Raw genomic sequence first — 72089 nt, forward strand, 5'->3', positions numbered from 1 at the left:
GCTAGATCCATCGCAACTTGCCGCCGCGTCTTGAAGGAATGGAAATCCTTACTTCTTACTCCAGCTTTCACAGATTCTTTTCTGGCCATTTCATCAGCGCAGCCGCGTATTTTGCTCACCTTTAAATGTAGCGGTAAGTGGCATTTCTGTACAGCTCCTCAGCCTCAACATCTTGGTGAGTTAAGAGTTGTAGAAGCAGATTATCATATGAGATTAAATGGAGGTTCAGGACCCGAAAGCTGTCTATATCTGTCCAGGGATTTACGTGTCTTATCGATCGACCGAAAATAATGGGAAAGTACGAAAGGGTTCCTGTGATATGTAACCCTTCCACGGGTCAACACCTAACTTTACCCAAAGTTAAAGCGAAGAATTCTTATTTGAGAACCTTTTTTGGGTATGATTAGGGGTGTCAATTGGTTGGGCCACCCATGGGCTAACCCATTCCAAACAAACATGGGTGGGTGATGGTCATACCCAAATAATTAATGGTCCAATTGGGTTAAAGACCCACTTTGCCCATGGGTTAACTGGTCCAAACCAAATGGGTGTTGGGCTGGCCCAAAAACTTAATTTCTAGGGTTTAGAGAATTTGGGAAAAAATCAATCAGAAATAATTTTTTCCGATTCTTTTCTTCTCTCTCGCGATTCTTTCTGCAACCAACGATTTTCTCCTCCCAGATTTTTCTTCGTCTACTGTTCTTGTGTTCATCAATCCATACGATTCTCTCTTCCCTCCCATCGATTCCCTTCTTCATTTCTCTACAATTTCAGGTATGATTCGATTTTAGCTCTGATCTCGCGATTTCTCTACTTTCTGTGTTGTGGGTGTTGTGGGTTTTGTGGGTTTTGTGGATGATAATCTCGTTTCCATTGTTTCCATTGTTTACTCTAGTTCTGATGATGATGATGAATCATTTAGAATATTGTTTTGTTTTGGGTTCAGAAACGATGCACACTTGAGATTTGGTTTTGGGTTGACGTGTATTGTATTTCTCTTTAAATGCAGGTTTCGTTTCTGCTCGGAGTCATCCCTGTCTTCATAGCATGGATATACTCAGAGTTTCTGGAGTACAAGAGGTCTTCGTTGCACTCTAAAGTGTATGTATTTGGGGAATATTCTTTGAATTGTGTACTTATTTATACAGCTCTCTTGTTATGTGTGTAACTTGACAGTTATTCTTTACCTGTTACTTGCAGTCATTCAGATAATAATTTGGTTATGGCCTTTTAACTTTGCTTTGTGATTCTTTGATGGTTGTTTGTGTAGGTTATTGAGTTAGACTGTAGCAAAGCAATACTCTGCTCGGCAAAGGATACCTCCACCTCCTGAAACTGCAGAAAAACCCTTCAGAGCCTTAATCTTTGACAGGTATCTACTAGCTTTAGGAACAAAACTCAGAGAAGAATCAAGCTTTGGTGATCTTTGTCATGTTCTCTGGTAGATTTAATATGTATTTGCTTGTGTGTGGGATATTTTGGGAAATGAATCAGGAGGTGGAATGGGAAATAATTTGAGAATTTTGATAAAAATTTTGATAAAAAATTTCAAAAGCCTGTGCGGGTAACATTTTGATAAAAATGAGGACCATTGCTTGCTCTCCACTTCAGACTTTGTATTCCAAATCTATAAAGTATGTATAGGTGTGGGAAATCACCTTGTAACCAGTCGTTTTGATTACCATATATAGGCCACTATTTGTTATTCATTTTAAGTGATTATGTTTTCTAATTCCAAAAAACTTACTATCAGATCAGAGATGGTCCTGAGCATAATCAAAGTGAAACATTGGCATAAAACCCTCAAATTTTTAAAAAAAAATTATGGAAAAAAATTCTTTCTCTGAGTTGTGTCTTACTCTTAAATACTGCATTAATCAAAAGCTTTTATATGTTTAGCCTCTTTGCTGCATCACGTTTTTGCTTTTTTTTATATATAAAAAAAGTGGATAACTATATTTCTCTTAACGTGTAGGTTTTGTGTGTCTGTGACTTAGAAACACAATATATAAGTCTTTTAGTTTACTTGTACTCAGAAAATGGAAGCTATAGACTTGAACGATGATGGTCAGAATGATGTGATGGATGAAGATATAGAGGATCATGAAGTTTTAGAGGATTCAGAGGCTAACGGAGGCACACAACCGAGACAAGTTTAGTCCCGCCATAAAGTCTCAAGGTGCTGGAGAAAGTTTACTATACTTGGAGGAAGGCTGTCTGATGGTACAACTAAGATCAGATGCAACCTTTGTAGAAGGTTTTACTTCTTGAATCTTCGCAGGAATGGAACCTCAACTCTGACTCGTCATATGAAGGTATGTCCAAAAGCTGTTGGAACACCTAGAAGTAGTCCTAAGAATGTGGATATGATGGTGTTTCGTGAGATGATAGCTATGGCCATTATTGAGCATGATCTTCCTTACAAGTTTGTAGAGTATAAGAGGATTAGAATGGCTTTTACTTATGCTTGAAATGTTAATGCTTGTGTTGATGTCTCTGCCCTTACATACAAGTTATGAGAATCATTGAATAACTCCAAGTTGCTATCTTTTTTCCTTCTTGCAGGCTGAAGACAAGTAAAGAAGCTGGAAGCTGGAGTAAAGTGAATCATGATATCAGAGTTATAACTCTTTTTTTACATTAAACAGAGAGTTATGAAAAACTGAAGTCTATTGAATTTAATTTACATCACATTTGTATTCAGAAATTTTCAATGACATTAAAATTGAGTTTAGATTGAGTTTATACAAATTTTCTATAATTTTTATTTTCTATAAGTATATAAATTTGTAAATTGAGTTTACAATAATTGATTATGAACAAAATTGAGCTAATTGTTAAAAAGAATAATAATGGGTGGTCTTGGGTTATTTCCAATGGGTATGGACTAACTTGGGTTTGGGTGTTTTTGGATATGGGTATTAAATGGGTGTGGGTGTTTTTGGGTATGAGTGTTAAATGGCCCAACTGTACACACCCATGTGGGTGTGGGCCGCCCAACTTGACATCCCTAGGTATGATCCCATCAATAAACAGTTCAAGGTTCTGTGCATGACCGTGACAAACTACAGAAAACAAGTTAACTCCAAGGAGCATCAAGTTGTGACGAAAGGGAAGGGAAGACTATCCTTGAGAAAGATCATATGTTTGTTGTTTCCGCATTATCATGAACGTGAGAGAGATGGGATATGCATCAACGGGATTTTGTATTACATAGCTCGGTCGGACAAGACTTGTTTGATAGCATCCTTTGATGTTGGGTCTGAAGAATTTAGACTAATAAATATGCCGGAGGGCTTTAACTTGACTTACATTTCGGCTTTGGTGAATTTCAAGGGAAAGCTATGTGATGTGGTGTATAGTGGTAGTCATGGTGAGTTATGGGTTCTAGACGATATCCAAAAAGAGAAATGGTCCAAGAATAGCTTTGATTCCCCAAATACAGATTTTGAGGAAGTAAAGTCAACATGGGCTACTGATACAGGTGAAGTCGTTGGAAAAATCCATTCCATGTTTTCTTTTACAACCTGGATAGCAAGTGTGTCAGAAGAGTTGAAATTAAAGGAATTGATGATAAGGTATTGCTGGGTAAAGATCGTGTTATACAACATTTAAGTGTTACAAGCAATGTTGAAAATGTTATGATTCTGTAATAACTTTGGGTCTAATCCCGGGTTTGGTTCTAAGTGTTTCCTTTGATCATTTCTGATTTGTATAATAGTTCTGTGAATGTTTCTCCGTCATGGTTATTGCTTATGGATATTGTCTTGAATTTATTTGAATTTCTTTTTCTAATTTGACCCTCTTTCAATCTTACTCGACTCATGTTTCCTTTTTATAAAAAAATTATGCACACTTATGCATCACTACTAATCACACTACATAGAAAAAGATGATAATTTTTTCATAGGAAATTTCACAATAGTAATTTTACTGCTATTTCTTTGGTTTAATTTGCTTGCTAAAGCGTGTTATGGCGAGCGTAAATGCTTTAAACAAGCCAACGATGATCATAGCAGAGAGAAGAAGCAAGAATATAGTAAGCTTAACAAGTTTCTTCATGTTAAAACATAAGTAAACTTGAGCCAATAAAGATTGTAGACACTGGAAACAAAATAAAGGTCTTTTAGCTATTAGGGTCTTAATTAACTAACACTTGTTTATGATTGTGTTTACCGATTCGAAGACAATAAAAAAGGAGAGAAAACCTTGAAATTATGTTCAAACCCTGTTGTATGCAACCGACTTGCTGAAGAGCTTGCGGATGTAGAGAACCTGAAGACCACTTGCTGCTGCTAGGAATATGTACTCTCCTACTGTGTAGAATATCACTCGCTTTCTCGTGCTCTCATTGGCTGCACAAAAAAAACAAAAAAAAAAAAAAAAATCCATCACGAAAAGTAATGTCAGATCGTAAAGGTGATTCTTTTAGGGCCAAACAAAGGGCTCTAAGGGTTGTTGTATCTTTTGGGGACAAAAACGTAGTCTCTAAAGTTATGCTGCATCTGAGAAAGTTCTTCATATCACGGGAAGAAAAATATACAAAACACCAAAACGTAAAAGATGAATGGAGAGGAAAACTCACTATGACGGTGACGGGTATCACGTGCTTTCAAATACTTTTGCTCAGAAACAACAGACTCCAAAGCCTCTCTCAGCTCAGCTATTTTAACATTCACCGGGTCCAAATGTTCTGAGAAGCATACAAGCAAACAGGAGAGAAACACAGCATCAACAACAAGAAACACACAAAATTGTCACAACTCAATGCTCAATATTCGGATGAATGGAAACAAACCGTCTTTAGCTAAGTCATGCTCGTTGGGGATATGACCAACGTGAATGTAGAAGGAGACAGTTTCAGGAGTAGAGTAAGGGTTATGGAAACAAAACTTGTACATTCCACTTCTTGGTGCCTTGAACTCAAACTTATCTCCTGATGTTCCCTTCAACGTATGTACTATGTTCCCAGCAGGTGACGTCACCTATACCAACAATCCAAACCATTAAACACACATTAGCCGAACAAAATCACATATCCAAGTCAAATCAATTATCCATAAATTCTACAAATTCCAATACAAACTCTACAAATTTCGATATAAATTATACAATTTTGATTCCGATCGAACATTATCTCCGAGTTCAGATCCGGAATCAGACAGAATAAACCATAAATGGATCCGAAATTCAGACACGATCAGTCTGAAAATTTCATGGTAATAACTAATAACATATCAACCAAACATTCACAACATCTAAACCGGGATAATCGAAAAGATCTCTCACCGTGAAATCCAAACCGGGATGATCAGATCCCCAGAAGATATCATGGTCGACGACAACGAAGTTTCCGGAGACGTTATCTCCTTCGTAAAGGACATACTCTTGTACGCATTCATCGTCGCTAACAGTAACTGAGAGCGATGAGATTCGCTCGATCGAGCTAAACAGTATCAGACCGACGAGTACAAAGACATGGATCTTCGAGCTCCTCGCTTGTCTTCTCTCCATCTAGATCTTTACTCTCTCCTTCCGATCAAAATGCGTAGGGCGTGGAAGATGACGAGAGGATTTAGATTGCGTTTAGTTGAGTAAACCAGAAACCAAAACCGGTTTATGAGGAAACGGTGAGGTTTGGGAGCGGTCAACTGATTTGCCTCTGGTCTTTAAACATTAGACTTTATGATAGGGCTTACCCGATATCTGAATCCTTACCCGAACAACCAGAACCAAAAACTAAACCAAAATAGCAAGAACTATTTTTGTTGGAATCAAAATTTACCAGGAACAATAACTGAAAAAATTCCTCAAAATGTAAAATGCAAATTATTAAATTGGAGGGATAATTGTTAGCATATAAATCTCCTTTAAGAAAATTAAAATACAAAAGAGAAGTAAGCGATAAAAGATAAATGAAGCAGTAAAAAATCAAACTACGGCGAAACAAAGTAATCAGAGCCAAAATCGAAGGGTCCGATTGGTAATGGCTGTAGCTTTAAAATTTTTGTTGTAGAAAAAAATCGGTGTAGCTTTAAATTTTATTGGTATAGAATTTTATGGAAAACACTAAAAATTACTTTGGATATTTGGCTATGCAGAGCACTTGTACAGCTGTACGTTATTTCAAGAGCTGTGGTTTCAAAAAAAAATTTAAAGCTTGATTGCTCTGAATTTGGTGCTTTAGAAATAAATAGGGCTGAATACAGCACCTACAACAACTACCGATCACCCCCGGAATCTACTCTTGGGTGAACACACAACTCATTCAAACGAGCAATTTCATTAATGCATTGGCTGGAATGATTGGATTAACAAGAATAATGCCATCAATCATATACTCAAATGCCAAATGGACCAAATGAGAAATATTAAACATATAAAACTTATGATATACGCTACACACTATTCTCTATTTTTACGCTTGTAGCACTGTTGATCTGAAAAAAAAAACTCATTTGCTGTCATATTTCACTATAAATTCTGCACAAAATCATTACACTTACATCTCAATCTCTTGAGTTCTACTTATTACTTAACAGCCATTCAGTCTGTTGATTGCAAAGACAAAAGGTCTGTTCTTTTCGATGACGCTGCCGCAGCTTCCTGCGTTTAAAATTATAGAAGGAAAACAAATAATCAAAGGCATCATCTTTCTAATTGTTGCTGCCGGATTTATAAGAAACACCTGCTTCCTCCAGTTTTTGCGTCACGAGATTTTATAGCGTCATCAAAGTATTTGAATTTCCAGCCGCAGTGCCTTTAGTGTCATCAATCGGCGGCTGTTTTAACTTTTGTTTCTGTTTTTTTTTTGTCTCCGTTACCGTATTTTTTTGAACGCTGCCGCTGGAAGCCGCGGTGATGAAACGAACAGACCTAAACTAATCAGGTCCTCTTATTAATTGATATTTTACAACTATTTGATTGTCGAAGTACTGTTTCAACAATCAGGAAAGCAAAAATTATATTGTTCTTTTCTCAAAATTGAAATCATAAAATAAATAACTGAAAGGCCTTTGCATATCAGGGACCTTAATACTAGAATTCTTATAAGTGAATCAACAACTCAATCCATTCTGGAGTGAATGACGAAGTAAAGCACAAAGAGCCAAGTTTTAGTCGACTCCATGTTGAACACAAGACTAGCTAGCTCAAATGATCAATCTATAATTTCATCATATAGAAATTTATAGAATTAAAAAATCATGCACAATTAATAATTTTTTTTAAATATAATTATATTCTCTAATAAAATTAACACATATATACAATTTAATATATATATATATATATATATATATATACATATATCATATATATCTATACAAATTCTAAAATTCCATCTAACCGCACCATTATTAAGTTATGTGCGTTTAAACATAAAGAAAAAGAAGTTTGAAGTGTGGTTTTAATGATTTGACTGTCTCACACATTTGATTTATTTTATTGAATAGACATATTTATACTTAAATTTTTATTTAGCACGTGAAATGCTTTAAACATTCACGGCCTAAGTATGGTTTGGTCAACCGTCGTAGACTGGTGAAAAATATTTGGAAAAAAATCAACCGGAAAAAAATAATATTTTGGTCAAAAACATTTATAATTGAAAGATTTTTGATTTTTTTATAAAAATGAATAAATTACCAATATTGTTTATGGTATATTTTAGAAATTAAGATATAAATGCGATCCAGAATTTAATTGAAAGAAGAATGATAAACGAAAAAATCAAACAATTGTGGTAATATATATTTTCAGCATAGTATTTAACACTAACAAAAACGAAAACAAAGAAAACATTTCGAAAACAGCAATACAATAAGTATCAATGAACATTCGTAAGAGTACCGTGAATCATCCAAACCAACACACAATCATCCATAAAGAGGACTCCTTTCGATCTCATCATTGAGATACTCTAAAGATTACCTACGAAATACATTGCAATATTTCGTTGTGTATTGAAACAATGGGAGTCCTTACTTCACACTCCAGATTAAGGATTCACATTGTTTCAAAACGCAACGAAATATTGCAATGTATTTCGCATGTAATCTTTAGAGTATCTCAATGATGAGATCGATAGGAATAATCTTTGTGGATGATTGCATGTTAGGTCATACGATTTTATGGTGATCCTCTGAATTGTCCACATACGATTTTTACACTGGTTCTTTGGGAATTTTCTTGTTTTCATTTAGGTTTGGGCTGAATACTGTAAAGACAAAATATTTATCATAATATATTTGATTCATTTTTCATCAGTTGAATTTTGGGTCATAATAACATCATGGTTTTCAAACTCTACCATAAATGTTATTTATGTATATTAATGTTTACTCTACAAATAATATGCAACGGGCAGTATATTTTAATTGCACCCCTAATTTTCAAGTAAGTTTAGAGCATGGCCAATGGTAGATATTATCTAAGTTTCTTAAAACCAAAAAAAAAAAATATTGGTTTTTTTTAATATTAATTAGATTATCATTGTTATGGAAAGGTGTATCCAATAGCCGCGTGCCACATTTTTTTATGAGTATGTTAATTTTTTTAGAGTATCTTTGCAAGAAACCATTTTCCACATTTCATCTGTCTCTCTCTCTTACTTTTTGCTTTTTTACACTTTGTTTTGTTCCGAAGAAACTCTTAAAAACGTCACGTTAAGGGTGCGCTTACATGACCCAATAATACTCAATATTTTAACATTAAATGTTGATTTACCTGAAATTAAATTCCAAAATGAAAGATATGAATATTTATTACTCTACCAAGTCTAGTTTAAACAATCAACTTCAGAATTTAACCGAAGATGTTTATTACAAGATGATAAAGGAGAAACAATAATTTTAGCTGTTAATAGTAAATATACTCCAACAGACATACACATCTAAACAAACTAAAATGTGATGAAATAACTATTCCAGATCAACGGAAAATTGAAATTACTCAACCCTTAAAAATTTTGAACAAAAAATATTTCAAAAATAATTGAACAAAGGGATGGAAAAATATTAATACAATTCGGATCCTATAGAGATCCACTTCCACCTAGAATTAGTTCATATCATTCAAGAGCCTTTTTCCGAATATCGTACCGGTCAATCTAGTGCAGATTTGGAAACAGAAAGTGTAAACCAAAATATTAGACAAGACAATTCAATTAGATTTAAAGCACCAGTAGCTGAACCGGAACAAAATATGTATTTAATTTCTCCTACACCATCAAATTTTAATCAATAAATGTCATAAAATATAAATTGATAAACTATATATTAAAGAATACTTTTATTCAAAAGAAAACAAGGAAAAACGTAACTGGTATTTTAAAACATTTTTTAAACAACAAACTACTGAATTTGGAGAAACTGGTATAATTGTATGATATTAAAAGAAACAAATATTCCGTTTTTATATGGTTTGAAACTTATACACTCACACATAATATCAACTATCCATTTAGAAAAATTAATACAAGCTCACCATTAAGTCCAGTATGTAAATTGGTAGATGGAAATAAAATTAAATTAATTCATTCACCATTAAAATATTTAAAAATAAATACATCAAATCGACAAATAATAGCCATAACTTGTAAAACATGAGTCAATAAAGATGATAGGGACTCAGTAGACCTACCAGATATTAAAGCAATATATCAACAAAATAATTATCAAAACCAATTATTGTACACAATTTATAAACAAGCAGACAACATAGACAATAAAATAAATAATAATGAAAATAATAAAGTAGATCAATTTAACCAAAATAATCAACATCCATTTTCATCTACAACTTCTCTAATCTTTAAACCGATAATAACTCAAATCAAAATTTTCTGAGAATGAAATCTTAAAATCAATTGCGACCGGATTAGATAAACTAGATAAAAATAAAGGAATTAATATTATAGACAAAAATGATATTTAATCTATCCAAACATCCTCACAGTCAGAAAATGATAATCAAGAAATAAATCGAATAAAAGTAAAATAATGAGATCTAATAAACCTTATTATCCACAACATACTCCACCTGATCTACCATTCGAAGAACACCATAAATATTCTAATAATGTATATAATGGAGAAAGTATATATGAATCGAATATTGATGGACGCTCAGAATATGAAATAATGAATTTATTTCAAGAAATTGGAATGACCGCTATAGCACTTAAAGCTAGAAATACTACTGATAAACAAGCATATGTTATGTTACTATCTGGATTTAATGGAGCATTACAAAATTTACTAATCAACCATGTGAAATAAAAAGAGAAGAAAACAGATATGGTCTTTACAAACAGAAGTAGAACATCAAAATGCAGTAGAACTATTAATCCATACTTTAACAATGCATTTTGTTGGTAATCAAGCAGAGGAATTAGAAAGTAAAAAAAATTGTAATAATAAATTTAAGATATCCGACAATAGGAGATTTTAAATGGTATAAATGTATTTTTATAACCAACATATTCCAAATAAATGATTGTAATCAACATTTCTAGAAAGAACGGTTTATCTCAGGATTGTCATCTTTTTTGCAGAAAAAGTAATCAACAAATTAAAATATTATTCTGGTAGACAACCTATCTCCTGGAATACAATTACATGCAGTCAATTATTTGCATTCATAAGGAATGATTAGAAATATGTCAAGACCATAAAGATAAAAAAATGTAATGATAAATTCAAATTTAAAGTAACCATGGGTTCCTTATGTGAACAATATGGTTATGATAGACTTAATCCACCATCAAGAGTCAAATGAATAAAATATAGACAAGGAAACTCTAATAATACAAAACAATTATCAAAAATATAAAAATTGCAATAGAAAACCAACTAATCAATATTATTCAAAGAATAATAAAATATACAAATCAACAAATGCACAAAAATAGTATGTTGGAATTGTAAAAGACCTGGAAATAGATCCACGGAATGTAAGAAAAAGAAGAAAATAAATGAAATATTTCAAGATCAAGAAACATTAACTAAACTATTAATATCCGAATCTGAAATATCCGAAGAAGTAGATAGTGATGATCCAATAACCGAAATAAGAAATTCAAGCGATTCTTCAACAAAATCACAAGAATTTTCCAACAAAATATGCAATTGTAAAATAATAAATGTAATAACTAAAGATAATGATAAACAATTCTTATTAGATATAACAAATAAAACTGATGACTCACAAATTAAAAAGGAATATTTAATAAAACTAAAGAATATAATCTGTCAAGAAAATCAATTATCTATGCCAGAACCTTTTAGTCCGAATAAAATTTTGAAAAATATCCAACTCAAAGTTTATTTAAAAAATTAACTAGAGGAGAACTACAAAATGAAGTTAAGCAATTTAAAAAACAAAAGAATTACAATTAACAGTAAATCAACATGAATTAAAACAACTACAAATAAATGCAAGATTATCGTTAATCGAAGCAAACATTACTTCTGAAGCATCAGCGAGTAATAAAAATTTAGAAAATAACAATGAAAAATACAAAATAATGAAGACTATATCCAAATAATTAATAAAATTAATTACAAAAAATGGTAAACAAATATAAACCACTTAACAATGTATTACAATGTGAAAATCAAATAAAAATTGATACTTTAATTTAAAGATCTATTGTTATTATTTAGAGATATTAATTGAATATGATAAAAATGTATTTGTAATAGTGTTTTCAGTAATTTATTATATTTTTTTAAATGAAAGCTAAATAATAAAATTGATATTTGTTTAAATGTAACAAACAATCCGATTTTTGTTTATTTACCACAGATATATTTCCGGTTCACAGTTTAACTTGATCTGATTGCCCATTCAGTTCTGATTTAAAAACATTGCTCAAAACACATGCATATAGCTTAATCTACATGTTAGTTGCTAATATCATAATGCCCCTTTACTAAACCTCAAACTGTAAAGTTTACATACATAATCATTTTATGTTTGCTATTTTGGTTATGACTCAAGACTAAAAAATTTCTGAAAACTTCAAAATATATTAGGATATTAACATTTTGGAGAAAAAAATTGAAGACCTTATAAGAAAATTGTTACATCTTATATGGACCGTAAAAGAAATTGACGGAGCTACGATGGGTCACGTAGTAAGAGACAGAGAGAGAAATGATCACGGTCTCGGACGGAATAAGCATAGGCTTATCTGGATCCAACTTAACTAACTTCCAGAAGCAAAAAGAGATGTGTAATGAATGAAACCTCATGTTACAGAAACGAACGTAATGTTATGAAGTTTTGCTGTGAGCCACATGATTTTGGCATTTTTGGGAGGTGAAGAGAATCTTTCTACGTGTTTTACCAAACCCACTAGGCAAAAAATGTAGAAGGGGAAGTTGTGACGAAGAAGAACACCACGTCATTGACTAATTGCTCTTTTTCATTCAAAAGTTTTCATTTTATGCGTGGGGAAATCTATAAGGCAATGTGGTTCTTCAAATATCGCAACTTCTAGCCTACGTGTTTCTTTTCAGAGCGGCCAAATACTACTCAGTTGTGTCTTAAATAAATAAGCAAATAACTTTGAAGTCCGAAAATGTTGGATTTTAAGATAATAAGCATGTTCATTTTCCATGACTATGAAACATATATATTGGAATATGATTCCTAGATAACTTAGGAATTATATAAATCGGTTTAGATAAGATTTATCTATTTTTTCCTATTCTATTGGGACTTTATAATTTCCTACTGTGGCTTTGCTTATCTTGGTATATAAACCAAGCTGATTGATCAATAAAATTCAATTGACTTTTGATTCCAAACTCAATTGACTTTTGAACATGGTATCAAAGCCAGGTTCAACCAAGAAACATACCTCAATGATGGGAGGATCGACCAAGAAACAGACCTCAAAACCGCAACACATCAACCAAAACTTCTGATCAAGCAAAGAACGTACAACCAAGGGCTAATACAGCTATGGTGGCCAAACCTGAAGCATCCAAAGTTCAAACTAATATAACTATAACTGATGCAGATTGTTTGGGGATTACCGGGATTTCAGACGAACAATGGAAGATTGTTCATAAGCTAATCAACAAGGAAACACATCTAAAGAGCATCTACAGGGTAAGAAAGATGAATGTGTGTGGATCTTAGATACTGGAGCAACACATCATATGACGGGTTGTTTGGAAATAATGGAGAATGCACAAGATATACCACCCATTCCAGTCTTATTACCCGCAGGATCTGAGCAATAGCCTCTAAACAAGGAACTGTCAGACTCACGTCTACATTACACATACGAAATGTGTATTATGTTGTGGGATTTGATAACGAGTAGATGGATGTTTTGTTCGATGACCACGTCCAAGATTTTCTTGTTCAGTTGCTATTTCGAGTTTTGTTTCAACCTCTATTTATGTTTCTAAATCCTCTGTTCCGAGAGCTATCTGCTCTGTTTCTGTTGTAACAACAGGTTCTATTTCCGTTGGAGGAACTAATGTCTCGATGTGATCTTCAGTGTCTGATGAGGATATTACAACAGAAGGCAAGAAATCAGTCGAAGAATCTTTTCTTATCAGCATAAGGAAATATATTTTCATGAAACGTGACATCCCTGGAGACGAACACAACTTCTTTTTCTAGATCTTATAGTTTCCAGCCTTTGGTGCCTGAAGGATATCCTAATAGAATGCTCTTCCGGCTGCGTGAAGCGAATTTATCTCCTTTAGTATTCTTGTTATGAGCATAAGCCAAACATCCGAGAACTCGTAGATGAGACATCGCTGGTGCCTCGCCGTGAAGTACTTCAAACGGAGTCTTATTATTGAGTAATGGAAACGGTGTGCGATTGATCAGATGAGCTGCCGTTAGAACACACTCGCCCCAAAACTCTATAGGTAGGTTGGCTTGAAACCTTAACGCTCGCGATATATTGAGAATATGTCTATTCTCAATATATCACGAAACACATGATGTCTCATGAAGTATACCGTGTTCTTTGAAGAACTGTGTAAGACACATGAATTCTGTCCCCTTATCACTTCACAGTACTTTAATCTTCTTTGAGTATTGCCTTTCGATCAAAGCTATGAAGTCCTTAAGTTGTTGAGAAACCAATGTTTTCTCCGGTAAGAGGTATAACCAGACAGCTATCAAGGATCGTTACAAAGTAACGAGAGCCGCAGAATGTTGTAGCCCTATATGGTCCCCACAGATCACAATGTACTAAATCAAAAATCTCTTTTGCATTATGAAAATTGTCTGGAAAACTTTGTCGAGTTTGTTTAGCTCTAAAAAAAAATATCACAGGAATTAGTTGATGAACTATCTAAAGCAGAGACTATTTCTGTGATGCGAGGAGACGGATGCCCAAGACAACGGTGCCACAAGACTGAATCCTCTCGAATAGTAGTTTGAAGCGATGTCAATGACTCAATCCCTCAAAAACAGTACACTCCCTCTCCCTCTCGTTCACCTGCTCCAATCAGCATCCTCGAGGTACGGTCCTGTAATATCATAAGTTTATCAGTAAGTCCACTTCCATTGGTTAGAGCCCTTAATGGATTCTTAAAATTAATTTAATAGTTATTTGTGTACTTTATGAAGTTTAGAATCCCTATTAATGTAATTAGTTGTGTGAATGTCCAATGGGAGAACCCCTATGAGGTTCTTAATTTTTTCTTTTGTTTTTTAGAAATTGAATTATTAAATTTAAATATCACAAAACTTATAAATTATTGGATTTCATAACATTTAAACAAATATGACATAAAAATATATGAAAAATAGAAATACAAATTTATAATTAGAAATTTTAAACAAACATGAAAGAAACAAATTAAAACTTTCAATGGAATTTGACGCAAAAACCAGACAATAAGCAGCACCGGCACTGGCGGCTACGAAAGCAACGAAGACACCCAAGATCTTTTCAACTTACACGCGCAATCAGCGACTCGACGAGAAGTGAGACTTTCGACTTGAGCAATCAGCGACTCGTATGTCCTATCGCAGCCGAAATTTTTGATCATCTTCTCGTGATCGACATTATCAGAGACGACCCACAGAGTCACAGCTTGCGCCTCCTCCGATGATGACGATTCAGGCCTTTGTTTCTCCAAGCTCAGCATCTCATCCAACAAACGGTTGATCTCGTGTTCGATCTCGTGTTTCCTAGTCTCCTCCTGTGGTGAAGAGATTAATGAAACCAAAAAAAAAACATCTACGAACATCGACGAACCTCCACGGTGGTGATTTGGAAAGATTTCTCAAAACCATGACAACATCGACAAAGAAATTTCTCAGACCAAAAAAAAAAGACATTGACGAAGAGGAAGAAAGAGAAGGTAAGACTTTTCCCCTTTTTTTTAGCCAATAACAAAGAGGCACATATGGGGTTCTTACTAATTCTAAAAGTGTTATATTAAGAACCGGTTTTGCTCATTTAACTCATTTTTGATTTTTTTTTTTTTTTGGTTTTTTTTAGAACCTCTAATTAGAGCCACAGTTGGAGGTGGTCTAACCTGCCCAACCAAGAAATTATCAGTAACAAGCTGGCCAAAAGAAATAAGATTCGTATGGAATTCTGCAACCTAATACACATTGCGTATGTGTAATGTAGACGTGAGTCTGACGGTTCCTTGTTTAGAGGCTATTGCCTCAGATCCTGCGGGTAAAAATACTATAATGGATGGTATATCTTGTGTATTCTCCATTATTTCAAAACAACCCGTCATATGATGTGTTGCTTCGGTATCTAAGATCCACACACATTCATCTTTCTTACCCTGTAGATGCTCATTAGATGACGTTCCCTTGTTGATTAGCTTGTGAACAATCTTCCATTGTTCGTCTGAAATCCCGGTAAGCCCCAAACGACCTGCATCAGTTATAGTTATATTAGCTTGAACTTTGGATGCTTCAGGTTTGGCCACCATAGCTGTATTAGCCCTTGGTTGTACGTTCTTCGCTTGATCAGAAGTTTTGGTCGATGTGTTGCGGTTTTGAGGTCTGTTTCTTGGTCGATCCTCCCACCATTCGGGAAAACCAATAATAGTGAAGCATCCTGAGGCTTCGTGTCCTGACCGTCCACACGCAGTACAGTGTCGAGAAGGATCTCTATTGCCTGGTCTCGAGTTTTCTTTCGAAGTGTTTTGTGTGGAGGAGTTTGTTGAAAATCTTGTTTAAGCCGAGAAACCCATGACTGGCGTTTCATGACTTACCGTTGAACGTATGATCTCGTTCTGGGAAACTGTTCTGGGAAACTCTTTGGTAGACACTATCAAGGTCTGGAAGAGGAGTAATTGCGGAAATTTGAGAACGGATTACTCCATGAGTTACGTCATCTAGGCCAGAGAGGAAGTCATGAACCCGTCGAGTTTCTATTTCTTTCTCTCTTGCGGAACTCAAGTCGCACTCGCACTTCCCACAGCTACATTGTTTCGAGTTCATACAATCAGCGATTCCATCCCAGATTTTATTTAATCGACCGAAGTAATCATCAATTGATGAACCGGTTTGCTTGCAATTTGCTAAAGCGTTCCTTAGTTGCTGTAGGCGTGCTCCACTCTTGAGAGAATAACGTTTTTTAATCATCTCCCACAAGTCCTTTGCGTTTTCTCGAGTTGAAATTAATGATCGAATTTTTGGTTCGATCGTTTGTTTTATCCATCCGACAATAAGACGATTGTTTGCTATCCAATCTTCAAGGTAGGATGAATCGGCTGCCGGTTTTGGAAGACTGCCGTCAAGGAAACCAAACTTCTTTCGTGAGATGATAGCCATACGAAAGTTGATGGCCCATTCATCATAATTCAATCCATTGAGAAGCGGTTGAGATATTATGGCTCCAGGATTATCATTAGATGAAAGATCGTATGGTGAAATCGTTTTGTATTTGAGATCACCGGTTTGTGTGATAGACATCGTTTGTGATGTAGATGAATAGCTTCTTTTTCAAGTTTTTGAAAGAAGAAGTCGAGAATAAGGAATAAGGTGATGGTCTTGCAGTTTTGCAAAAGATCAACATGAGGATAAAATATGGCACACCATCTCAAGCAACTCAAAATCATCGATCAACTCCTTCAAATCATCGGAGTCCCGACGGTATTTATCTTTGTCAACGTAAATACACATTAGAAATCATCACGGAGTGTGGTTTACTCGGTTGTAAGCCTGCTGGTTCTCCTATGGATCAAAACCACAAGTTGGGACGTGCTGATGGAGCCTTTCTAGCTGATCCTGAACGTTATCGACGCCTTACTGGACGTCCCATTTATCTTTTAGCCACTCGGCCTGATCTTGCTTATTCAGTATACATTCTTTCACAGTTCATGCAAAAGCCACGAGAAGAACATTGGATTGCTGCTTTGAAGACTGTGCGATATTTGAAAGGCACAGTAGGACAGGGTGTTCTTTTCAGAGCCGAACCCACCTTCTTTGTCACCGGCTGGTGCGACGCAGATTGGGGCGCATGCCCTACGACTCGTCGATCGCTTTCTGGCTGGATTATTCAGTTTGGGACATCTCCTATAACATGGAAGACTAAGAAACAAGATGCAGTCTGTCTCTTGTCTACGGAAGCCGAGTTCCGTGCTATGAAAGCTATTACACAAGAGCTTATTTGGATTAAACACCTTCTCATCGAACTTGGTATACATCATCCTGCTCCAATGACGATATGTTGTGATAATAAATCTGCTTTACACATAGGTGCTAATCCGGTTTTACATGAGAAAACAAAATATATGGGTATCATCTGCAAATTTGTTCGTGAGGCAATCACTAAATGGATCATCAAGACGACTTATGTTTCCACTCATGATCAGTTCACAGACATTTTAACTAAGGTATTGGGACGCAGAAAGTTTGATGCATTTCTTCTCAAGTTAGGCATCAATAACATTCATGCTCTAACTTGAGAGAAGGGGGATAGATAAGTTAGGAATTATATAAATTTGTTTTAGATAAGGTTTATCTATGTTTTTCCTATTATATTGGGACTTTGCTAATTTTGGTATATAAACCAAGCTTATTGATCAATAAAATTCAACTGACTTTTGATTCTAAACTAGATTTCAGTATACATAAGTTATGTTCGTTTGTATGCCGCAACGACATGCAATTTACGACGAAAAATAATATTTGTTTATTATCGCAGGTTTTGTTATTACAATCTGCGGTCAATTTTTTACATTTTAACCGCTATATTTTCCAGCGATTTAAAATTGTGTTTTGCGACTATTTTTGATTTACAACTTAATCTCGTGATAAAAAAATGAACAACAATCTCCGATCAATCCCAAGTCGTATGCCACATATAGGGCCAGACTAGTTTTGTGTAGAAATTTTTTTCAATAGACGATTTCCTAAACTAAACGAAATTTGATTACTAAACATGATGGAGTCAGTGTCGGCAATTAGTAAATTTCGAACATTGAAAACTAAATTTTAAACTCAAATATAATAGAATTTCTGTTTTTGATAAACGCTATTTGAAACTATTTCTCTAGCCTATTTATTTGTATACCAGTTAATACTTCATTGTGTGTATGCCGACAGGCATCTTCGCTTAAACACTCGCACTAAACTTAAGTCACGTGTGTCAAAGTATAATTATTATAACAAACGAAAGCAACGGCTAAGATCTATTTCTCATGTGTTATCGTTTGACGATTTGTTATTATAATTTAGAGAAATAACTAATCAAATGGAAGGCTAAAAATTAAAGAAGGTTCAGGAAACAACTCGACCTATCATTTCTCATCATCCTCTCCTATAAGTAGATACGTCGATCCTTCATTACATCATCAAGCTTCTACTGAAGATCCAACTTTAAGTTTAACCTTTGTTTCATACTTCAGATCCTCCTCTTTCACTCAAACACTGAAATCTTTAGAAATGGCAACGGCGTCGTTTAACATGCAGACAGTCTTCGCCGGTGGAACTCGCAAGATCAACACAAACAACCTTTTCTTTGCTGGAAACTTCCCTAATCTTAAGAGGAACTTCCCGGTGGGAGTGAGATGCATGGCTGAGGTACATATACTTTCCTCAACTTTGTAAACCCAACGGTCACTTTATTAATATGAAATCCTGACCGTCTTTTTTGTTTGACTTTTGCAGGGAGAACCAATGAAGGATGAGTCTACACCGTCGACATCGGCGGCTCAGTCATTGCCTAAGTCATCGTCCCCACCACCACCTCCTCCTCCTCCTACTACGCCTAAGGTATCATTTTTTTGTATATGTTAGTATCATTCTGGTTATTAGTTATTTTCTCTCATGTTTTTGTTAGTTAGAAACAGTTCAAAGCTCTTTTTGTTTCATAATAATTAAACTTTAAATAACCAGCACTTAATATATCTTTGTGTTATGATTATTGTTAGCTGTTTTGTAAATGTCGACCAGATAATTAAATACATCATCTATAAATAATACTACGTTAAGAAGGAGAAAGGAAATTAATAAATTATGGATAGACGCAAATTATAACCAATACTAGACATTAAGCAAAATTATCTTCTAAAATACTTTTAAAAAATCTTAAGTGTTTGAAAATACTTCTACATTTTAAAATACTTGAGACATACATTTTTGATAAGTACTTGAGACAAACTTTGTTTTGTTCTTAATTTCAAATTTATATAACACACATCTTGGAAGGGTTATAAAGTAATGTGTTGATAATTTTGTGATGGTTAAATATAGGTGAACACCAAGTTTAGCGACTTGCTAGCGTTTAGCGGTCCAGCACCAGAGAGAATAAATGGCCGTTTAGCGATGGTTGGATTCGTGGCTGCCTTGGCAGTTGAACTTTCCAAGGGAGAAAACGTTTTCGCTCAGATCTCCGACGATGGAGTCTCGTGGTTTCTTGGGACGACGGCGATCTTGACGCTTGCGTCCCTTGTGCCACTTTTCCAAGGCATCACCGCTGAGTCAAAGTCCAAAGGTTTCATGACATCAAACGCTGAGCTTTGGAATGGACGTTTCGCAATGCTCGGTTTAGTCGCTTTGGCGTTCACTGAGTTTGTCAAGGGTGGAACCCTCATCTGAGGAATATAATTTTGGTTTTGCCCCTGAATTCTGTAAAGTAAAATCTGGATTGCTTTTTATGTCATCATGCATGTTAAGTAATAGTGATGTATGAAAAACTTTGGGTTATAAAACATATTTATAATTATCTTAGCAAAACAAGAACCATTCTTATAATCAGTAAATGGTGCTAACTTGATATCATTTAAAATTTACGGATTCAAGAACTTGAGAACTATAAAAAGAAATAATATATGGGCAACAAGAGTTATGGCCTGTCATCTTAATTGCAAACCTAAAGAATAACACAGTACACCATTTCACCAATTATGTACTCTTTGTTATGAAAGTCAGACATTTCCAACGCCGAAAATGTTGAAATAATTAAAGATGTGGACCCCACTGTCACTATTTGCACAGTAATTTTTCTTCTATAAATACGGAGTTTTCGATCATTTGTAAAAACACGATTACACCATCCCTTCTCCTTTAATAACACATCATTTCTTCTTATTAGTGTTATCTTCTTCGTACGGGTATAAAATTTTGCTCTTATTTAAATTCCTGCGATATAATAAAATTTCAGTTCTTTTATAACACGTTATCAGCACGATCACTCTGCGATTCGGTAAAATTTATTTGTATCATTTCTACCCTGTTATAATGGTCGGTATACCGCATCTACTATTTTTTATATCATGTTATAATGGCCGGAATACCGCCTATATTATTTACTAGTAATTTAATTTATTTATTGGTCGGCAGAGCCGCCTCATATTCTGTTTATTATTTATTGGTCGGCCGAGCCGCCTCATATTCTGTTTATTATTAATTGGTCGGCCGAGCCGCCGTATAATTTATTTATTACTCTGCATTGATCGGCTGAGCCGTCGCATGATTTGTTGTCATAACATAAATATTTTATTGTCATATTTTTTTTTTTACTTTTATGAAATTTTATAGATTTGATTGACCGTTTAATACGATATTTTCAGACTAATTTTTGGTGCACTCGATTTAACTCCAACGGTCACAAAGAATTTTTTTCAAAAATTTCCCCTTTCTCCAACGGTTATGAACAGTGTTTTTCACCTATAAATACAACTCATTTTCACTCCATTTCATCATCCAAAACATTTCATCTTCTCTCAAAAATTTCAAATCGCTCTCCTCCGATTTTCCATTTCAAGAAAGATGATTCGCGCACTTTTTTTTTTATGTGCCATTTTTATTTGTGTTTCTATTTATGGTTTATTCGTTGGAGAATTTACTCCGAGTGAATTTAAGATGAATATCGGTTTAATTTTCTTTACATCGCTTCTCCTTGTAATTGCTTGTATGATTAATGTAAACGGTTTTTAAATTATGAAGTTCTAATAAAATTATTATTTTGTGTTTTAGAAATACAAATGGCAAACATCGAGAAACTCCAGTTCCCGGCTCTGAAAGTAACCGGCGAAAATTATGTCAGATGGGTCACAAATGTGAAACCTTATCTTGTAATAAAAAAGATAACCGAAGCGATAGAAGTCGGTAACAAATCGCCACCCGAGCATATAGCCGAAGCGATTATCTTCCTGAAGAAGCATTTAGATGAGAATCTAACTCACGACTATGGAGACGTTGAGGACCCAGCCGTACTATGGCAAGCCTTGAAAGATAGGTTCGATAATCAAAAGGAAATCAATCTCCCTCACGCTCTTGAAGAGTGGAAAACCCTGAGGTTTCAGGATTTCCAAAGGGTTAGAGATTACAATTCCACTATCTTGAGGATAGTTGCACAATTAAAATATTGTGGTAACCCTGTCACCGAAGCAGAAATGCTTGACAAGACATATAATACTTTCCACAAAGAACACAACGTCTTATCCCGAATTTACAGAAAATGTGGGTACACCAAATTTTCTGAATTGATGGTAACACTCATGTTGGCTGAAAAGAACGATGAGTTACTAATCAAAAACCATAATTCCCGACCTACGGGAGCCAAGGCATTTCCCGAAGTGAATGCTACGGCGGTAGAATATTCGGGAAGGAGAAACCAGACCAACCGAGGTCGTGGTCGGCGTTTCAACAACAAACGTGGAAAGCCTTACTATCCTAAAAGTATTAGATCTAACAAATGGGTTAGATCTGAACAACCTCCTAAAGGCAAAGAAACCGAAGAGGATACCACAAAGAAAAGTGAGACTGTATGTTACAGATGTGGATGTAAGGGACATTGGTCCCGTACCTGTCGTACTCCCCCACATTTGTGCAAGTTATATCAAGAGTCCATAAAAGGAAAGGCTAAAGAGGTGAACCTCACAGAAAATGTTGAAGGGACTTCATACCTTGAATCCTCCGACTTCGCTAATGAGCTGGACTAGATTACTCCTGAAGAGAATCGAAATGCCTATGATAAGAGTATTGAATAGTTTTCAGTATTACCATGTATAATTATTACATTTCTTGTTTTAAACAAATAATGATGTTTTAACATCACCTTAATGTATAATTATTGTGTTTTTCCTTATATGAATGAATTTTATGTTTCCTTTTATATTTATGACAATTTCAGAAATGGATCAGAATGGTAATGAAGCAAAATCCAAGAAACGGATTCGTGAAATATGCATACCAGATAGTGGAACAACGCACACTATTCTGAGACAAAAGAGATATTTCTCTGATATAAAACCAACAAGAATTGTCGTCAATACAATATCAGGTCCTGCAGACGTGATTGAAGGAACTGGTAAAGCAAACTTTACTTTACCGAATGGAACAAAATTTTCCATAAATAATGCTCTATATTCTCCAAGTTCTAAAAGGAATTTGTTGAGTTTTAAAGACATATATCTTCACGGATATGATACTCAGTCTGCAACTGAGGATGGAAAGAAATACATGTATGTAACTTCTGAGAAATGTGGCAGAAAACACATATTGGAAAAGTTTCCAGAGCTTCCTTCGGGGTTACATCATACTTATATCGATGAGATCGAATCAAATCTTGTAGTAGAACGGAACCCAGAAGAGTTCACGTTATGGCATGATCGCCTTGGCCACCCAGGAACTACAATGATGCGTAAAATCATAGAAAGTTCACATGGTCATCCACTGAAAATCCAGGAGATTTCTCAAGGGAATAAAATGACATGTGTTGCATGTTCTCTAGGAAAATTGATCGTAAGGCCATCGCCAACCAAAATCGATAAAGAATCACCAAAGTTCCTTGAAAGAATTCAAGGCGATATATGTGGACCTATACACCCACCTTGTGGACCATTCCACTATTTTATGGTATTAATTGACGCATCCAGTAGATGGTCACACGTTTGTCTATTATCATCTCGAAATGTGGCATTTGCGAGATTTCTAACTCAGATAATCAAACTGCGAGCACAGTTTCCTGATTATACTATTAAAAGAGTTAGACTAGACAACGCTGGTGAATTCACATCCCAAGCATTCAATGACTATTGTATGGTAATGGGAATTGAAGTTGAACATTCGGTTGCTCATGTTCATACGCAAAATGGTTTGGCTGAATCTTTAATTAAGCGTCTGCAATTGATTGCAAGACCATTGATCATGAGATCAAAACTTCCAACCTCTGTATGGGGACATGCCATTTTGCATGCAGAAGCACTCATTCGGATCAGACCGAGTGCATACCATAAGTATTCCCCACTACAGTTAGCGTTTGGTCGAGAACCAAACATTTCCCACTTTAGAATCTTTGGTTGTGCGGTATATGTGCCTGTAGCACCACCACAACGTACAAAGATGGGACCACAAAGAAGATTGGAAATATATGTTGGTTTTGATTCCCCATCAATTATAAGATACCTAGAACCACAGACTGGTGACGTCTTTACAGCACGTTTTGCTGATTGTCATTTTGACGAAAATGTATTCCCAGTTCTAGGGGGAGAAAACAAAAATGTTGGAAGTGATATAAAATGGAGTGTACCATCATTGTTATATCTTGATCCTCCTACTAAAGAGTCAGAACTAGAAGTTCGACGAATTATGCATTTACAGAGTATAGCTAACCAGCTACCTGATGCATTTGTAGATACCAAGACGGTAACTAAATCTCATATACCAGCTGCAAATGCTCCTGCTCGTATCAAAATGTCAAATGAACAAGAAAAGGAGGATGACACACGAGAGCCAAAACACGCCTGAAGCGTGGTAGACCTGTTGGTTCTAAGGATAAGAATCCTAGGAAACAGAAGAAAGCTGAAATATATGATGCACCCAAAATAGCAGAAAATATTTTGGAAGAAATAAATGATAAGGATTCTGATGAATCAGAGCATCATGAATCAGAGCATCATGAATCAGAGCATCATGAATCGAAAGATAATCATGAGATTTCTATTAATTACATCCATAATAAAAGGATATGGAATAGAAATAAACAAAATGACCTTGATGATGCTTTCTCATATATTGTGTCAAGTGAAATAAATGAAGAAATCGATGATCCAGAACCAAAATCTGTCTATGAATGTCAAAAGAGACATGATTGGGAACAATGGAAAAATGCAATACAAGCTGAACTTGATTCGCTTAATAAACGAAAAGTATTTGGATCTATTGTGCTCACACCTGCAGATGTGAGACCAGTTGGGTACAAATGGGTTTTCGTTCGAAAGCGAAATGAGAAAAATGAGATTACGAGATACAAAGCTCGTCTAGTGGCTCAAGGTTTTTCTCAAAGACCTGGAATCGATTATGAAGAAACGTATTCTCCAGTTATGGATGCCATTACATTTAGATTCTTGATGAGTCTAGCAGCTGATAAAAATCTAGAGATGCGTCTCATGGATGTTGTTACAGCTTATCTATATGGATCATTAGATACTGATATCTACATGAAAGTTCCTGATGGATTTAAAATGCCAGAAGCATTAAGTTCCAAACCTAAAGATGTATGTGCAATAAAATTGCAAAGATCATTATATGGGTTAAAGCAATCTGGACGTATGTGGTATAATCGTCTCAGTGATCATTTAACAAAAGAAGGATATGTGAATGATCCTATATGCCCATGTGTTTTCATCAAGAAAACAATATCCGGATTTGTAATAATCGCGGTATATGTTGATGATCTTAACATCATCGGAACTCAAAAGGAAATACAAAAGGCATCAGACTATCTCAAAGGAGAATTTGAGATGAAAGATCTTGGACAGACACAGTATTGTCTTGGCCTACAAATAGAACATTCACAAAATGGTATATTTGTGCATCAATCCACATACACTAAAAGAGTGTTGAAACGATTTAACATGGATAAATCAACTCCTCTTAGCACCCCGATGGTCGTTAGGTCACTTAATATTGAAAGTGATCCATTTAGACCACCTGAGGAGAAAGAAGAGATACTTGGTCCAGAAGTACCATATCTAAGTGCAATTGGAGCGCTGATGTACCTTGCAAATTGTACACGGCCTGATATATCATTTGCTGTGAATCTTTTGGCAAGATTCAGCTCATCTCCAACTCGAAGACATTGGAATGGGATTAAACATGTTTTTCGTTACCTCCAAGGGACCATTGATTTGGGCTTATTTTATCCTAAAAGTTCAAAAGGTCAAATGGTTGGTTTTGCAGATGCAGGATATCTTTCAGATCCACACAAAGCCCGATCGCAAACAGGATACGTTTTTACGATCGGAGGCACTGCTATATCTTGGCGTTCCCAGAAACAAACGCTCGTGGCTACTTCTTCAAATCATGCTGAGATCATTGCACTCCATGAAGCAAGTAGAGAATGTGTATGGCTGAGATCAATGAGCCGACACATCTGTTCAAGCAGCGGGATTGGCGAAAATACGGAGCCAACTATTCTATATGAAGATAACGCGGCATGTGTTGCTCAAACGAAGGAAGGATATATCAAAAGCGATAGAACGAAGCATATTCATCCGAAGTTCTTCTCATACACTCAAGAGCTCGTGAAAAAGAAAGAGATTGAAGTAAGATATGTCCAATCATGCGACAATGCAGCTGACCTCTTCACAAAATCACTTCCGACTTCGATATTCAGAAAACATGTTCGTAACATTGGAATGCGTCATCAGAAGGATCTATGACTGCTCATTCGAGGGGGAGCTTACGTAGTTGTACTCTTTTTACCTTACTATGGTTTTTCCCATTGGGTTTTCCTAGAAAGGTTTTTAACGAGGCAACAAAGACGTTAAGCGAGAGCGGAGAGTGACACCGGTCCCCAAGGGGGAGTGTTATGAAAGTCAGACATTTCCAACGCCGAAAATGTTGAAATAATTAAAGATGTGGGTCCCACTGTCACTATTTGCACAATAATTTTTCTTCTATAAATACGGAGTTTTCGATCATTTGTAAAAACACGATTACACCATCCCTTCTCCTTTAATAACACATCCTCTCTTCTTATCAGTGTTATCTTCTTCGTACGGGTATAAAATTTTGCCCTTATTTAAATTCCTGCGATATAATAAAATTTCAGTTCTTTTATAACACTCTTTTATTTATTGGTCCATCAATTATATGTGTTGTTTCCAGCTGCTTATAGTTTTCAAAAAGACCAAAAGCCCAAAAAACCAGTAATTTAGTAGAGACTTTAGATATAATACAGGTTATGCACTATTTGATCGGCTGCTGGGTGGATGCGGATCATTTATAATCTTCAAAAACGGCGGGTCATGCACTAAATAGATCAATATAATATATATAACTATATTAGATAAAGCAAAAATAATATTGTCTAATTTAATTATACATCTTATATAATGTATAAGTATACTAATCAAAAATAATTTGCATTTTAAAAATATATATTAATTTCTAAAAATACTTAATTTATATTATTAAAAAAACATTTTAACTAAAATATATAAAAATTACTATTTTAATTTAATTATTTTGATTTGCACGTTATAACCCGATAACTCAAGCAAGGCGGAAACAAATATTTTAAACTTTTGCTAGACAAACAATTTTGAGAAAAACTGCAATTCAGAAAAAAAAATCAACGGTTGTTAATATATTCCATCCGTTTCATATTAGGTCTCATTTTCACAGAGATTAAAGAAATTGTGTGATAGACTGATATATTTTTATTTAATGTATGATCAATTAAATGAAAATAATTTAAATAAAAGTTTATTGGTTATTCAAAATGGGAAAAAATGAATTTAATGTAAAAAAGTCACATTGAAATCATAGAATGATACTTATTCCGGAACAAAAAAAATAAATCTAAAATGACATTTATTATGAAACAGATAGCAACGGAAAAAAGAGAAAGGGATGGATGAATTCTGAGGACTTAGAAACAATGGCCTTATGATCCAACCATTTACATATCTGAGGATGACCCTTTGATATTAGGCCAGCTTTCTGGATTAGGCCTGGGCATTTTAACATGGACCCGAAAACCCAAACCGGAACTGACCGAAAAATATCCGACCTGGAACTGGACCGAAAATTTACAAGTACCTTTTGGATCTAATTGTTTTTTACCCAAAAGAACCGGAATCGAAAGGAACCGACCCGAATAGTCCCGGACCCGAATAGACCCGACCCGATAAGAACCGATTTGTACCCGACTTAAAACATGTATATCTAAAACTATGATGTTTTGTGTTCTATTTTATATATATTATTTTATGATTTAGTTGAAATATATTTTGTTAACAACATTTGTTACTATTTTGTAACATTTTTTAAGTAATATGAATCTTTAAAATATAAAATTTAGAGTTTAAAAATGTTTTATTTAATTATTAATAGTTTCATTTAAGTTATTTTGTAAAATTTTAGATATATATGATAAATATCAACTAAATTTGATGGAAAGGGTATATCATGTCATTTTCAGATCCTAAATATCCGAACCCGATCCGGACCCAAAAAAGTACGAATATTTTAATTATAGACCCGAACCGACCTGGACCCGAGACAAAATCACCCAAACCCGAACCGAAAATATATAAGTATCTATTGGGTCTAAATATTTAAGACCCGAAAATACCCGGACCCGAAAGGAACCGGTCCGAACCCGACCCGAACAGAACCGGTCTGAACCCGACCCGAACGCCCAGGCCTATTCTGGATTAGTTAAGGTTGATATGAATTCAGATCAGAAATGCAACAGATTAGTAAGTGAGAAAAACCTTGCTAGCGAAATAAATAAGAAGGTAGATGGGCCTTAATATCCATAAATTTGACTCAAAGGTCTCACTGGAGCCATCATTTTCTAAATCCACTTGGAAAATAACAGTGCTGCAAGGGAATAAGGATTACTTATAAATTCTCATTTTGTATGACAATTGTTTTTAATCTGTAAGTTTAACTATCTATACGTTTCACGTGAGACCAATAAATAGATCAGTAGACAGTAAAATTTAAGTAATCCAAAAGAAGTGTGTGAATCTGATATGGGCAAAAAATAAAATAAAAAACCTCTAAAATGTAGCATGAAGAAACGAGAGATGGGGCAATGACTCAGTGAGTCATGGTAGCACGTGCTTACGCAATCTTAAATTCAACAGACAGCGACTGGGACATAATTTGCGTGACTCCCACTTACCATTGCCGTTTGCTTTTCCCTTTTCTGTCCATTCCTTAGTTAATCATGTATCATGGATTCATCCCCCAATCTACCATTTTGTGTTTGTTAATTTTATAGTATTAATAAACTTTTAGATTCATGATCTAGTGTTGATAACTAGATTTTGTTATTTTCAGCCACACATATATAATAGTATTTAACATGTATTCTATTTTGGTACATAATCGTTCCACATATAGGTTACACAACTTAATCATGTTACTGCAGAGTGTATTCAATTTAATATAAGGTGCATATTATATGCTAGCATGTTAATCTGCCAGTCTGTTGTCCGGCCTACGGTGTTTTTCGAAAAGGTTTCAAAGGCTAGTCGGAGTCTTATCCCGCAATTTGTTATTATGTCCACCATATAATCTCATTAGATTATCCATGGAGGTGAGTTCTTTGGTTGCAGTTTTTTTCCATGATTATTATTGGACGATAATTTTCGACACCATAGATTACGCATTGCTGATATTTTGCTGATCGTTTTGAAATGAATGTGTATTTAAGGATTTTAAACATTTAAATGAAACCCTTATCACGATTGCTAAAGTTTTTGATAATTACATCCATAAAGCAAATTGGATCCGATGGTTGTCCATTTTTGGAAAATATTCTAGACAATGATTATCATAACGGGATCAAAAAGGCCAGTCAATAGCTTGCCATTTCCGCAATAAGATTAAAAAAAATTAGTTACTTCTATAAGAAATACTAAGAAAATATGTGAAAATGGAAAAGTAAAGCCATACAGTTAAGTGTTAAAATGGAAAGCAGGAACCGTGCTTCAGGGTTGAATTACAAATTTTTTAACAAGTCGAATGTTCTAAACTATTAGAGCTGCGAGTTATGAATTATTGTGGAAACCGATACACCATGGATTTAATCCATTTTTATCCATGATTTATAAATGTTTTAACTACTAATTATTATATTATAGAGTCTATTTAGTATATTTATAGGATCAAAAGTGATTTGGGAGAAAGTGATGATTTTAGAGCATTTTGGTGATATTTGGAGTAAGCACCCGAGATAACCATCGAGCACGACCATCGGTCGACATTGAAAAGGAATAATCGATCTATGTTCACATCTTGGCATCGATCGACAGCGAAGCACGCAGAAAGCATGTTTGGTCTCAGCCGACTTAGAGCCCAAATCTTCACCTATTTACAAGATTACCCCTGACGAGTTTTAATCTAATTATATAAGCTTTGCCAACATGTTAGAGGCAAAGTGTGCTTTCTTATTTAACTGTTTTCACAACAAAAGGTTTTTAGGATTTTTAGTAGATTGGAGAGAGGAACCAAAAAGATTTGTGATTGAAATTCCATTAATATATATTTATTTATCTAATGCAGTTTTCATACCTAATTGTTGTTATGAATTGCTTGGCCATATCTGAGTATTTCTCTTTGTTAGATTTAGGGTTTAAATAGGTTATAAGAGATTATCCCTAACTATAGATTGCTAAGTTGTGATATTCATCTTTAGGATTGTCATTAATGTCTGATTCTAGATTAGCTACCTAGAACTTGTCCTAGGAGTTGTAGACATAAGCGATAGCTTGCATCTCACCCTGAAACCATCCTAATTGAGCTACGACTTGCTAAGAGTAAGACGAGAGCTGATCTAGTGAGCTTAGTGAGCACATTCAACCCGCACATTAACGCTTGCCAAAAGCGTCGATCGATATTCCAATAGAATATTCCGACGACGTTTCAGAATGTGTATCGATCGATATTCCTATAGAATCATCGATCGACACTGGTCAATAGACAAACCTAGAAATCGAGAGCCTAGTGGTTTGTTTATAAGTGTTGAGCTCTACAATATCATGCATGCAACTTATTAAGCATCTGTAGGATTATAACCATGATTACCTGAATAAAAACCTTAATTCTAGCTACTTTCATCTAAGTATCAAAACTCCAATCAATCGAACAATTACTTTGCTCACAAACCTGCTATTTACATTTAAACATAAAATCAATCTAGCTTAACCAATCTGATTAGATTTATTAGGTTCCCTAGCTCCTTGTAAATTCGATCTCTAAGTACTACAACTGAACCTTTTAGTTGAGAGAGTAATTCACTTCTTAGGGTAATTTGAGTGATATCAAATTTGGCGTCATTGCCGGGGAGCTTTGATCGCCTTATAGATTTAGTCTGGTTTAGTCTAGATTACTTCTTAAACCCACTTTCCGACACAAAAAAATTTTCTTGTCTTTTCAGGTACATGCCCAGCAATACCAGAAGCAACAAAGAAACTCAACTACTATTCTCATCAGACCCTGCAAGTTTGGAACGCTCAATCCGCAAAGAAAGATGCTCATCATCGATCGACAACAACAACAGTTTGTCGCTCGATTCTCGTCAACCACCGTCGACCCAAACACCAGTTTCATCGACCAACACTCTCTCACCACCGTCAACTGAAGACACTCTTCTTCCATTGACCGGCATCTTTCATCCGACGTCGATCGATACTCCAGTCTGACCATCGATCGATACTGAGCTGCGAGACATGATTGCGACTTTGATACTTGTACGTGATGATAAGTAAGACCTGTATGACCACGAGGGTCATCTGCGTAATGCAACATGTCAGAGGATAGATGCTCAGGGGCTGCAATCCCTGGGACTGATGCTACAGGAGCTGCTCAACCTGTAGATGAGGCCACTCGACCCATAACACTAGCTGATTATAACCGTCCAGATCAGTTCTACACCAACAGATCAGCTATTCGTCCTCCAACTATCCAGAGAGGGGATTTTGAGTTGAAGCCGCAGTACTACACACTCGTAGGACAAACACCCTACCATGGGTTATCTCACGAGCATCCTATGGACCATCAGGAGAGGTTCGAGGATCTCATATCTGCTATTAAAGTCGAGGGAGTCTCTGAGGACTACCTACTTTGTAAGCTCTTCAAGTACTCACTTGCTGGAGAGGCTTCGCACTGGCTTAAGCAGTTACTACTAGGATCTCTCACATCCTAGAGCGACATCAAGAATGCATTCCTATGCAACTTATTGGATGAGGTGCGTGCTGAAGACTTGAGGAGAAAGATTGCTACATTCGCGCAGGAGCCTACGGAGTCATTCAGAAGCTCCTGGATCAGATTCAAGTCTTATTAGAGAGATTGTCCACACCAAGGATTCAACAAAGTACAATGGCTCAATACTTTCTTCAGGGGCATCACAATGCAGTATCAGATGGCTCTTGATGCTTCCAGCGATGAGAACTTCAACACCAGGAATCCAGAGGAGGCTGTGAGAGTTATTGAAAACTTGACATCCAACAACAGCACCAAGAACACTGATTTTGAGAGGAAGAGATCTGCAACCATCCTTGAGAATGACCAGATGGATGAAGTGAAGGCAAAGCTGAACAGTGTTCACAAGCTTCTCAGGAAGCATGCTTGCTTATTTGAGGATGCAGAAGCTATAGACACAGAGGGTAGAGGAGAAGTAGAAGAAGATGTAAACTTCGTTGGAGGAACTGGATTTCAGAGGTATGAAAACCAGAATGGAAACTTCTATGGACAGAGAAGTAATTTTAACCAGGGTTCGCAGAACTAGAAACCCTACAACAACTACTACAACAACAACATGAGTTATGGAAACTCATTCTACCAGAAGCTACCACCACCTACTCAAGAGAGCAAGATTGAAGCCATGATTGATAAGGTTCTTGAGGGATAGCAGAGCATGACGGTGGACTTCAATGGGAAGATTGACTCTGTCTACACCAACCTAAACAAAAAGTTTGAAACTTTGAGCACTCATGTGAAGAAACTAGAGATGCAGGTTGTTCAGACAGGAGAAGCCGTTAAGCGGCAAGAGACCTTAACAAGAGGGGTAGGAGATGATGTGATGAAGCACCACGTTACAGCCATCATAGATGATGATTTCTGGCAAGTGGTGAAGTAAGAGAAGCTGCAAGAAGGAGATTTCGAAGTGGAAAGCTCGATGAGCTTCGGCGGATCACATTGGTGTCGATCGACGCTGGACTTCAAACATCGATCGACTGACTTCAATCAAAACCGATCGACAGGCTCTCCTAAGCATCGATCGATGACACCTATAGAGTCGACCGCATCTTGCAATACCGTGAGGATCATGACTCACGAGGAGTTCGCAGCAAAACACCCACATCCGCCCAGCCTTGTATATGTCAAAGTCGATCGACATTCTTATTCTGCCATCGATCGGCAAAGAGAGACCGCAATCGATCGATAACCTCCAGCGCCCAACGATCGACGCGCACCTCTCACATACCGAGTGCAGATGCTAAAGATAGACTTCGCCCGTCTAAATGCACTCAGGCCACAACCCAAACCTACAGATAACCCACCAGAGGATACTAGTCCACATTCAGCTAATGCAGCAGAACCTATGGAAGTTGATAAAGCTCCTATGGGGAGAACCTTGAGGAAGAGAAAAAGAAAGGTTGCTAAGCATCTGAAAAGGGAAACTAATGAGAAGGAGATGGAAAGTTTCCAAAAGAGAGTCTTCAGGATTCCTTTAGAAAAACCATTCGAGGAGGCCTATTTTACCCACAGATTGTGGATGTTCTCCAGAGAGACCAGAGATACTGAAGAGGACATCAGGAGAATGTTCTATGAGGCTAGAGAAAAGATAAAGAATAGGATTACACTAAAGAAGAAGAGTGATCCGGGGAAATTTGCAATACCATGTACGGTGAAGGGTATTGAGTTCCCACATGCACTGTGCGACATAGGAGCATCAGTCAGCATCCAACCTAGGGTTATGACAGACCAACCTAGGGTTATGGCAGACCATCTGGGTCTGCAGGTGGAGCCTTCCAAGGAATCATTCACTTTTGTGGATTGTTCTCAGAGGAGCTCACGAGGAATTGTAAGAGACCTAGAGGTGCAGATTAGTAATGCCCTAGTTCCAGTTGATTTCCATGTCTTGGATATCAAGCTAAACTAGAACTCTTCTCTATTACTTGGGAGAGCCTTCTTGTCAACAGTAGGAGCAGTGTGCAACATGCAAACCAACCAGTTGTGTTTGACGCTCATAGATCCTCATGTCCACTACAACCCTATTTCAGTCAAGAAGCCATAGACGTCCTCCTGAAATTGATGATCCAGGACTCATCGCAGCATGCCACTGTGGAGCTGAGTATGAGACAGAATATTCGGCGTCGATCGAAACTCACACAACCACATCAATCGATAGTGCCCATCAGAAATCGATCGATAGTCCAAAAGAAGAATCGGTCGACAGTAGTCCAAGCGATTGAGAGAATGACTACTACAATCCCACCAAGGCAGCACACACCACAGACACCATGCATATAGAGAAGTATGATGAAGATTATGAGGAGGAACAAAATATAAAGTACATAGACATTCTTGATGAGGAAGATAGACTTCTACATCATTTCTCTTGGAAAAGGAATGCGCCGTCGATCGACAGAACCGTCTCACCATCGATCGACAATCATCTTCATCAGACAAGCCAAAAACGAGCATCGACCGACATTGCCTACTACCCATCGATCGACAGTGGAGTCGACCGTGCACGAGAAGGGGACTACTCAACTGGCAGTTGGGCATATGATCACCATCACGAAAGTTATGCAGTAGAAACAGCAGTACATGAGCCAGGAGCAGATGAACTTCATGAAGGTTTCACATATGAGGAAATACTCAACATGCAAAGACGTGATGAAGCAGATCAGCACCGAGCAGAAGCTTCTGGGGAAAGAACACGTTTCAGCCATTCTTTCGACAAAGCAAACCCCCCGTCGATCGATGAAAAACCTAAATCATCGATCGACATCCGTCCGAAACCACCATCCACCGTAAGCAAAAACCTTAATTTTGTTAATCAGTATCTCACACAGGATGAGTTTGGTATTTTCAGGGACCCAGATGGCTATGCAAGAGCAATTGATGGATATGCACTGCAAATATCCAGAGAGGACATTGCAGACATTCTTCAGATGGCTAATGGAGCAGATAATCTCTTCATGCAACAACGCACCGTCCCAGCACATCAGCAGAAGGTTACAAATGAGTTCTATGACACAGCTGGTGGAATAAACAATCGCTTCAAGCAGTAGTATCGACATCCTACTCGACCGTCGATCGACGTTGACGTCCTTTCATCGATCGACAGACGTCCATAATTTGGCAGAAGAGCCTATGACCATGATGGAACTAGGAGATTCCACTGGGAAGAGAAAGATGAGTATGGAGTCTACAGAGATGATCAGGGACATGCCAGAGATGTAGACGAACACATCATCAGAGTATCCAAGGATGATATCAAAAGTCTTATGGAGAGAGCTTAAAGAGATGATCATAGCTACATATGTCTTCCAGAACATGCTAGCTCATTCACACAGACCAAGTTGGTACCAGAGATCTATACCAAGGACGAGAACAATGAGATATTCTATGGAGTCTGTGGAGTCCAAGAAAAGAATGAAGGTGATTTCCAGATGAAGTTTGATGGTGTCTACTACCCACTGAATGATAGCATCAGTTGGTTGACTACATGTATGGAGGATATGAGGCAAGAGATAGCCAAGATACAAACACATCGTGCAGCCGAAGCAAACACACCAGCGTCGATAGACAGACACCACTCAACATCGATCGACGACGACCCACAACACTCACATTCGATGAAGTGTCAACCAGATTTTCACACCAGAGCAGAGATTGATCAGTTGGTAGAAGAGATCTACATAACTCTGGAAACTACAAAAGAGAGGCTTGATAGGAGATGTGATGACATCTATTTCCCAATGGACCTTACAATGAGTTCTTTGACTTCTCAGATAGAAGCAATACAAAAGGAATTAGTGGAGATTCAGAGATACATTGCCCGTCGACCAGAAGCATCAACATCGATCGACAGACGCAACAACAAATCTACCGACAATCATAAACAGACATCGGTCGACGAAGCTACAAATCAAGGCAGGCTAGTACCAAAGGTGATATCAGACATGTCTGATACACACAACCATGGAGAGGATATCTCAGCTGACACTTACGCCACACTTATGAGACATCAGTTCAACCTTGAGAGTCTTGAAGATAGGTTGCAGGAGATAGAAAACACAACTGCAACAATGAATGACAAATGGCGCAAAGGAGATGAAGCAATGTGAAACTTCACTGGTACATGGTTCAACAAGCGCAAAGAAGAGATGGACACTTGTCTCCCAGCAAGTTCCAGCTTTCAACATTACTACCCAAATCACCTCCAAAGTCAAGATAAATGACTATAACAAAACGCTGAATGGGAGGCAACCCACTATAAGGTAATATTTAATTGATTTTTATTAATCTAGTATTTATGTTGGTTTTTAATTATTTAATGTCAGAATAAAAAAAAATATCCGAGTAGACGATTGCCATGAGTATCGACCGACAAAACACTGCCGACATTGATCGACAGAACATCACCTGTCGTGACTGATACAAACACCTTTACATCGATCGACATACATTCCGGTCTGGTATATCGTTCTAACTTGTTACATTGATTCCTTATGATTTAGTTATCACCATAACTCTGAATATACACTGGGGACAGTGTAGTTTAAGTCGGGGGGGGGGAGGTTTACTGTCAGTAGTTTATTCATGAGTCTTATTTAAATGTTTTAAAAAAAAGTTTTTATTGAGTCAAGAAGGGGGTGATAAACTTATTGATTTTGCTTGTTATCTAACCACACCATTCTAGACTTACTAGTTGCATATAGTACTAAAGATACCAAAGTGGATCAACCTGTCAACTATGTTACACTTGCTAAGAGTGTTTGAAAGAACCAAAGCTGACCTTCAACCTAATTGAGCTCAATTCTACGAGAGTCTAGTGGTTTGTTTATAAGTGTTGAGCTCTACAATATCATGCATGCAACTTATTAAGCATCTGTAGGATTATAATCCTGATTACCTGAATAAAAACCCTAACTCTAGCTACTTTTATCTAAGTACCAATACCCCAATCAATCGAGAAATTACTTTGCTCACAAACCTGCTATTTACATTTAAACATAAAATCAATCTAGCTTAACCAATCTTATTAGATTTCTTAGGTTCCCTAGCTCCTTGTGAATTTGATCCCTAAGTACTACAACTGAACCTCTGATTTGAGAGAGTAATTCACTCCTTACGATAATTCGAGTGATATCAGAAACTCCTTCAATATCGAGATGTCATCCACTAGTCCACCGTACCTTAGGTCACTAGTACGGTTATCTATGTTGGTTATTCTATATACAGTTGGATAATCTGATTCTTTCTTGAAATTAGTTGAGTATACATTTAACAAATTAGAAAACAAATGTTGGGATTGTTAAACTCCATGTCCAATTCTTTATCATCCGATTAGTACAATATTGTCCACTTTGAGTTTTAGAAACAAGCTCGTATGGATTTAATTTTGGATTTCTTCCCAAAAGACCTCGTACTAATTAGAGTTAGACATCTCTTTATATATTAGACTCTCCTTTGTCTAATTTCCAATGTGTGACTTAGATTGACATCTCACATTCTCCCCCTCAAGCTAAGGACCACACTCATCTCGTGTATTCTTCCTTCAACGGATTATCTTGGCACCACCCTGTACCAGTAATCGCATGGCTTTCCTTTGAGAATGTGTCTTTCATAACATCTCGTTCCTTTGAGAATGTTCTCCCACAACATCACAGGTTCCATGATCTTTTGACGTTTCTGCCATAGACCTTCTCTTCCACCTTGAAGAGTCTCATTCTTACTTTAAGGGTATTTTGGTTTTCTTGCAATATCTCGTCAAACCGCTCTGATACCAATTGTTGGGATTGCTAACCCCATATCCAACTCTCTATCATCCGATTAGTACAATATTATCAATTTTGGGTCTTAGAAACAAGTCCGCATGAATTTATTTTTGAATTTCTTCCCAAAATGTCTCGTACTAATTAGAGCTAAACATTTCTTTATATGTTAGACTCTCGTTTATCTAATTTCAAATGTGGGACTTAGATTAACGTCTCATAGCAAATACACGTAGTTTAGTACTTTGGGTAGATTTACAACGAATATATTTAGTTCATATAGTGTTACCATTAATTAGTTTCTTTCATAGTGAATCTGTGTACACAATTTCATTATTTTCATACGAAATATAAAAATATCAAACGCAAGATATTTTGAGGACCATCTATATAGACACATATATGGTCATTATATTCCTAAGAAAAATAATGAATCTCTTGAAATAAATTTAATGTTCAGATTATAATTCCAAGTTGCGAAGCATATGTTATAATATTTTATAAAACTTTATTTCCAAAAAAACATCAAAAGAAACAAGAACAGTGATTTAACCCCATTAACAAGTTAGTCTATGACTCACCTAATTGAATAAAGCTTTTCAGAAGGAAACCCGATGATTCAAATGATTAAGTACTCTTTCCAAGTTGATCTCAATTAGTTTGAACTAGAACCCAAATAACCAAGTTGTTCAATGAGCACATCAACATTTTCTTCATCTCCTTCAAAATCAAAATTTTGACCTTCATTTAACATATCTTCCCAAAAACCCTCACCATAAATCTCATTGTTCACCTTTTGGTACCCTTCTTGTTCTCCTTCTTCATCTCTTTTCTCAACATCCAAGACTTCTTTTCTAGTGAACTGATCGCCAAGTCCTTGAATATGCATAGCAAGACTGTCCAACTCGGGCATCTCGAATCCAGACAAGTCTCCATACATTTCTTGTTTCATGTACGCTGAGGTGGATCCAGCATCATTTCCATACCTTCCATAACCACCTCTAGCACCACTATCATCATCATCATAATCTTCCACAGTAACCACATTTCTTGTCCCTTGATCGATCGGTCTTTGTCTCTTCTTGCTGATTGCTTCTTCCATCTCCTTTCTTTTCTCTTTCTGCTCCATGAGTTGTTGAAGGAAATCAGGATTCTGCATTGCGCGGGCGAGGAAGCTCATCATTTGCTGTTGTTTTGATTCAGTTTTCTTGAGTTTCTCTTCAATCAATTTGAGATACACTTTGGTGCTTTCTTGTTGATGTCTCAGTTTCACTAGCTCCATCACCAGCACTTGTTTGTCTTGTTTTAGGCTGTCCATCTCTCCATCTAGATCATACCTACCAACTTCTATGCAACAGTTGTCTAGAGAATGTTCTTGTGAGGATGATTGAGGTGGTTGTATTTGATTATTGTTACTTGTCTTTCTTCTCCTTATTGTCTTGAGGAGATGCTTTTGCCCTCTAAGAAACCCTTCATTTGCAAACTCCCACCGATCCGGATTCACTTTTCTGAAACCCTATTTATAATATTTTATGATTAGATTCAACCCCAAACTCGTCTTAATAAAAAAAAAATTATTTCACCAAGCCAAAACCATTCATGAACTCTAATAATTTCATTCTCTTATCGTATGTATTTTATGCAACTAGAGATGAGATAGAATCGTCACATTTTACTTCAATATTTGTGTATAAATATGTATAGTGAGATAAACAACTTGGTTGCATATTATGTTGTAGAAATATGTATAGTGAGATAAACAACTTGGTTGCATATTATGTTGTAGAAATTTTTCTTTGGAGATTTGTAACAAACAAAGGTTCAAAATTTGAATTAGCTCCGTTTCAAGATTTCAATTGGCTGTATACACATCATCATCAAAATTTGAATAAGCTCCGTACACAAATGGGCTGTATAATATTATGTCTCGAGATTTTTCGGAGAACAGTGATGCCCACTTGCATTTATATATACACACACACTCACGAATCCTTCAAACAATCATGTATATAATAATTAACACTAATTAACTCTGATGATACAAAAGAGACGCCGAAAAAAACACCAATCAAAAGCTAAGTCTCAAGAACTTGGTTCAAATTTTGACTGCACCACAGTGAATGAGGGAAAATTTTACATTAATCAAGCTTTCCGCACAAAAGTTGCTGTCACGATTTGATTGTGAGTTGTTAGATCTATTCAGATTCGTGCCATACACAGAATCACACACACACACACACATAGATAGAGAGATTAGAACTTACATATGTGTTGAGCTGGCGAGCAAAGCTAGAGAAGTTATTGTGCTTGAAGAATCTGGGGAGGAGACTGGTGGAAAAAGCTTGTGGATCCCAGACAATGAAGCTGTTTTTGGCTTGGCTCCAAGACACAACATGATTGGTTCTTGAATCTTCGACCAAGTCATATGTCTTTGTCAGAAATGGAGGTGGGCCTGATTCGTGGAGACCTTCTATTGGCTGTGGAGAGCTTGATGTTGTTGGATCATTTGGGGCCATGGAGGTTGAATAGAGGTAAGAATAAGTTGAAGAAGATGGTGGTGATGGAGAAACAATGAATCCAGTAGGAAACTCCTCTTTTATGAATCTATATGAAGGATCCATATGTGGTTTCAGATTGAAAAAAAGTTTAAATGTCTTGATGTGGTTTTATTTCACTAAACGTGAATTTGTAATAAAGGAAAATGTGAAATGCTTTAAGAGAAAACTGAAATTGAAAAATTGAAACTTTGGAGAAAATTGCACAGAGAGATTGTGTTTTTGTGTGTGTTGGAGGTTTGGGGTCTGAAGAAGAAGTATATATGGAGAAGATAGGACAGATGAGAGAAAGAAAGAGGGAGACACAAGGAAGCAAAAGGTTTGTATTATATTCAATTTTTTATGAACTTTTGGTGATGGATTCCTTCTTTATTTTTTTTTTTTTAATATATTATTAAAATCTTTTCTTTTGTTAATTTGCGCTTTGTGTTGGCATCTAGATAGTTTGACATGCTGGAGCTAAAAGCAAATCCTGAGATATTTTCTATACTCCCTAATGTGATGAGTCACTCTTCATTTTTATATACAAAATATGCAAGATCTTGATTAATAGCCTTAGCCTCTTATAAATATGTATTCGTTTTGCCTTGTGATTGGTTCAAGATAAGTATTAGTGCATGTGTTTACACCCGTCAAGATCCTTCTTATTTTACCCAAACATATCCTTTTCAAAAGATTATTGAATGGGGACGTTATATTTATTCAAAACCGAAAACCTTATGCTAACCTTTTTTCTATATCTTCGACTTCAATCTGAAAGTAATCGAATAATAATATCATAATATGTTATAACGCAATCATTCTTTGCGAAAGGAGCTAAACCTGTGATACAATAAAACCAATTCAGTATACTAGTTAATCACTATAATTATTTCTCTGTATATTTCAATTTTTGCATATTCGTGAGCCTGAAATATTTTTGATTATTTTCTTGTTTCTGAAATGTTAAACTCATAGAGGGGGGGGGGGGGGGGGGGGGGGGGGGGAACCGAAAACCTTATGCTAACCTTTTTTCTATATCTTCGACTTCAATCTGAAAGTAATCGAATAATAATATCATAATATGTTATAACGCAATCATTCTTTGCGAAAGGAGCTAAACCTGTGATACAATAAAACCAATTCAGTATACTAGTAATCACTATAATTATTTCTCTGTATATTTCAATTTTTGCATATTCGTGAGCCTGAAATATTTTTGATTATTTTCTTGTTCTGAAATGTTAAACTCATAGAGGGGGGGGGGGGGGGGGGGGGGGGGGGGGGGGGGGGGGGGTTCTTAAATTTGAAGTAATTTGATTTTAATAAGTTTGTAGATGATTATACGAGAATTAGAGAATTTGGTGTGATTTTTGTTAAAATACTCTAGAATCTTATAACAGTGAGATTTGAATTTTTATTTTTATAACTAAAAAATTCTCCTCAAACACTATAGAAACAATTAAAGTATTCTAAAATCTCTAACTTAAATTTTGTTCAATAACAGTGGATTTCAGAGTGTTTTATGAAATGACAAGTTCAATAACATTGGATTTTAAAGTGTTTTTGAATATTTATGTTTAAATAACAGTTGATTTATCATTTTAATACAAATCACTTGAAACTCTTGGTTGAATACACCCCTAATAGAGGAAATAAAGAAAAATAAAGAAATAAAAATGAAAACTAGTTAATTATAGATTTCAAAGCTGAACTTTGATATACTCTTCCAGATTAGAACCACTGTATTGTAATTTGATTTTTAATAAGTTTGTAGATGATTACACGAGAATTAGAGAATTTGGTGTGATTTTTGTTAAAATACTCTAGAATCTTATAACAGTGAGATTTGAATTTTTATTTTTCTAACTAAAAAACTCCTCTCAAACACTATAGAAACAATTAAAGTACTCTAAAATCTCTAACTTAAATTTTGTTCAATAACAGTGGATTTCAGAGTGTTTTATGAAATGACAAGTTTAATAACATTGGATTTTAAAGTGTTTTTGAAAATCCATGTTTGAATAACAGTTGATTTATCATTTTAATACAAATCATTTGAAACTCTTGAATCTTAAATTTGAAGTAATTTGATTTTAATAAGTTTGTAGATGATTACACGAGAATTAGAGAATTTGGTGTGATTTTTGTTAAAATACTCTAGAATCTTATAACAGTGAGATTTGAATTTTTATTTTTATAACTAAAAAATTCCCCTCAAACACTATAGAAACAATTAAAGTATTCTAAAATCTCTAACTTAAATTTTGTTCAATAACAGTGGATTTCAGAGTGTTTTATGAAATGACAAGTTCAATAACATTGGATTTTAAAGTGTTTTTGAATATTTATGTTTAAATAACAGTTGATTTATCATTTTAATACAAATCACTTGAAACTCTTGGTTGAATACACCCCTAATAGAGGAAATAAAGAAAAATAAAGAAATAAAAATGAAAACTAGTTAATTATAGATTTCAAAGCTGAACTTTGATATACTCTTCCAAGATTAGAACCACTGTATTGTAATTTGATTTTTAATAAGTTTGTAGATGATTACACGAGAATTAGAGAATTTGGTGTGATTTTTGTTAAAATACTCTAGAATCTTATAACAGTGAGATTTGAATTTTTATTTTTCTAACTAAAAAACTCCTCTCAAACACTATAGAAACAATTAAAGTACTCTAAAATCTCTAACTTAAATTTTGTTCAATAACAGTGGATTTCAGAGTGTTTTATGAAATGACAAGTTCAATAACATTGGATTTTAAAGTGTTTTTGAAAATCCATGTTTGAATAACAGTTGATTTATCATTTTAATACAAATCATTTGAAACTCTTGAATCTTAAATTTGAAGTAATTTGATTTTTAATAAGTTTGTAGATGATTACACGAGAATTAGAGAATTTGGTGTGATTTTTGTTAAAATACTCTAGAATCTTATAACAGTGAGATTTGAATTTTTATTTTTATAACTAAAAAATTCCCCTCAAACACTATAGAAACAATTAAAGTATTCTAAAATCTCTAACTTAAATTTTGTTCAATAACAGTGGATTTCAGAGTGTTTTATGAAATGACAAGTTCAATAACATTGGATTTTAAAGTGTTTTTGAAAATTTATGTTTAAATAACAGTTGATTTATCATTTTAATACAAATCACTTGAAACTCTTGGTTGAATACACCCCTAATAGAGGAAATAAAGAAAAATAAAGAAATAAAAATGAAAACTAGTTAATTATAGATTTCAAAGCTGAACTTTGATATACTCTTCCAGATTAGAACCACTGTATTGTAATTTGATTTTTAATAAGTTTGTAGATGATTACACGAGAATTAGAGAATTTGGTGTGATTTTTGTTAAAATACTCTAGAATCTTATAACAGTGAGATTTGAATTTTTATTTTTCTAACTAAAAAACTTCTCTCAAACACTATAGAAACAATTAAAGTACTCTAAAATCTCTAACTTAAATTTTGTTCAATAACAGTGGATTTCAGAGTGTTTTATGAAATGACAAGTTCAATAACATTGGATTTTAAAGTGTTTTTGAAAATCCATGTTTGAATAACAGTTGATTTATCATTTTAATACAAATCATTTGAAACTCTTGGTTGAATACATCCCTAATAGAGAAAATAAAGAAAAATAAAGAAATAAAAATGAAAACTAGTTAATTATACACTACAAGAAAACAGCGGCATACTGAGGGAAAAAATCGTCGGTATGTCGTCGGAATAACGCTATTCCGACGACATACCGACGAAAAAAGTCCTCGGAAATAACTCCTCGGAAATTCGTCTTTCCTCGGAAATCCCTCGGAAATTTCCGACGGAATTCCGAGGAAATGAATTTCCTCGGAATATTCCGAGGACTTTTTTCGTCGGAAATTCCTCGGAATATTCCGAGGAATATGTCGTCGGAATATTCCGAGGGATACACTTCCTCGGAATATTTCCAAAATTCAAAAAAAAAAATTATAAATTTATTTTTTTAAATTGAAATTCAAAAATATAAAATTAAAAATTGAAATAGAAAACATATTTAAAATACAAAAAATAATAAAATAGTTTTATAAATAAAAAAATGTTTTATAAATACAAAATTAGTTTTAATAAATATAAATATTTTTATAAATATGAAATCATCTTTTTATAAATACAAAATAGTTTTTATAAATACAAAAAATAATAAAATAGTGTTTATAAATAAAAAAAATGTTTTATAAATACAAAATTAGTTTTAATAAATATAAATATTTTTATAGATATGAAATCATCTTTTTATAAATACAAAATAGTATTTATAAATACAAAAAATAATAAAATAGTGTTTATAAATCAAAAAATGTTTTATAAATACAAAATTAATTTTAAAATATGAAATCATCTTTTATAAATCCAAAAAACGAATTTATATACAAAGAACGTTTGTATATTTAAAAATAGTTTTTATAAATACAAAAATAAAAAAATAGTGTTTATAAATCAAAAAAAATGTTTTATAAATAAAAAATTAGTTTTAATAAATATAAAAATTTTTTTATAAATATGAAATCATCTTTTATAAATCCAAAAATCGAATTTATATACAAAAACGTTTTGTAAAATCGAATTTATATAAACGTTTTGTAAATACAAAAATAATAAACAATTTATAAAAAAAGTTCTAAATCAATTCAACACAACCAAATCACAATTCTAAACCTATTACACAACAAATCACAATCCTACCCAATCACCCTAACAAAAATCTATCAAAAAACTTCTAAAATCATCAAATCTACTTAAAAACCTAACAAATAGGACCTAAGAGAGTGGGATAAGGTCCTTACATGATTTGTAAAGGAATGGAAAGGATTCGCCGGAGAGATCGTCGCGAGAGAAGGTGGAGAACGCCGGATGGAGAGAGAGATCGCCTGAGAGGAAGAAGAGAGAAATGGGGAAGAAGAGAGAAATGGGGAAGAAGATGCGGTTCGAGTTTATAAAACCTTGGGTCTGACGGATATTTTTCGTCGGAATTCCCTCAGTATTTTCAATTTCAATTTTCGCGAAATATTTGGTGGCTTGTTTGCCCGGTTAAATGAAAATATTCCGAAGAAATTCCGACGGCCACTTAAATATCCGTCGGAATTTCCTCGGAATATTTTCATTAATTCGAGGAAAAAGAATATCATGTGCATGTATTTCTATTAATTTATATTGTTCCTCGGAATTTCCTCGGAATATTCCGAGGAAATACCGAGGAACTAGTGTTTGGGGTTTCAAAACATCAATTTTTTTTACCGTATTTCATTTCTTATACAATTGTAATGCATACCATTGAGGATTCTTTGTATAGATGAGCATAAACCATGAAATAACAAATTTCAAAACGAATTGTAAGTATTCCCTTTACCGTTCATTAAAGTGTATAAGTGTTTCTCTTATGTTGTGGGGATTTCGTTCATACAATCGGAAAAGTGTTTATTATAGGGTAATGAACAAATTTTTGACTTCATAATGAACGTAAGACACTTAATAAGGGTTATATAGGTGTTATTCAAACCGCAAAACGTTGTTTTCGGTTTAAAAACCCTATTTCCTCGGAATTTCCTCGGAATATTCCGAGGGAATTCCGAGGAAACCCTTTTCTTCCTCAGAATTCCGTCGAAATATTCCGAGGAAATTCTGAGGAACTAGTGTTTGGGGTTTCAAAATCTCGAATGTTTTTTTATAAACGGATCGATCGATGTATTTATGTCCAAAAACGCATCGATCGATCACTAAGATGGACCAAAGCGTAACAATGTGATCGATCGATGAGATTATCCCATCGATCGATCAAGGATATCAAGTGTTCCTCGGAATTTCCTCAGAATATTCCGAGGAAATTCTGAGGAACTAGTGTTTGGGGTTTCAAAATCTCGAATGTTTTTTTATAAACGGATCGATCGATGTATATATGTCCAAAAACGCATCGATCGATCACTAAGATGGACCAAAGCGTAACAATGTGATCGATCGATGAGATTATCCCATCGATCGATCAAGGATATCAAGTGTTCCTCGGAATTTCCTCGGAATATTCCGAGGAAATTCTGAGGAACTAGTGTTTGGGGTTTCAAAATCTCGAATGTTTTTTTATAAACGGATCGATCGATGTATTTATGTCCAAAAACGCATCGATCGATCACTAAGATGGACCAAAGCGTAACAATGTGATCGATCGATGGGTATATGTCCAAAAACGCATCGATCGATCACTAGTTCGTCGGAATTTCCTCGGAATATTCCGACGGATTGATGTTTCCTCGGAATTCCGTCGGTATATTCCGAAGAAATTCCGAGGAAACCCAAATTTTGGGTTTCCTCGGAAATTCCTCGGGAAATTCCGAGGATTTCATTTTCCGTCGGAATGTCTGTCAGAATACCGATGTTTTCTTGTAGTGATAGATTTCAAAGCTGAACTTTGATATACTCTTCCAGATTGGAACCACTATTAGAAGAGGATTTTGAAAATCTTGACGAGTAATAGTAACAGTGATAATACGGGATCCCGTGATAATACCCATAATTTTGAAAATTATTCGGATGAGTTGAGACTTGAGATACCAATTAGTAAACTTTTATTTTCTTTTTGAGCAAAAGGTTCACTTAGTATTCGTTCATTAGGGAATCTTGTTGTCTGGGAGCTTTCATCCTCGTCTTTGCTTTATTGCTAGTTCTTATTTTCTTTTGTTTTTAACTTTTAAAATTGTCATGTATATTCTTTTGGATTTTTATTTCATTGATTTGCTATTTTTATCCGCTCGTTTTGGACTCTGAATATTAGTTTAATTCGTTGGCTTTGGATATGTTCATGTATATGATCTCAATTTATGTTCTTGTGTAATCTGATTTTTTTTTATCAACAATGTAATCTGATTATATCGTGAAATATATAAAAAGTATTCGTTCGTTCATTTCTTTCTATAAGACTGTTTTCATCAAACAAAAGTTAGCATCTGAGACTTGTATTTCAATCTGAGAGTAATCGAATAACAATTCTTGAATAATTGGGAATCCAAAAATTTAGGTTTGATCTACTTTCTAAAAATGATTTAGGTCTCGTCTAAAAAAATGTATAGAACCAAAAACTTCATAAATAAATAAATAAACAGTTCATTTTGTAAGATGCAAGATAGAATATAAAGTAGGATCCATTAGTAAAATTCATTAATAAAAAAGGATTTATAAGAGAGTTTTCAATCAAAACCAAAGTTCTATTAATGAAAAAGATCACAAGTGTTTTAGTTGTGCTATCGTGTCCTGTTTTCGGGATTCAGCCGACAACTTAAACCATTACAACCTGGAAAAACCATAGACTCAGACAAGACTAGACCGGTTAATCACCACTTTTACCTTTTGGTTATAATAATCAGAATATATTAATAACTTAGAACGTGAATATTCATATTAACACAGTACGCATCCAAATGTAAACACGTACGCGACACTACTATCGCACAAATGTACATATGTTCGATTTTTTTTTGCTAAACCGAGTATCCTGATCCCACCGAAATGATCCAGACTAGAGACCGAAGTGAGCATAGACGCTGCCAGGACGTCACCATGTGGCTCATCGTGTAACGGTCTTCGGTCTCGGGTGCTGCAGCCCACATGTAAATTCCGCAGTGGTCAAGGCTCGAACCCAGGAGCGGGCACTCCAACTGGAGCTCCTAAACTACTATAACAAAGCAACTTGGTTTACATATGTTCGATTAAGTTACAGTCTTCCTTGCTTACATAATAGTATTACTTTATACTTTTTTTTTGGTCTAAATATTACTTTACTTTATACTTTGATCAGGCGAATTATAAAATCTAATAAAACCTTCAGCTAAAATCTAAAACTATCATAAGTAAATTGCATATAACAAGAAAATTTGCTTTCTAAAAAAGTGGTAAAGCGGATACGTATGAACACGTGGCAACGGCTTAATTCATAAACACATGCCATTTTTAATTAGGGAACAAGATTATACATCATTATTGTCGTCTTAGTGCAAGCATTATGGCTTTTGATGACTTCAAATCTCTGAGAAAATGACACGACGCTTGTGAGTGTCTCTAAAGCATCCAAAACTGGTAGGCTACGTGTTCGTTATTCATTAGTTTAATCATATTTTTAAGAATTTTTAATCTCTAGTGTGATTACCTTAACACGTGAATCTGGACAATGTTGACACGTGTCTAGACCCTTACATTATTTATTCTCTGATCTACTATTCGTTGATTTTGATGAATTGTTGAAATGTTGACTCACCCTATAAGGAGTTTGAAAAGTAAGATATTTATGTTCCTACTCCTGAATTTAGATATTCGTATGCACTTTATTGTTAAGATATTCAATCTTATGTTTATGTTCGCAAAACTCGAAATATAATTCTTTTCATTAACTAATAGCTAAAATTCAAAGCATATAGTCCTTGTACGTTACACGAGTCTGATAGTGAGATTAGCAACTCCTGAGTTAGTTCAGCTCTACTCAATTCCTATTAAGTTATAATAAATTGTATTTTTTAACAAGTGGGCAAGTTATATCTAGTTGATCGGTTATCTAAAGTGAACCAAACGAGTCGGAAGTTGTAGGTTACTTCAGTTTTGAGAAGACAACAAATAATTTAGCAAGAACATAATCTACATACACAAGAACATACAACCTTGTAGCTCCACAGGCGTTGGTTAACATACAAACATCACTCAGCTGATCTATCATAGTTATATTTGATTTTGTAAATCCAATTACATCCGGTAACATGTTTTTCGGGAGGCAATTCGTTTTTGTCTCAACTATCATGATTCTTTTCACAAGAAACAACTTTATTTTCTTTTCTAAAAAACTTTATCTTCTTATTGTATATCTTCAACGTTTATCTTGTAACGCTAGTTCATGTAAGTTAAATTTACATGAACCCTAAAATCTTTAAACATCTAAGTTAATCACATAATAGAATCATATGAATGTTTATAGAGTTATCTGGATTCATTTTACCTGAGAAATCTTCCTGAATGGATTGAATCCTGAATGAAAAATGAACAGTTCAATCTCTTCTTAGGAACTCTTAGATTTCTCTCGCCTCGCCTATAACGTTAGTTGTTGCTTTTAGAATATCTTTATGATAGTCTAAAGATATGTATTTATAGGCGGAAAGATGACCTAATTCCTCATTAGGGTTTCCTTTAGATTAATCAAAACCGTCCATCAAGGTAGAGATAAATTAGGAATTACTCCTTTATTTCCAATTTTATTGGTCACCAAATATATTAAGGAATAACAATATTCCAATAGAAAACGGATAACTATAAGACCATATAATAGGGAAAGGAAATATTCCTTACAGTCTCCCACTTGGTCGTTAATGAGATCCACTAATGTTTTCTTTATGGAATCATAAGGCCGGCATAATATGCTATAACTTTATTTTTTCATTTGGTCATCATAAATGTCTTGACTAATCTAGTAATCAATGAGAGTCATGGCGGTCTCACATCATTCTGCAACATGATCCCTTCCATGTACTATTGCTTTGACCACCTTCATAGTTAGACCATAAACATAAGTAGAAGTATCGTAATGATCCCTTTAATGTCTTTAACGAGAGACTCATTCTGTTATCATAAATCCAACCAACAATAATGTGTGTGCACATTGGAAACAGAATATATAAAAGATGTAAAAGTCATAAAAGAGCTCAAATAATTGTCATATATAGGCTAATCGTAAACAAACAACATTAGGCGCTATCCACAAGACTTTCAGCATGCTTCATGAAAGTCTTTGGAGGTAAAGCTTTTGTAAATATGTCTGCAACCATAAGTTCAATGCCTATATGTTCAATGACAAACTTTTCTCTTTTGACATCTTGCTTCGGTGATAGATATTTGAGGTCCATATGCTTGGCTCCCTTAGATATCCTATCATGCTTAGCGAAGAAGATTGCAACTTGATTGTCACAGTAAAGAGTGAGAGTTGTCAACAAAACTCAAAGCCCTAAACTCTGACACAAAATTCTGCAACCATGTTCCTTGAATAGAAGCCTCATAACATGCAACATACTCAGCTTCCATAGTGGATGTGTATATCAACTCTGACTTCTGGCTTCTCCATGAGATGGCACCTCCACCAAGGAGATACACATAACCGAGAGTACAGTGTCTAGAGTCTTTGCATCCACCAAAATCTGAGTCCGAAAATCCAACCATCTGTGGATGTGTTGATTTTCGATATGTCAACATGTAGTTTCTTGTTCCCTTTAAGTATCTCAAAACTTTCTTTACAGCTTGCCAATGAGCGAGTCCTGGGTTACTCTGAAATCTACCCAGCATGCCAACTGCGTGGCTAATATCAGGTATGGTACAAACCTGTGCATACATTAAACTTCCCACAAGAGATGCATAAGGGTATTTTTGCATTTCATTACGTTCCATTTCATTCTGCGGACATTGCTTAAGATTAAGCGTGTCACCTTTATGCATAGGAACAATGCTAAAAGAACATGTCATCATGCCGAATCTCTCAAGAACTTTATCAATATATGCTTTCTGAGACAATCCCAAAATTTCTAGTGATCTGTCACGGAATATCTCAATTCCTATCACATAGGATGCCTCACCCATATCTTTCATTTCAAAGTTCTCAAAGAGATAACTCTTAGTCTCATGTAATAAACCAAGATCACTGCTGGCTAATAATATGTCATCAACATACAGAACCAAAAATATGAACTTACTCCCACTGATCTTGAGGTATATACATGGATCCACAATGTTTTCTTTGAAACCGAATTTCGTAATGGTTTCATCAAACTTTAAGTACCATTGCCTCGAAGATTGTTTCAGTCCATATATTGATTTCTTCAATTTGCAGACCATATCTTCCTGACCTTCGATTATGAAGCCTTCAGGTTGACGCATATAGACTTCTTCTTCTAAGTCTCCATTAAGAAAGGCGGTTTTCACATCCAGTTGATGTAACTCAAGATCATATCCAGCTACATATGCCATTATAATTCTGAGATAATCTTTTCTAGACACAGGTGAAAAAGTCTCACCATAATCAATGCCTTCTTTCTGATTATACCCTTTGGCTACAAGTCTGGATCTACGTCGTTTAACATTGCCATGACAATCGAGCTTGGATTTATAGATCCATTTGCACCCAATTGCTTTGTGTCCTTCAGGCAATGGAACAACATCCCAAACTTCATTCTTAACCATTGAGTCTATTTCATCTTTACTGGCCTCGATCCATTGATCAGAATTAACATCTTTCATGGCTTGTGAATAAGAAACCGGATCTTTTTAATCCCATTCTCCAGATTCTATTTGATAAAGCACATAGTCATCAGAAATAGGTGATCTTCTCTCACGAGTTGATCTTCTTAATGCTGGTTCCTCGTGTGCTTCATGTTCATTATTGGCGATATTTTCATTAAGGAGTGGTGGATCATTCAACTGGTTTTCCTCGTTGCGCAACGGTTCTACAACAGGAGGATTCCCAACATTCGGAACTAAGGGTAAAAGGATATTTACCCTAATTTCTTGAATGGTCACATCTTGAATTTTATCACTCCCACTAATCTCACCATTCTCATAAAATCTGGCATTACCGGTTTCTACTATTCTCGTAGTATAGGTTGGACAGTAAAATCTATATCCTTTAGACTTCTCAGGGTAATCAATAAAGAAACCACTGACCATTCTGAAATCTAATTTCTTTTCATGTAGATTGTATATTCTTTCTTCAGCTGGACATCCCCAAACTTGAAGGTGTGACAGGCTAGGTTTCCAGCCTTTCCACAGTTCAAAAGGAGTCTTTGTAACTGCCTTGCTAGGAACTCGGTTCAAGATATAGACTGCAGTTCGTAATGCATCCATCCACAAGGATATAGGTAAATTAGCATGCCTCATCATGGATCTAACCATTCCCATATAAGTACGATTACGCCTTTCAGCTACACCATTCTGCCATGGAGAACCAGGCGTTGTGTATTGAACAAAGATTCCTAATTTCTGGAGGAGTTTGGAAAATGGTCTAGGATGTTGTCCTGTTTCATCATATTTGCCATAAAATTCACCACCTCTATCTGACCTAATGATTTTCACCTTTCTATCTGATTTTCTCTCAACTTCAGTAATGAATACTTGTACATCATCCACAGATTGAGACTTTTCATGCAATAGATAGAAATAACAATAACGTGAATAATCATCGATAAAAGTAATGAAGTGCTTTTCACCTCCAAAAGTTGTAACGTCAAAACGTCCACAAATATCTGTATGTATGATTTCAAGAAGCTGTGTACTTCTTGTGTCTCCTCTTTTAGTGTGTTTAGTTTGCTTACCCTTAATGCAATCTACACACTCTTTACCGTTGGTAAAATCAAGATTCGGTACGACTCCATCTTTTACCAATCTTTTAATTCTTTCACTAGAAATGTGTCCTAGTCTTTTATGCCACAAGAAATATGAATCATTCGAACATGCTTTAGTTTTACATTTATCTTGCAGGGTGAGATGTGTTTCATAATTTTGATCAGACAAATTTAATTTGTAAAGACCATTAACTAATATTCCAGAACCAATTTTATTAGAGTTCCGAAATAAATTGAAACAACCATCTCCTTGAGAAGACTTAAAACCAGCCAAATCAAGTTTGCTTACTGAAACTAAATTACGGGAAATAGATGGAACATAAAGAGTCTGAAATAAATCCAAACAAAATCCACTATCTAAAATGAGACGATAAGTGCCAATAGCTTCAACTGGCGCTTTGTCTCGATTCCCCATAAGTATATAGTTTTCACTTGGATTTATGGTCTGGGTTGTAAGGAATCCCTGCAAGGAATTAGTTACATGTACATTAGCACCACTATCAATCCACCAAGTATCAGAAGAAACATGAGCAAAGTTAGATTCGAAAAAGCTTACTAAACCCATATGATTACATTTCTTTTCAAACCATTCTTTTCTTTTAGGGCAATCTTTCTGAAAGTGTCCAGACTTTTTGCAAAAGTTGCATCAGTCATCTTTTCTTGTCTTCTTCTCATTGACTTGATTAGAATCATTCATCCTGGGTGGTGCTCTTTTATGACTTGGTTGATGTCTTTTCCCAGCTTTAGGTCCAGCTCCTTGGACATAGTGGGCAACCTTAATACCTTCACGACCAAGCCTTGATTCCTCTTGGACCTGTTTGTTAGCCAATTCAATCGACGTCCACTTTTCAACAATGGCGTTGTAATTGATTTGGAATGGTCCATACTGAGGAGGTAAAGAGTTTAGGATAAACTGGACAAGAAATGAATCATCCACACTCATTCCTAAACCCTTTAACTTTACCGCAAGATTGGTCATTTCAATGCAATGTTCATGCATAGACCTTGTGCCATCATGTTTCAAGGTTGTAAGATCTGCCATAAGTTTTCCAGCAAGGGATTTGTCTGCAGTCGTAAACCGTTCTTCTATAGCCGCTAGATAAGCTTTAGCTTTCTCTGCAACTGGAAGGGAAGTTATGATGTTGCTAGCTATTGTCATCCTTAAGAACATGATGCTCAATCTGTTAGCTTTCTCCCACGCTTTATGGAAAGCCTTTTCTTCCTCAATACTTTCATTAGTGAGTTGGCTAGGCTCTTCTTCACGAAGTGCCAAGTCCAAATCTAGTACATCTAATGTGAACTCAACTTTCTCTTTCCATTCGGAGAAGTTGGTTCCAATGAGGATGGGGACAGAAGAGACCATAGATGACAAACTGGCGGAAGAAGTTGCTGCATTTTAGAGATAGAACAAGTATTAATTAGGCTTCATAACTTAATCAACACGAAAAAATTGAATGTATATGACAATAAATTATAATGTTCCTGTGGGAATCACTTAATCTTATATAAGGTCACAGATTCATGAAACTTTATTGAATGATGTACCGAATTAATCAAACTAAGTTATCTGTGGATATCCTTAGCTTTCACGATAACAATCATTCCATTATTGAGTGATGTATTGAATTACTCAAACCAAATCATTTGTGGATGTCTTTAGTTTACACAATACATACGCTCTTAAGTAATTAATCAATTCTCATGATTATAGTCTACCTGTGGGTAACTAAATAATTCATAAGAAGATCAAAAACTTGGCTTAAATAGTGATTTTTAGTTGCAACTATTAAGGTAAAGTCACTGTGGTGATATCTAAACCCTAATAAGCACTTTATGTGAAATAATATTTTGTACTAATTGTGTTTTATATGATATAAATTATTTCTATACGGATTATGAATAGAAAAGCTTATAACTTTAAGTACAAAATCGGTTTTGTACGAATTCTGTGCAAAACGATTCTGCAGTATATACAAAACACGCTGTACTAATTATGCACAGACCAATTATTATTATCAATTTTGCACAAAAACTTCACGAATCATTATTTACAGGATATGTCTTTGGAAACCCTAATTTACATAATCCCGAAATTTGCACGGAAAATGGTTTGCAAAAAAAAAAAAAACTCTAATTCGCAGAACACCGTTTTTGCACGGATTCTGTACTGCGAAAATTATAATTCGGGTATGCACAATCTATGCATGATTCTTTTAAAAAGATAATTATAATCCCTAGATGCACAAACTATGCACGATTCTCTTAAACAGGAAAATAATTATTTCAGATGCACAGAGTTCGCACGATTTTATAATATATTTCTCATATCGCACTAACTTTGCACAGATACGAAAATTAAACCCTTAATCAGATCTAGAAATCACAATACTCAGATCTATCAGTTTCAGTTATCTAGCTCATAGATCTATTATTCTTAATGGATTAAACAGATGTTCATAACCATGCTCTGATACCATATGTAAGTTAAATTTACATGAACCCTAAGATCTTTAAACATCTAGGTTAATCACATAATAGAATCATATGAATGTTTATAGAGTTACCTGGATTCATTTTGCATGAGAGATCTTCATGAATGCATTGAATCCTGAATGGAAGATAAACAGCTCAATCTCTTCTTAAGAACTCTTAGGTTTCTCTCGCATCGCCTATAACGTTAGTTGTTGCTTTTAGGATATCTTTATGATAGTCTAAAGATATGTATTTATAGGTGGAGAGAGGACCTAATTCTTCTTTAGGATTTCCTTTAGATTAATTTCAACCGTCCATCAAGGTAGAGATAAATTATGAATTACTCCTTTATTTCCAATTTCATTGGTCACCAAATATATTAAGAAATAGCAATATTCCAATAGAAAACGGATAACTATAAGACCATATAATAGGGAAAGGAAATATTTCTTACAGTTCATAACTAATTGGATCATTACCTGCTATTTTCGTGGCTAAAACTCATTTTAGAAACAAAGAAACGATGACAAAATACAAGTATTTACATGAGATTTGTGGAATAGAAAGAGCTTGAGATGGTTTATTTAGATTGTGCAATTGCGTAACATATTTTTATGCAAATCCGAGGGCTTAGCCTTTAGATGCCCACAATCAAATTATTCCATCAAGAATATATAGTAACTGAAAGACAACTTACTTTGGCCTTAGGGGCTGTAGGGTACATGATCCATCCAAATAAGAATGCTATTTTTTCGCTTTTAAGGAATGGCAACATCATCAATATTTTGAAATGAAATACATCTGAATCAATTGAACAAGGATAAATAATAAGGTTCAAATCATGGCTTCTTATCCGTAAAACCACATATGTTTAATGTTATAAAGTAGCTTCAAATTTATGTAGCTTTATTTTCCAAAGTCAGTCTACCATTAAACACACATATATGTGTGTTGTGAACAAACTGTCAACCACTATACAATGTTTAAGTTGGATCACGGCCCATAGGGCCTAATACCCCTCCCTCCCCCCTCCCTTTTCATGGAGTATGTATGTAGATTTCGAATATCAGTTTGCCAAGAAAGTCTCAAATTCTTTGTGCCGCAAATCTTTTGTGAGGATGTCCACTAATTGAGACTTTGTGAAGTGACGTGTTATGTTAAAATCGTTCCACGAATGATTTCATCACGAATGAAGTGACATATCTTACCCACATGTTTGGTTCTTGCATAGAACACTGGATTCTGAGCTAGCTAAATGGTCGATAAACTATCCGAATGTATCACTTTTTAGGTAGAACAATCAATTCAAACAGCTGGAAGAAGTTGACAAAGCTAAAGAATCTCTTGAACTGTATATTTCACCTCTACTAATGATCTAGAGACAACATCATGCTTTTTAGTTTTCCAAGAGATGGGAGAATCTCTAAGTTGTATGAACCAGCCGGTCAGAGAATCGTTAGTGATAAAACATGATGCCCAATCCGAGTCACACCATGCAGTCAGAGATAAGGACGTGTTGGCTTTGAGCAGAATACCCTGACCTGGGCTGTTTTCAAATACTATGAACTGGGCTATTTTTCAAATATCCTGACCTGGACTGTTTTTCAAATACCGAACTACCCTCAATGCAGCTTCCCTATGTTCTGGTTTTGGATCACTCATGAACTGGGAAAGAATGTGTATGGCGTATAAGGGTTCTAGTCTTGTAACACCGAGATATATAATTTGCCCACAAGTCAACGATATTTGAAAGGGTTTGGTATCGTTGGTCCATTAAACAATGCAAGTTTGTGATTATGTTCTAATAGAAATGCAACTGGCTTGACTCCAAGTAGTCCTACCTCAGAGATGATGTCAAGAGCATACTTTCGCTGACATAATTACATACCGGTAGGATTGCGAGCTACTTATATCCCCAAAAATATTTGAGAACCGTAAGATCCTTCATGTGAAAGCAAGAGTTCATATAGTGTTTGAAATTTGGAATAATGCTCAGGGAACTACCTATAATAATCAGATCATCAACGTAGACCAAAACATGTAGTCTTTATCCATTGATGTCCATAGTTAAGAGCGAGTAGTCTGATGTCTCTTTGTGGAAACCATTTTTATTCAGAGATTTCCCAAGCTTTACAAACCAACAATGAGGGCCTGCTTTAGGCCGTAGAGTGATTTGCGTAATATACTCTGCCTTTTCTTTTTTCATTTATCTTGAAACCTGAAGGATATTGCATGTAGAATTCTTCATCGAGATCTTCAGAACGCATTGTTGGCATCCATTTGGTTAACTTTCCAATATCTAGAGACCGCTTGTTCCAAGAATACTTGTACTGTGACCATCTTGGCAAAAGAAGCAAATGTTTCGTCGTAGTCGACACCTTCAGTTTGATTATTTCCGAGTACTACTATACGAGATTTGCGTTATTCCAATCCCATATGCTCTGAATATGAGTCGGAAGCCCCATTTACATCCCAAGGCAGTTTTCCCCAGTGGTAATTCCTCCATTGTCCATGTTCCATTTTCATTCAAAGCAATGATTTCATCATCCACTAAAATTCTCCAATTCTCGTATACCATAGCCTTTTTGGATGAAGTAGGTCCGATATTAGTTGTGATAACGAGGATATATATCTGATAATTCTCAAAGAACCGAGCACTGGATATATAATTGTCCAATAGATATAGTGTACTCGATGGAGAAGGCGAGTGAACGATAGTGGCAACGTAATCAGCTAATTTTTTTGGTGCTATACATTGGCGATGACCACGGCCTAAGATTTCAGGTTGTGGTAGTTCCTCAATTTCTTCTGAGCTAAGTTCAAGCTTTTCAAGTGTTTCTCATGCAGTGGCTTGTTTTTCGATGGCTGATGGTATGGTCGCAAGCTCATTGTTTGTGGATTCTACCAAAGACTGATACAATGTAGGATCAGTTTCCAAGTGTTCTATAAAAAATGATAATGGAGGAGTTGAAGGCTGTGTGTTTTCTGGTGCCACATCAGTAATCTTAACTACTTCTGTAAAATTGGAATCCTCTGTTACAATAGGCAAATTTTCAGAGATAGGAGACTCATCATTATGTGGAGTAATCGATACTTGGAGGCGAAGATCCGACTTTATCTTTAGCATACGGAAACTCTGTTTCCCAAAAGATAACATCTTGAGATATCAAAACTACACCAGTCTCAAGATTATAATTAAACCATCATTTCTTACCAGGTGGATAACCAAGTAAGATGTTACAGCGGTGGTGAGTTGTTGTAGAGGATTTCAAAAGGTGATTTTCCATTAATAACCTTGCTGGGAATATGATTTATCAAGTATCCAGGAGTGAGAGCAAAATAACCCCATAATTCAGTAGGGAGATTGGCTTGAAAACAAAGAGAGCGTGCAACGTTCAGTATGTGATGGTGCTTACGTTCTACTCATCCGTTCTGTTGCGAAGTTCCAACACATGAGGTTTCATGCACAATTCCATGTTGTTGAAAGAACTCTGATAAGCAGATAAACTCATTATCATTATCACTTCTAATGATTTTAACTTGCCGAGAAAATTTTCTTTCCACTAATGCAATGAATTTTTCAAACTGTATAGGAGCAAAGTGTTTAGATGGTAGTAAATAGATCCAGAGAGCACGAGAATAGTCATCCAAGCTTGTTAAAAAAAAATTGGAACCATAGATAGCAGGAGTGCGGTAGGGACCCAAAAGATCACAATGAACCAATTCAAAAACCATTTTGTTTTATTAGTACTCAAAGGAAAAAGGTCTCGAGTATGTTTGGCACGGATACAAGCATCACAACTTTATTATCAAGAACACTACTACTGCCTAAATCCGATAACTTCAATGACCTTAAAACTTGAGAAGATGGATGACCAAGGCTGCAGTACCACACATTGATTGAGGTTGAGCTGACATCGTGAACCGTGGGCAAAGTGTTCTATCTCTTTGAAGAAATAAAGTCCATTATCCTCCTTACCCGCTCCAATCAGCATCGTTGTGATGTGGTTCTTAATAATACAAAGACGATGGGTAATCTGGAAAATGCATCGAGTTTCTTTTTTCGATTGAGAAACTGAAATCAGATGAAAGTGTAATCCATCTACAAACAATACATTTTTCAGCTCAAAACGTAGACCCAATATTGTCTTTCCAGTTTTTGTGGAGACTGTGAAACGTCCATCATGAGTTTAATAACCATATGAGTCATCTTAAAAACATCAACCCAAAAATCCATGGTTCCAATCATATGATTTACAGCACCAATATCAATAATCCAAGGTTCGATAGAGGACTTACCAGAGAACTGAGAGTTGGAACCGGAGGTGCGTTCATTGAGCATTAAGACCATACAATCCACTGTTTGTCACTAAGACATGTAATCCCAATCCGATCAGCAGTTGTAATGTATGTGTTTGTTATCGCCGCTGACGTTGAACCTATGACATATGCAAATGGCTTTGCAGAGACATGATTCAAGCCAGTATGCTTCATATTTGATCGCTAGACGGAAGTTGCAGGATTCCTTGTCTAGTACTCACTTGTGATTCACGATGACCAGACTGTGACTTGTTTCGGCTTCGTTCTCCCCACAAAAGAGGATAGCCAACCTTCTTAAAACAATTTTCCTTGTAATGCCTTGTTTTCCACACAAACTAGCACTCAACACAAATTGCATTGCAAAACTCACTCCATCAGATGGCTTCTCTTGCATTCTACCCATGAGTTTTGATTCTTCATCATGTACAAGCATGTCGTACGCTTCATCAAACATGGCAGACGATCCCGTGAGAGCAGATTTGATTTAACTAATTCATAAAGATATTCATCAAGTCCCATGAGAAATTGATGCAATTTTGTATTCCTCACGTTCTTCTGATCTCTTATATTGTTTTTCCTTGTTGATAGTCTGCAATACTCGTCCAAACTTTTCGTAATAGGTTTTAATTGGAACTCTCTTTTGTCGACAGTTGCGAGTTCCAATTTGAGTCATTAAACTCTTTGTCTGTTTTTAACTGTAAATATCTTTTGAATCTGAGTCCACAGCTTGTTTGTGTTGTCACTGTATGAGAGATATGAACACATCTTCTCATCAATGGTGAGTTTGATCCATGACACTTCGTGTGCATTATTTGCACACCAGTTCTCGTAGTCTTCTGAATCCTTTTCTGGTTTTGGAATTGAACCATCAGAAAAGCCGAATTACTTTTGAGCTTTCATAGCCAAAAGAATACTTAAAGACCATTCATCATAGTTTAATCCTCACAACGCTGATAGGGAGATTATCGTACCGGGGTTGTATCCTGGTGTTAAATCATAAGGTGATTTCGTACGCCTTGTGACTTCAACTCATGATTTATTTTTGAAACAGTTGAATCTTCATCAGACATGATGAACGTTTAGGTTGAGAAGGAAGAAGGATAAAAAGGCGGAAGAGATGATTAAGATGATTACTAAAAACCAAGTATAGGTTTTAAAGCTCTGATACCATGTTAAGAAACCTAGATTTGTATTAAGGTTGCATGGTTTGTTCATCAACACGGCAATGTCAATATATACACGTTGAACGTAATCGCTATACAAGGCTTAAGTTGGAGCAGGGCCCATAGGGCCTAATACAAAAGCGAATCAAACTCGAAGAAAGCAAATAAACTTAATAACAAAAACTAATTGAGGCAAATACCCGTTTAGAGTTTGTTTATTGATTATGTGAATAATAAATTTATAACCTGTATTATAGCAGGCTCAGAGCCCGATTTTTTTTAGGAATATATACTTATCCTAGAAAAATAATTTTTAATCTTAAATGGTATACTGTACTGCAGAACCAAAGGTCCCACATCCCCAGATGCCAATTTGGATAGCGAGTATATCTTCTTTGCGCCTACGATGATCGTATTCGGCTGGATTACGTCAGACCCATTGAATGTTGATGTTTTTTATTGGTGCATAAAGATTTAATACACTTTCAGAATTACAATGTGCTATTTTTAAAGTATAGATGTTAATATTATTTGCTTTTATGAATAAGTGTTTTGGTTGTTATGGTACAATGTTTGATTAAGAAATAAGCACAAGCTGTTTATTGTGACGAGAATTCTCCATCTTTAGAGATACATACATTTGTTAGTTCATTTTATTCAAAATAAAAATAAACAAACATAATATGCTTAATGCCTTTTAAACTGTTTTCAAATCTAATGTATATTGTTTAACAAATTAAGATAAAATTAGAGAATGTTAGTGAAATGAATTAGACTACTCTAAAATTATCAACATATTCTTCAACTTTGACAAACAAAAAGCTCATGAGATGATGATCTACGACTTGACTGATGTTGTGAACCTGATATGTCTGTCACATTTCAGTTATTTCAATATGATAGCAACAAAAGTTACAAAACTATGCGAATCTCTCAACTTTAAATAATATTATTTCAAGCATGGATCTTCGTAATATTCTATGCGAGAATGGATTACTCATATGAGTCCAATGAAATTATCTCAATAATGGGCCGTATTAACAATTAGTTCACTGAACAAACAATCACAACTTGTCGTAAGAAAAAAAAAAACAAATACTTAGACTATGATTAATCCGGATTTTTAGGGTGGGGTTCTTAATTTCGGTCAAAAACTGTTTCTTAGCTTTTAAATAAGAAAAGTTAAGAACTGGCTCTTAAATAAGAGATATAAGAACCGTTTCTTAACCAAAAAATGTAATTAAAAAAAAAAAAAGTATCAAATCATGAGTTAAGAACCCCAAATTAAGAATCCGGGTTAATCATGCTCTTGCCTACTAATGCAGGGCCCGCTTAGAACAACTCAAAAAAAAAGTTTTTATAAGTATCTAATGATTAAAAATAAAGAAAAATATATAAAAAATAAGCATGGATTCTCATTGAATGAAGTTTCAAAATCTCACTAAACCCTTTTTCACCTGTCAGTCTTTAGCTATTTTAATTGTTTAACATAAATTATCTCATTAATGTTTGTTTAGATAATAACTTTTTTCTTTACATCAGATAATAAGTTTTCTTTTGTAACTTGTTTTGAATATTCAACCGTTAAGGCTACTATTAGTGTGGGGTGAGTGTAACCATCCTCGAGCATACTGTAAATCTAATATTTTAGGAGTATCAATTTTACTAACATATATAAATTTGATTTACATTTTGAAATAGCATTTAAAACATGTTAATATAAATTAAAATTTAGTTTGTCTGTTTAAAATAATTGTTAATGATATTTATTTAAAGAATATTAAAGTTTACTTTTAGAGAGCTTAATTATTTTTGTTTATCCAAGGGCCTTGAATACTAATGAGCCGGCCCTGATTCAACTAGTTCCATTATACGATCCAACAATAATATCACATAACATAACCCTTAAATCTCGTGCTTCCAGTAGGCTCACTGATATCCAACAACGATGAGTCTTTAATTAGGTGGTACCGTACATACGGTGTAATAAACAACGTTTGACCTAGCTATCGAGCTTGATTTTGAAAAACTCTTAGGATCAACAGCAAAAATATATATCAAGTGGCCTTGTTTTTTTTTTGAACGGCATCAAGTGGCCTTGTAAAATATGGATAATTTAGATAATATTTGCGTATACGTGTACATACGTACGTACATACGTATATACGGAAGTCTACGTCTTTTCTTTTAGCTACACGCCAACCGTAAAACTAGTCCCACTATATGAAAGAATAAATTCAGGTAACTATGAATCACGCTATCAAAAGGCAAATGAAACATATAGTGAACAATCATTTTTTGGTGGTTCTTAACATAGATCCCAAAATAAAAGTCTCAGTACCAACAAGTTGTATCATAAGTTTATAATAATAAGTCACGATCAATCGCAGTGATTTTTTATCTAAATCCACAGTTTTCAACAAGTTCAGATATGATTTCATACTCTTTAGGAAATTTGATATTATAATTAGATAATAATGGTTTAAAATTTTACGAAACCGTGTTTCTGGTAGTAATTAACAACAACCGTCCAATTATTTTTCTTATTGTGTCTCTATGAAACTATATATGACTATACTAGATGCGTATGTGCTGGATTGAGCCATCTTGTGTTGAAGAAACAAGGCAATTGTCGTAGGCGATAAATGTAATCAGGAACCTATTCGTTAAATTTATCTTCATGTACTGACTACTCTGCAAGCATACTAACACATGTAGCTCGAGAGTTATTGTCATAAATGGTTTATTCAGGAGTTACAATTTGTTTGGCATTACATAAATTTTCAAATAAAACTTAATTTGTTTTATATTATTTCTCTAAATTAGCTTTACCATGTTCGCAGTAAAACAGCCCATGAAAGCTGTTATATCCACGGGGGGCAGCAGTTGGTGTAACCAAATGTAACGAGCTTAAGCTTGCTCTTACACACGACTTGTCGTATCTTTGTAATACATATCTAAGAGGTGTTACATCTAATCTATTAAAACAGAGTCTTATTTGAAATTTACCTTGACAAGTTTTAAAGTTGGACCCCTATTAAACATGTTGTGACTAAATAATAAAATATAATCAATATGTTACCAATATACTTAAGTTAAACCAATAATGAAACTTATTCCCTAAACCCGCAAACAAGATCATGACACAATTTTTTTCTTTTCTTCTTCTGGGTTTCAATTTTTACAATTAGGTATTCTGTTAAATTAATATCGTGAAGAAGTGGGGGAAGATATTTTATGTGAACTAAATTTGTGGTGGTTATAGCTGAGAAAAAGGATTTTGAGGTTTGACTGGATTTTTTTTACGGGTTTAGGCAACATTATTACCAGATTCAGTTTCAGTGAATGATCTCACCAGGATGGCGACTGTCAGGACGAAGGAGATATTTTCGGCTCAGTTGCATGTTTAATATGTCTCAGATCGTGACTGATTGTCTATACTGTTAACAATTTGCCCCGGAATTTGATTTGAGCCATCATGATCTGCTTTTGTTTTGATTTGATCTGGTAATTATGGTCATGTTACATTCTGGTTTGTGGCTGCCATTGTTTCTTTAGTATGACCCTTTTGTTGTAATAATCATCGATGGGTACTTTGAAACTTATCAGTTCATGATAATGAACTGCTCGAATTTTTTATGCAGATAGTATCAGTTACGGCTTGATCACTGTTTTATCACAATGCCAAGTTTGTTTGATTTACTCTTCACCATGTTTGATGCATCTATTAGCTCAAAATTTGCGTCCCATTTGTGCTTCAGCAGTAAAATGCATTATGTGCTCTTCGTTAATATTGTTTGCAAGGGAATGGGTTCATATGAGTCCTTGCTTCTTAATCTTTGTTCACATATGACAATCTTGGATGTCTAGATAAGAGAGTATATTTGTATTTGTATATTTATAAATTGAGAAGATTCTTATCATAGATTGGGGACTATCCATATGAATAGGTGCAAGAGAGCTTTCTAACTTCTAAAATGGTTTTTTTTATGTCATCAGCGAAAGCTCTCTTATGCATGGACTACAATTAATGAAAGTAGAAGAATCCGGACTAAAACAAACCGATCCGGTGGAATTCATGTTGGTTATGTCTGATGTTTAATATGTCAACAAACTACACTTTTCTCTTGGAAGTGTAAGCTGACATCGGCCAATTTTTGTAGGAAAGGATATCAAATGGTGAGATAATAAATAAGAGTAGCCCTCAAGCCAACATCTACAACTAGAGTAAGTGTTTGTTGAAACACTATGCAGTTTCCATATGAGCATAAAAAAGGTTTGCTTGGTAATCATCAGTTAACACATTGATGTCTCATCCCTTATGTGCAGAGGAAATATAATACTATAACCAGAGACAAGAAAGAAAATGAGATGATTGCACTTGATCCTTTTGTTCTCCCACAAGGTTATTATATAAAACCTCAAACCATTGTATTGGTTTGTCCTCTCATTACTAAGAGTTTGTATTTTGGATTATTTTGTTTTTGTTATATCTGTGTCAATGGTGGCTTTTGTTCTTGTAGATCAGATCAGTTGATGGCGCAATACGTACAGTGGCATTTGTTTCCGATAAGTCCAGAGCTGCAGAAACCTCTTTGGACAAGTTCTTCAGTTGAGCTCCGCAGTAGCCTGCTACTTTGTAAGCAAAATACAAGAAAATACGAGAAAAAGAAAGGGAGAGGCTTCCCTTTTGTTGTGTGATTATTTTGATTAAAAATGTTAATTTTGCAGGCTGAAGATTGCTTTAAAACATAAGATTTTTTTTTGTAAGATAATGATCTACATCAGTATGCGTTTCATTCAGTTATATCAATCGTACCATCTTTCTACTCACATATATGTATGTTGACGTGGGTGAGTGATGATTACACATTACAAAATTGATGTGTAAAGTATGTAAAAGTTAGCTCTTTTAAAAATATTTGAGTTATAAATCTTTTGGAGTAAAATATTTGAGTTATAAATTTATAATATTTTATTGATAAAAATCACAACAGATCACTAAGATTATTTTTCAATTAATTTTGATATGGTGAACATTTTTTTATAGTTTCCTAGATTTGGCATCACCGCTTAATCCATGCCAAGCGTGACTTCAAATATATATTAGAGGTGAAAGCTCTAACGCATTATCTAGGTGATTCCAAATAGATTAGAGGTGAAAGCTCTAACGCATTATCAATAAATATCAAATTTTGCTTTTTAAAATATCATACAAGAAAGAGAAACCTGAAAACACTAGACCGCTAAACTAAACTTTGATTTACATAAAAAAAATTTCTGCGTGGATGTGTCAGTCAAAGATACTTTGTTCCTTATGAACCAAATCTGATTGTAAAAATATTTTTTAATTTGGTATATAACTTTGAGATATACCGATTATCTAAGCATGGTTAAAATATGAAAACATTCAAAACACATAAAATAAAAATCGGAAAATATAACCAAAAATATAGCTACCTAAATCAAAATCATGATCGACATTTACGCATTCATATTCAAACTCACATGCTCAAATTAAATTCAAAATTTTATCGGGTTCTTAACATTTTTATTGGAACCAAACTAAAAACCAAAATAACTAAACCCAAACCAAAATCATATTCATAAATAACCGAATTATCACTATATTTCTTAAACCGGAAACAAAAACCCACAACCGAACCAGATCCAACAAATAAAAGAATACAATATGAATCTGAACCGAAATTTATAAAATAACAACAAATCTTAAAATTTTAATAAAAAAATAAATTATAGATATATATATATATATATATAAATAATCTCGCGTTTTGTTCACGTGTGACAATCTTAGATGTCTAGACAAGAAAGTATATTCTGTTTGACTAGAAAATTACATATCCATATTCAGATTGAGACGCTTGAATTGAACTCAAGATTTTATCGCGTTTCTAACATTGTTGTTTGAATCAAACCAAAAACCAAAATAGCTAAACCCAAATTTATTAATAACCAAATTATTACTATATTTTTTTGAGCTAACCAAAAACAAAACCCACGACCGAACCAGAACCAATAAATCAAAAATATAATCTTGACATTAATCGAAGTATATAAAATATTGTTAAATCATAAAATTTTAATTTAAAATCATGAAAGTATAGATATAAATATAAATAATTTCGCGCAACCGCGCGGATCAGAGTCTAGTAGTTTTATTTAAAGAAGAATACTAAACATATTAAAACAACGATTTTAATTAATTATATGCAAAACAGTCACAATCTTTTATTTTAGATCAGTTGAAATCTTTAGTTCTTTATATTTAATAGATTTTCTTTGTCGGTTTGTTCATTTTATCGGATTTGAATGTTAGTTAAATACATCTAACATATTTAGATGTTTCAAAGCGCCATTTTCAGTTGTTTCAAAGCAATAGCTTTTGAAATTTATAGCTTGCGTGTGTTATAAAAACCGTGTACTTGACCACTAAAAGCGTGTATATATATATATTCGTCCAATTTGATTGCAAATTGCTTTAAAAAGTCAGGATTTGTATAAAGAGATTATGCAATGTAAACTGCAGATTGATAGGGGGATCAACGAACATTCTTTGCTAATTCTGACCTCATCTACCAAATAAACGAAAGTCAAATCAATGCTCCCCTGTCACCCATTAGTTATCTTATTCTTTATAAACTTATTAATTATCCTTTTTTGTAACTGACTTATTAATCATCCTTGTAAGATTTTAGAGCATGATTATTGGAGGGTTCTTAAGGTGGGATTCTTAGCGGAATATAAAAACATGTTTCTTAATTTTTAACTAAAAGAGCTAAGAACCGGCTCTTAAATAAGAGTTTTAAGAAACGGTTCTTAGTTTTTTTAGTTAAAAGTTAAGAGACGGATTCTTATATTTCTCTAAGAACTTCACCTAAAGAACCTCTCAATAATCATGATCTTAATAAACATAATTACATTGACTTCAATATAGAACCAATAGAAATGGATCATCTATACAATCTATTTCCTATATCAAACAAAATAAAATTTCAACGGAAGTGGTTACACCCTTTCCTATACAAATACAACCTTATACTTACTCCCATTTCCAAAACACAAACATAAACCATCTCAAAAATGAGAGAAGAAACTTTCTTGTTCCAATGGCGTTGCTTAGCCTCTTGTTTCATCTTCTTCCTCATCCTTCCTCAAGCTTTCACTTACAATACTCCTCCCATCAACCCCTGCTCCCCACATGCTCCTAATTGGTTTCCTCCCATCGCAAACCCAAGGCTCTTAAAAGCTTACGCAGCTCTTCAAGCTTGGAAATTCACTATGACTTCAGACCCAAACGGCTTTACCTCTAACTGGTGTGGTCCTCATGTTTGTAACTACACAGGCGTCTTCTGTGCACCGACTCTAGACAACCCGTACCTCTTAACCGTAGCCGGTATAGACTTAAACCATGCCAACATCGCTGGTTATCTCCCGGAAGAGCTTGGTCTCTTAACCGATCTTGCCTTACTCCATATCAATTCCAACCGGTTTAAAGGTCAACTCCCTATGTCTCTAAACTGCCTCAAACTTCTCCACGAGCTTGACGTCAGCAACAATAAACTCTCCGGCGAGTTTCCTTCCGTAGTCTTCACGTTACCTTCTTTAAAGTTTCTTGACATTAGGTTTAATGGTTTCTACGGTGATGTTCCTAGCCAACTCTTTGACCTAAACCTTGACGCTCTCTTCATTAACAACAACAACTTCCGGTTTAGGCTACCGGGAAACATAGGAAACTCTACAGTTTCGGTTCTTGTCTTAGCCAACAACGATCTCCAAGGATCTTGTGTACCTCCGAGTTTCTACAACATGGGGAAAACGTTACACGAGGTCATTCTCATGAATAGTCAGATTAGCGGTTGTTTAAACCGGGAGATCGGTTTGCTAAACCAGTTGACGGTTTTTGACGTGAGTTTTAATAACTTGGTCGGTTCGTTGCCGGACACTATGGGTGATATGAAGAGTTTGGAGCAGTTAAACATCGCTCATAACAAATTCTCCGGTTACATCCCGGAGGGTATCTGCCGACTACCGAACCTCGAGAACTTCACTTACTCATATAACTTTTTCTCCGGCGAGTCACCGGTTTGTCTGAGGCTTCAGGAGTTTGACGACCGTAGAAACTGTTTACCGTTGAAGCCAATGCAACGGCCTCCCGCCGAGTGTAGATCATTTTCTTCATATCCTATTAATTGTGCTTCCTTTGGCTGCTCTCCGCCTAGTCCACCGCCTCCACCGCCTCCTCCACCACCACCACCACCGCCTCCTCCACCACCTCCACCACCACCACCACCGCCTCCACCTCCTCCACCACCACCATATGTGTATTCATCGCCTCCTCCGCCACCATACGTGTATCCTTCGCCTCCTCCGCCACCATATGTGTATGCGTCACCTCCTCCACCACCACCATATGTGTATTCATCGCCTCCTCCGCCACCATACGTGTATCCTTCGCCTCCTCCGCCACCATATGTGTATGCGTCACCTCCTCCTCCACCATGTGTTTATCCGTCGCCTCCTCCATCATATGTGTATCCTACGCCTCCGAGTACTCTATCACCGCCGGTGCATGACTAAGGCGTCTTTTGACCGAATGGAATGCCATCTGTTTTACTTTACGTAACGCTAGTGTTCACTAGACTGTTTCTTGTTTGACTATTTATTTTCTTGTAATTCAATTTTAAGAAGTTAGCATTAAATGTTTGTGTGGAGAAATTTTTATTTATTTAAAAATTAAGGAAAGTTATGTATGGTCTTCTGGGAAAGACGAATTTGTTGGATAGTTATTCAGGGGATGTATTCAATTTAACATTCGATGTGGTTTGATTTTTAAAAGGGTTTTAGATGATTTCAATAAGTTGCAGAGATTTAAGTGATTTTTGTTAAACTACTCTAGAATATCATCTAAAACTATGGGATTTGAGTTTTAATTTTTTTAACTAAGAAATCCTACCCAAACACCCTAAAATCACCTAAAAACTTTAAAATTCCACGGCTTAAAATATTTTCAATAACAGTGGATTTTAGAGTATTTTAAAAAATGTCAAATTCAATAACAGTAGATTTTAAATGAGTTTTTAAAATTCATGTTTCAATAAAAGTGGATTTGTCATTTAATACAAACCACCTGAAACTCTCAGTTGAATACATCCCCCTAGCGGATGTTTTAAAATTTCGTAATATCGATTGTTTAACATTTGTGTTATTGAAATTTGCAAATCCGTTTGTTGGTTTGTTGTGTAATTTGAAATGCAGGTTCTATTTTTTTGCTATCAGTATTAATGCTAGAGTATTCTAATTGTGTGGTGCAATGGATTTATGCATGTTTAAGAAACTTTCCACGTAGGACATCTATATTATTATTTGAGAATTAATTTTGATGATTTGTAATGTTCTTCATGATTTTAGGTTATTTTATTTTTTTGTCATGTTTTAAGCAATTGTAGTTGTCATTTATTTATTTGTTATGTTCTTAGTAAATTTTAGCTTATTCATTAATTTATAAGTTTAAATAATATTATTATTTCAATTTTGTAATTATATATATGTTTACCTGTCATGTTTTCCATGATTTAAGTTGTTTTGCTTATTTGTCATGTTTTAAGTAATTTTAGCTGACTTATTAATTTATTTGTCATATTTTTAGTAACCATATCCAGAATTTGGTTAACTAAAATATATCAGCTTTTTTTTTTTTTTTGTAGTTTCATGTATGTTAAAATTTGGTTAACTAAAATAAAGAAAGTTAAAAGAGACGAAGTTTCACCTTCTTATTTTACTTTATTACATAGAATATTTGACATCATAGTCTTATAGATTCTATTGGTGTTTAAAAACACAAAGATTATTGGGAAGATTAGAAAATAATTAAGAGTATAAAAATAATTTATCATGCTGGTTTTTAAATTCATAGAATGTTTAGATGAATGATGGATATATTATGAAAGTGATGTTCCAATTTTACAAAAGTTAGCTATACAATGATTCGTATACGTGTTTTACAATTTAATGATTTACGTTTGCAAAAAAATATAATCGTTTATTTATTTGTTTAGTTTACTTTTGTTATTCACATGTTATTAGAATATTTTAACGTTTTGTTTTTGGCTTATTTTAAAATTAAAAGTTAATTTCATAATTCGCATTAGAAATTTAAATATTTATTTATTTAATTTTGTTATATATTTTTACTACATATCTAATTCTTAATTTGTTACATTTTGATATATATTCATAATTATATCTTAAAACTGATTGAACTATTGACCCATACTCTCTTGGGTCGATTTATGTTAATCTAATATATTATGATATAATTGGGTTGATATATTTGTTCTATTAGTTTATATTTGATAAATATATTACATGTCTGTTCGAATAACCAGTAAAAATATATTTATAAAAATATCAATAAAACATGTTCCATCATATATTAAATATTAATAGCAGCGAACTATTAATATTTATTTCATCATTATAAATAAATATATATATATATATATTTATGTATCTCATTTTAATACTCTAGCTATAAGAATTATATTTTATGTATTTGGTGTGGGTTTTGAAGAATTTTTTTCTTGCATGTGGGTTAATGTACAATTGTATATATACAAATTAGTAGACATATATCATTATTTACTATATTAATAATATAATATAATTGATTAGTTACAGAAATTTAGTAATAATATAAATTAAATTCATTAGCTTCAAAAAATAATATATTAATTATTTAGTTCATTAAATTTAGGTATGATGTATATTTAATAATAATTAAGTTATGTATAAATAGAAATAATAGGAAAGATAGTTAAATGTTATGGTCAATCTAGACTATTAGTAAGTAGATAAAAAATGCTTATGTTTAATAGTATTGATATATATATTGGGGAAATTGTCAAAAGTGACTTAAAACTTGATTTTGATTACAAGAGTGTACTCCAAATTCAATAAGATGCAAAAGTAACCTAAAAGTCTAGTGAAATTACAACAACCTCCTTATGACCAAACAAAAAATCTATACTGAGTTTTACCATTATAACCCTCCGCGTGAGAAGACTTACAAAGAAGTCTTCTCCAAGAAGACTTCTTTGTATCTTCTCGTACGGTAGATCTTTAAAATAATTTAAAACTTTTATAAAAAATATTTTGGTGGGGAAATAATTGAAATCTTGTAATAATAAACATGTATAAATGATGTAAATTTAGTTTTACTAAAAATGAATTATTTTTAACATAGATGAGTAAATGTAGATTGAGTTATGATAGTCTTTGGTTTAGAGTTTGGTAACATATGTTGTAGTAGTGTTGGTATTTTTAGGGTAAGATTTTGAAATTTTATCTTTTAATTTTTTTTTTAATTTGACCTTATGTGTTTACTGGCTATGTAATAACTTGATTTAAAAACTTTCTTAAGTATATTTTAGGCGTAATAAAGTGTTATTTGTTTTTGCTTAGTTATTTGATTCTATGGCCTGGAAGACTTACAGAAGACTTCATTGGAAATTTTCTCACATATCGTGCTTAAATTTTAGTAGAATTTAGGGTTTCCACCTAAATTTTAGAAGAATTTAGGTTTTTCGCCTAACTCGAAGTCTTCCAGATGTATTCTAATGGAAGTCTTCTCATGTATTAGATCTTAAAAGTAATTAATAAATTTTACAAAAATATTTTGAAAGGGAAAAAAATGAAATTATGTAATAATAAACATTTATAAGTGATGAAAATTTT

The 72089-nt window shown here is 34.6% G+C and overlaps 7 protein-coding genes across 7 annotated transcripts; 4 read left to right on the forward strand and 3 right to left on the reverse strand.

Moving 5' to 3' along the window:
• Window positions 1–2979: 2979 nt before the first annotated feature.
• On the forward strand, window positions 2980–3615 carry LOC106354981 (putative F-box protein At1g46984). The gene has a single exon (XM_048757455.1). It carries the CDS (start codon window positions 2980–2982, stop codon window positions 3613–3615), a length of 636 nt encoding a protein of 211 aa, XP_048613412.1.
• Window positions 3616–4037: 422 nt separating this feature from the next.
• LOC111198376 (transmembrane emp24 domain-containing protein p24beta3) lies at window positions 4038–5715 on the reverse strand. The gene is made up of 4 exons (XM_048756945.1): window positions 5290–5715; window positions 4799–4985; window positions 4586–4693; window positions 4038–4355 (listed from the first exon to the last, which is right to left on the reverse strand). Exons 1-4 carry the CDS (start codon window positions 5512–5514, stop codon window positions 4222–4224), a joined length of 654 nt encoding a protein of 217 aa, XP_048612902.1. The 5' UTR covers window positions 5515–5715; the 3' UTR covers window positions 4038–4221.
• Window positions 5716–17189: 11474 nt separating this feature from the next.
• On the forward strand, window positions 17190–17921 carry LOC125587241 (secreted RxLR effector protein 161-like). Its single transcript, XM_048757456.1, has one exon. It carries the CDS (start codon window positions 17190–17192, stop codon window positions 17919–17921), a length of 732 nt encoding a protein of 243 aa, XP_048613413.1.
• Window positions 17922–18717: 796 nt separating this feature from the next.
• LOC106400292 (early light-induced protein 1, chloroplastic) lies at window positions 18718–20187 on the forward strand. The gene is made up of 3 exons (XM_013840666.3): window positions 18718–19038; window positions 19126–19230; window positions 19711–20187. The coding sequence occupies exons 1-3, from the start codon at window positions 18901–18903 to the stop codon at window positions 20053–20055; spliced, it is 588 nt and encodes a 195-aa protein (XP_013696120.1). The 5' UTR covers window positions 18718–18900; the 3' UTR covers window positions 20056–20187.
• Window positions 20188–37868: 17681 nt separating this feature from the next.
• LOC106400011 (heat stress transcription factor A-6b-like) lies at window positions 37869–40874 on the reverse strand. The gene is made up of 2 exons (XM_013840432.3): window positions 39701–40874; window positions 37869–38952 (listed from the first exon to the last, which is right to left on the reverse strand). Exons 1-2 carry the CDS (start codon window positions 40055–40057, stop codon window positions 38092–38094), a joined length of 1218 nt encoding a protein of 405 aa, XP_013695886.1. The 5' UTR covers window positions 40058–40874; the 3' UTR covers window positions 37869–38091.
• Window positions 40875–53023: 12149 nt separating this feature from the next.
• LOC111205578 lies at window positions 53024–53740 on the reverse strand. Its single transcript, XM_022701657.2, has one exon. It carries the CDS (start codon window positions 53738–53740, stop codon window positions 53024–53026), a length of 717 nt encoding a protein of 238 aa, XP_022557378.2.
• Window positions 53741–67040: 13300 nt separating this feature from the next.
• On the forward strand, window positions 67041–69055 carry LOC106398643 (leucine-rich repeat extensin-like protein 6). Its single transcript, XM_048759151.1, has one exon. The coding sequence runs from the start codon at window positions 67437–67439 to the stop codon at window positions 68931–68933; it is 1497 nt and encodes a 498-aa protein (XP_048615108.1). The 5' UTR covers window positions 67041–67436; the 3' UTR covers window positions 68934–69055.
• Window positions 69056–72089: the final 3034 nt, after the last annotated feature.

Source organism: Brassica napus, chromosome C5 (assembly GCF_020379485.1).
Source record: "Brassica napus cultivar Da-Ae chromosome C5, Da-Ae, whole genome shotgun sequence".
NCBI lineage: Eukaryota > Viridiplantae > Streptophyta > Magnoliopsida > Brassicales > Brassicaceae > Brassica > Brassica napus.

Bases quoted from the DNA above. Each gene is read 5' to 3' on its own strand.
- LOC106354981 (XM_048757455.1), top strand. From the start codon at position 2,980: ATGTGGGTGTGGGCCGCCCAACTTGACATCCCTAGGTATGATCCCATC.
- LOC111198376 (XM_048756945.1), bottom strand. From the start codon at position 5,514: ATGGAGAGAAGACAAGCGAGGAGCTCGAAGATCCATGTCTTTGTACTC. The intron at 4,694-4,798 runs GTTTGTTTCCAT...TATGCTTCTCAG, and splicing joins GCATGACTTAGCTAAAGACG to AACATTTGGACCCGGTGAAT. The intron at 4,356-4,585 runs GTGAGTTTTCCT...TTTTTTGTGCAG, and splicing joins TGATACCCGTCACCGTCATA to CCAATGAGAGCACGAGAAAG.
- LOC125587241 (XM_048757456.1), top strand. From the start codon at position 17,190: ATGGATCAAAACCACAAGTTGGGACGTGCTGATGGAGCCTTTCTAGCT.
- LOC106400292 (XM_013840666.3), top strand. From the start codon at position 18,901: ATGGCAACGGCGTCGTTTAACATGCAGACAGTCTTCGCCGGTGGAACT. The intron at 19,039-19,125 runs GTACATATACTT...TGACTTTTGCAG, and splicing joins GAGTGAGATGCATGGCTGAG to GGAGAACCAATGAAGGATGA. The intron at 19,231-19,710 runs GTATCATTTTTT...GGTTAAATATAG, and splicing joins CTCCTCCTACTACGCCTAAG to GTGAACACCAAGTTTAGCGA.
- LOC106400011 (XM_013840432.3), bottom strand. From the start codon at position 40,057: ATGGATCCTTCATATAGATTCATAAAAGAGGAGTTTCCTACTGGATTC. The intron at 38,953-39,700 runs GTAAGTTCTAAT...TATTATAAATAG, and splicing joins CTCGCCAGCTCAACACATAT to GGTTTCAGAAAAGTGAATCC.
- LOC111205578 (XM_022701657.2), bottom strand. From the start codon at position 53,740: ATGGTCTCTTCTGTCCCCATCCTCATTGGAACCAACTTCTCCGAATGG.
- LOC106398643 (XM_048759151.1), top strand. From the start codon at position 67,437: ATGAGAGAAGAAACTTTCTTGTTCCAATGGCGTTGCTTAGCCTCTTGT.